Source organism: Hevea brasiliensis, chromosome 6 (assembly GCF_030052815.1).
Source record: "Hevea brasiliensis isolate MT/VB/25A 57/8 chromosome 6, ASM3005281v1, whole genome shotgun sequence".
Lineage (NCBI taxonomy): Eukaryota > Viridiplantae > Streptophyta > Magnoliopsida > Malpighiales > Euphorbiaceae > Hevea > Hevea brasiliensis.
The window spans coordinates 55,907,525-55,979,613 of record NC_079498.1 but is presented as its reverse complement, the minus strand read 5'-3'; positions in this window follow the sequence as shown (position 1 = coordinate 55,979,613).

The window sequence follows — 72,089 nt, the reverse complement described above, 5'->3', positions numbered from 1 at the left end:
AATCATTTGAGGAATATTAGAGTGTACCGGTACACCGTGTGGCATTACTTACTCGGGTATACTGTACACGGGTAAGGGGTGTCACAATTCAGAAGTTCGTCTACTCAGAGTTTCAGTAGAGCACCATGCCAGGGTTAGTTACAGAGGCTAAAATCTCAATTTGCACTGAGGAGAGGCCAGTCCACACCTTCAGTGGCTAGCTCTCCAGGGACAGGGTTCAGGGGACCAGTCCCAATAGTATCTATTGCTTGCCCACATTGCCAAAAATGGCATAAGGATAAATGTTGGAGGATGATAGGTGCTTGTTTACGGTGTGGATCTACAGACCACCTAGTCCGAGATTGTCCTCGCAGAACTGCTACATCCATTACGGTATCAACTGATAGGCCTGCCCCTCCAGCTCCAAGGGATAGAAAGCTGGGTAAGGCTGAGGTAGCTGGTACTTCACAAAAACCTATATCAGAGTCTATGGAGAGAGCAGAAGGTAGAAAACTAGTCAGAGCCTATGCTATAAGGGCACAGGAGGAACAGGATGCTCCATATTGAAGGAACGGAAGCGTGAAAAACACAAGATTATACCATTGAATTCAAAAATTTTCACCTAGGGTCACAAGCACCATGCAAGATTTATTTTTATCTATTTGATTTCAATGATAAACAACATATTAAAACTCTTTTAATATGTTTTTGGATCTGTATTTGCCATTTAAGATTTTAAAATTAATCAGATTAATTTTAGAACCCTAGATTAAATCAAGAACGATTACACTAACCTCTTGATGTCTTTGCAGCGTATGCGCCTTTGAGATTCGTCTTGAGGACACGGATGTTGTCCCTCTAGCTTGTCCACACCAAGAACACCTATGGCAGCCCTTGAATAGCTTCTAAAGCCTTTTCTATTAATTAGAAATTCAAGTTCTGCCTTTTAAGAGATTAGAGATGCAAACAGGACACTAGAAACAATTTCTAGTGTTCTTAATTCAAGAGATTGATGGCTAATCTCTTTGAATTGATGAGAGATGAAGAGAAATAGCTGGAGAGGCTCAAAGTAGCGTGACATATGAGAGGAGAGGCTGCTGGTTATGTTTTCTTTTCATAACCACACTTAAATAGCTAGGTTAACACATTAAACCCTAGCCACATGTCACCTTTTGATTAGCTCTAGGTTTAAGTGACCCAATCACATTGTGCCAAGTGTCAAACCTATATTTAATCTTGATTTTAATCATCTTACATGATTAAAAATATTTGGCAAGCTTATGTGTTATGCCATGTGTCACCATCTCATGGTGCCACGTGTCACTGTAATGAAATGACCAAAATGCCCTGTGTCTTAATTTTGAGTTCTTAACCCAAAATAATTATTTTCTTCTTCTAATTAATTTATATCAAATATAAATTAATTAATTACTGTCTCATCAATTAAATTCATATTTAAACACTTTAAATATAAATTTAATTTATACTACACATCCAATAATCTAGATTTGGTTTCAAGTCATGCTAGGGACTTTGCAATTTTATTGCAAACCAAATCTATTTAATTAATCAATTAAACTCTTTAATTAATTAATTAAATCATATTTAAATAGGTGATAACTTGTGTATGTGTGTGACTTACTAGGCTCATCACTAATTGGCAATGAGACATGATATCAACTCTTAATATCATCGAACTCTTTCTTACCATAAATGATTTGTCTAAATCATTTTAAGAACCTCATAGAACATGGTTAACACCTAGCATAGCATGCCATGGCCAACCAATTATTAATAAGATTTACATTAAATGAACCAATAATAATATGTTAAACTGCACTAGAATCTCTCGTTACAAAATCCCAACTCAAATTTGAGTCATGGTTTATGTCAAACTCTATTTGCTATGAATATTATGTTCTATTTTAATTCCAGTTCTTGATTTAAAGATTTTCTCATCAGAAACTATTTTATGAATAAATCTATCTGTACTGTCCAGGAACTTGAAACATCAAGAACAATTAAATGAACATAGGATTTTATGTCTATTTACTTAGAGGAACAGATTCCATCTTGATCAACACCTACCTCCATATATAACTAGCAGGAGCCAACACATGCGCATATACCCATACATAGTACCTGTATGAAAGCGATATCAAACTCAAACTACCTATATACAAGATAAGCTGTGCTATCTCAGGTCTAAAGATTATATGCACTTGATATGATTTATGACAAAACATTGACAAGAGTAAACTCCATGTGCTTGTCATAAGTGTCACTAGTTGACCTACTTATCATTTATAAGTGCCTATCATGTTTGTTATATGGCATGAGACTCACCATTCCATCTTATTTATATCTCATATAAATAACTTGGGAACAAACATGAATACAATCTTTACGGATAAGTCATGTCCTTATTATGAAGTATCCTCGATTGTGAACCTATTTATGATACTTTGTGCTAGAAATATTGTCACTCATATTCTTAACAACTTAAGAATAATATTTCTAACAAAATATCAATGGACCTTTTCTATTACACATAAATATATTATGTAAGCGGAAAAGTGGAAATGCCTTTTATTAATAAAATATATACAAGATACATACTAAATGATATGCTCTAGGGCATACTACTAACAATCTCCCACTAGCACTAGAGCCATTCATTACAATACCTTAGACCCATCTTCTCAAGATGTCGGTCTAGCGAGCTTGTGACAAAGGCTTAGTGAATGGATCACCTGAATTTTTCGGTGATGTTATTTTTCTGCATGGCTATATCGCCTTTGCCCAACTATATGTCTAATAATGTGGTAGTGCCTTTCTATGTGTTTGGATTTTGGTGAGACCTTAGTTCCTTAGCCTGTATGACTGCTCCATTATTGTCACAGTGTAGTGGAGCTGCGACTTAATGGAAGGAACTACTATAAGTTACATTCGAACTTCTTTATCCAAGCGACTTCCTTTGCGACATCGATGCAACAATATACTCGGCTTACGTAGTGGAATCTGCGATCGTGCTCTGTTTGGAACTCTTCCAAGTATTTGTACCTCCATTACAAATGAACACATATCCAGAGGTAGACTTTCTATCATCGATATCTGATTGGAAATCAGAATCAGTATAACCATCCAATTGCAAGTCTCCACCTCCATAAATCAAGAATAAATCCTTAGTTCTTCTCAAGTACTTAAGGATATTCTTGTGACTATCGATGTTCCAAACTGGATTGGATTGATACCTGCTAGTCAAACTAACAGCATATGCGATATCCGGCCTAGTACACAACATTGCATACATTAAACTTCCAATAGCCGAAGCATATGGAATCCTGGCCATCTTATCTCTTTCTTCAGGTGTCTTTGGAGACATCTCTTTAGAAAGATGGATACCATGTCTCACTGGTAACAATCCTCTCTTGGAATCAAGCATGTTAAACCTCTTTAACACCTTTTCCAAGTATAGACTTTGTGATAAACCAATTATCCTTTTCGCTCTATCTCTATAGATGCGAATCCCAAGAATATAGGTTGCCTCCCCTAAGTCTTTCATGGAGAATGTATTTGACAACCATACCTTTATAGTCGTCAACATACCTGTATCATTACTCATCAACAGTATGTCATCCACATATAAGACAAGGAAAATGATAGCACTGTCACTAACCTTCTTATATACACATGGCTCATCCTCATTTTTGATAAAACTAAAGGATTTAATGGCTTCATCAAAACGGATGTTCCAACTCCTCGAAGCTTGTTTCAACCCATAAATGGATCGCTTTAGCTTGCATACCTTGGAACCATCTTGGGATTCAAATCCCCTAGGTTGTTCCATGAAAATGTTTTCTTCAATGTATCCATTGAGAAAGGTTGTTTTGACATCCATCTGCCAAATCTCATAATCATAGTATGCAGCTATTGCTAATAAAATCCTAATTGATTTAAGCATGGCAACAGGCGAGAAAGTCTCCTCATAGTCTATTCCTTGCCTTTGGCGAAACCCTTTCGCTACTAGCCTTGCCTTATAGGTCTCTACCTTTCCATCAGAACCAATTTTCTTCTTGAAAACCCATTTGTTCCCTATAGGTACAATACCTTTAGGTGGGTCAACAAGATCCCAAACTTGATTCTTATACATGGAATCAATCTCGGATTTCATAGCATCAATCCATTTTGAAGAGTCTATATCTGATATAGCTTCTTCATATGTAAGTGGATCATCTCCATGATCTACTTCTTCATGAGTAGACAACTCTTGTTCTTCTTCATGAAGAAAACCATATCTCACCGGTGGGTGTGATACCTGGTTGTTCTACGAGGAGCAGTGTAGATGTTTCATCAATGGGTATAGGTTGACTAGATGGATCTATATCCATCGATGCATTGGTTGGTCAGAATTCTCCAATTCTAACTCTATTTGCCTTCCTTTGCCTCCTTCTTGAACAAACTGTTGTTCAAGAAATGTGGCATCTCTACTTATCACAACCTTTTGTGAAGTAGGCAAATAAAAATAATATCCAAAACTATCTTTTGGATATCCAACAAATCGACCTTTTTCTGATCTGGTCTCCAATTTATCAGTGTTGACTTTTGATATAAGCTGGACAACCCCAAATCTTAACATGCTTAAGACTTGGTTTTCTTCCATGCCATATCTCATAAGGTGTGGAAGAAACTGATTTTGATGGAATCCTATTCAGAATATACAAAGCTGATTCTAATGCAAATCCCCAAAAGGAGATTGGCATATCAGTATAGCTCATCATACTACGTACCATATCCAATAGGGTACGATTTCTCCTTCGGATACACCATTCGGTTGTGGCGTTCTGGAGGAGTCGGTGAAACAATGCCATGCTCTCTCAAGTATTCATCAAATTCGATTACTCAAATATTCACCTCCACGATCGATCGAAGAGCTTTAATATTTTTCTGTTTGATTTACTACTTGATTTAAATTCCTTAAACTTTTCAAAGGATTCATGTTTGTATTTCATCAAATACAAATACCCAAACCTTGATTTATCATCGAAAGGTAATAAAATAATGAAAGCCCCCTCTAGCCATTTCTTTAAATGGACCACATACATCACTATGTATTAGCTCCAAAATATTTTCAGCTCTTAGCCCTTGTCCAACAAAGGGTGATCTAGTCATTTTGCCCTGAAGGCAAGATTCACAAGTTGGAGTAGGCTCAGAGCCCAATGAGGATAGAATCCCCATTTTCTCCAATTTTGCAATCCTATCTTCTGCAACATGACCTAACCTTAAGTGCCAAATATATTTTGAGCTTGAGTTGGTTTTCACCATGGCATTGCATTCATTTAGATTACTATACTCGGCGGTGGAAACACTTTCTTCGACAATGGAAACACTTTCTGTTGGCAATGGAAACACTTTCCTGTTGGCAGTGGAGACACTTTCCTTTGCCTTTATCAGCTTTAATCTTCCTTTTCTGTTTAGCTATTTTCTTGGAAGGACCAGGAATCTAAGATTTCTTTTTCTTATTGCGCTTCTTCTTGTTGGACTTTCCAGTAGAAGAAGATGCAATCAAAGCTACCTCTTTTCCTTTATTGCCTGGCATATTCTTTTGGGCAATAACCAGCATGTTGAGTAATTCAGCTAAGGTGCATTCCTGTTTAGTCATATGGAAATTTGTCACAAAATTCCCAAAAGACTCAGAAGGGATGAAGGATCAAATCCGTTTGTAGTTGGAAATCCATGTTGAAGTCAAGATGTTCCAAGCGCTCAATCACCAATCATCTTGTGGACATGATCCCCAACATTACATCCTTGGACATCCTCATACGGAATAACTGTTTAGATATCTCATACCTAGCATTCTGCTGTGCTCACCATACAACTCTTGTAGGTGAAGGAGGATCTCACTGCACTCTGCATGTTCTCATGTTGCTTCAGTAACTCATTACTCATAGAAGCAAGCATGTAACACTTCGCTCTCATATCATGCTCCTTCCACTTGTCCAAAGTTTCATGTTCCTCTTGTGTGGCCTCCGGAGGTAAGGGACCAGGAACATTTGAATCTAGAACATATCCTATATGTTCAAGGTTCAAGACAAGTTACAAATTTCTTAGCCAATCGCATGATTAGGTCCTGTCAACTGTTGTGATCAAGTATGCTTGCAAGGATATTGGATGGTGGTGGTTGTTTTGTGCTCATTATTATCGTAAAATTAATTGCAGAAAATAACCAGATTAATTAGTAAATGTATCATGTAATTAACCAAAATGATTATGGTCTTTTAATCAAATTGGTCCTCCCACTAACTTAGCGAATCCTACACTTCCAAAGTAGAAAGCGGAAATCCTAGTTGGATGGATTTCTAGTGGGTGATTGAATTCTTATAATTCTATTGATCATCCTCGGTACATCCATTATTGGAATTACAATAAACTATAAGTGAGCAACTCCTTGCCCATCACATCTCATGTGAGGTTCAATCCTTTACCTAGCCCCTAATGCTCAAAATCTCAGGTACATCCATTATTGACTTATCTTGCATTAGTTAAGTTGATCCCATTGAGTCGGTAATTATGCAAATAATTTTAATGTCCTCAGGTACATCCAATATTGGCCACCAAACCATTTACATATTTACAACATCTCATGCTTAACAATTATTCTTAAGAAAATCTCTTAAATTAATTGCATCTCATGCAACTATTTAAAATTTCTTAAAATAATTGCCCCAATGGAGGGCTTATGTTATAATTACTTTAATTATAGCATTTCCAACTTAATCATTTGTTTGGAAGATTTTATGGTCATTCTAATTACTATTAAGGTCTCACTTTGCACATTATCCATTTAGCATGCATATATCATATAATTGCATACATTCCCATACATCTCATGCATTCATGGATAAGCAGTAAATATGGTATGATCATGGACTTTCTAAGGGATTCAATTCTGAGCCACCAAGAATTGAATCAGGGCATTCCTAGGTGCATTTCATTCATTCATTTTACAAGAGTTGCTGAAGGAGTACATAATCAACACTTGATATTGAATTCCTCCCACTGGTCCCACCAATGCTCTTGACCTCCTTGAACTTCTTGCAATCCAATACTACATAGTAATCCTTGGCATACCAAGGCGAATTTACAAGAATTTAAATAAATGAAATTACAACCCAAAAATATTATAAACTTAATAATACATGCCCAAAATAAATTAAAATAAATTAATTAATTTACAATCCCAAAGAAACATAAAAGAAATAAATCCAATCACATTGGTCTTTTATAGTCCATGATCATCCATCATGCATATCACTATTTAACAATTAAATAAAACATACATACTTAAATTAAATTGAATATCTCATATTCAACTTAAAAATCCAGATTTGAATATGATTCAAATAAATTTAAAAATTCAGATTTGAATCTCATTCAAACAAATTTAAAAATTCAGATTTGAATCACATTCAAACAACTTCAAAAATTCAGATTTGAATCACATTCAAACATTTTTAAAAAAATCAAATTTGAATCACATTCAAATATTTTTTAAAAATCAGATCTGAATTTTATTGAATCAATTTTAAAAAATCAGATTTAAATATGATTCAAACAACTTTAAAAATTCAGATTTGAATCACATTCAAACAACTTTTAAAATTCAGATTTGAATCACATTCAAACAATTTTTAAAATTCTGATTTGAATCATAATTTAATTGTGTGATTAAAACAACTAATTAAACACTTTAATTAGTCAAAGAATAGGCCTTAGATCATACAACAATTGCAGAATTAAAAGCCAAACCTTGAACCACCCAAGGAACCATTGTTGCCGCCACCAATGGTGGCTTCACCATGTGTGCCGCCACACCTCATGATCCAACCAGCAATGAATCTCTTGATCTCATGATCAAACACACAATTAAATTATATAATCAACAATCTAAATGGCAAATATAGTGGCTCTGATACCAATTGAAGGAACGGAAGCGTGAAAAACACAAGATTATACCATTGAATTCAAAAATTTTCACCTAGGGTCACAAGCACCATGCAAGAATTATTTTTATCTATTTGATTTCAATGATAAACAACATATTAAAACTCTTTTAATATGTTTTTGGATCTGTATTTGCCATTTAAGATTTTAAAATTAATCAGATTAATTTTAGAACCCTAGATTAAATCAAGAACGATTACACTAACCTCTTGATGTCTTTGTAGCGTGTCTGCGCTTTGAGATTCGTCTTGAGACACGGATGTTGTCCCTCTAGCTTGTCCACACCAAGAACACCTAGGGCAGCCCTTGAACAGCTTCTAAAGCCTTTTCTATTAATTAGAAATTCAAGTTCTGCCTTTTAAGAGATTAGAGATGCAAACAGGACACTAGAAACAATTTCTAGTGTTCTTAATTCAAGAGATTGATGGCTAATCTCTTTGAATTGATGAGAGATGAAGAGAAATAGTTGGAGAGGCTCAAAGTGGCGTGACATATGAGAGGAGAGGCTGCTGGTTATGTTTTCTTTTCATAACCACACTTAAATAGCTAGGTTAACACATTAAACCCTAGCCACATGTCACCTTTTGATTAGCTCTAGGTTTAAGTGACCCAATCACATTGTGCCAAGTGTCAAACCTATATTTAATCTTGATTTTAATCATCTTACATGATTAAAAATATTTGGCAAGCTTATGTGTTATGCCATGTGTCACCATCTCATGGTGCCACGTGTCACCATCTCATGGTGCCACGTGTCACACTGTGAAATGACCAAAATGCCCCTGTGTCTTAATTTTGAGTTCTTAACCCAAAATAATTATTTTCTTCTTCTAATTAATTTATATCAAATATAAATTAATTAATTAATCTCTATTAATTAATTTCTCATCAATTAAATTCATATTTAAACACTTTAAATATAAATTTAATTTATACTACACATCCAATAATCTAGATTTGGTTTCAAGTCATGCTAGGGACTTTGCAATTTTATTGCAAACCAAATCTATTTAATTAATCAATTAAACTCTTTAATTAATTAATTAAATCATATTTAAATAGGTGATAACTTGTGTATGTGTGTGACTTACTAGGCTCATCACTAATTGGCAATGAGACATGATATCATCGCTTACTCTCCTCCGAACTCTTTCGTACCATAAATGATTTCTCTAAATCATTTTATGAACCTCATAGACCATGGTTAACACCTAGCATAGCATGCCATGGCCACCCAATTAGTAATAAGATTTACCTTAAATGAACCTATAATCATATGTTACCATGCACTAGAATCTCTCCGTTACAAAATCCCAACTCAAGCTGGAGTCATGGTTTATGTCAAACTCCATTTGCTATGAATATTATGTTCTCTTTTAATTCCAGTTCTTGATTAAAAGATTTTCTCATCGAAACTCTTTTACGAATAAATCTATCTGTCTGGCAGGAACTTGAAACATCAAGAACAATTAAATGAACATAGGATTTTATCTCTATTTACTTAGAGAACAGATTCCATCTTGATCAACACCTACCTCCATATATAACTAGCAGGAGCCAACACATGCCCATATACCCATACATAGTACAAGTATGAAAGCGTTATCAAACTCAAACTACCTATATACAAGATAAGCTGTGCTATCTCAGGTCTAAAGATTATATGCACTGATATGATTTATGACAAAACATTGACAAGAGTAAACTCCATGTGCTTGTCATAAGTGTCACTGGTTCGGCCTACTTATCATTTATAAGTGCCTATCATGTTTGTTATATGGCATGAGACTCACCATTCCATCTTATTTATATCTCATATAAATAACTTGGGAACAAACATGAATACAATCTTTCTGGATAAGTCATGTCCTTATTATGAAGTATTCTCGATTGTGAACCTATTTATGATACTTTGTGCTAGAAATATTGTCACTCATATTCTTAACAACTTAAGAATAATATTTCTAACAAAATATCAATGGACCTTTTCTATTACACATAAATATATTATGTAAACGGAAAAGTGGAAATGCCTTTTATTAATAAAATATATACAAGATACATACTAAATGATATGCTCTAGGGCATACTACTAACACATATGTCATCAAGGGTACATTCTTCCTCTATAATACTTTTATGCATGCATTAGTGGATCCTGGATCTACTCATTTATATATTTGTATCAAGCTGCCCGTAGAAAAGGGAATACCAGTAGAGGAAAGTGACCAAGACATCCTGGTCACAAATCCGCTAGGCCATAGTGTGGTAGTAAACAAGGTGTATAAGGGTTGTCCATTGAAGATTCAAGGGAAAGAGTTCTCAACAGACTTAATCGAACTACCTTTCCATGAGTTTAATGTGATTTTGAGAATCGACTGGTTATCCCATCGTCAAGCAATAGTAGATTGTAAATTGAAGAGAATCTCTCTGAAAACTGTTGAGAACGAAGAAATAATAGTTGTGGGTGAAAGGATAGATTTCTTGTCCAATGTCATCTCAGCTACAGTGGCAAGGAGATGGTTGAGAAAAGGGTGTGAAGCCTATCTAGTACACGTGGTTGACACTAGGCAGGGTAAACATAACTTGTCTGACATACCCATAGTAAGGGATTTCTCTGAGGTATTTCCTGACGAATTGCCTGGTTTACCACCAGAAAGGGAAGTTGAATTTACTATTGAGATTATGCCGGGTACAACTCCAATTTCAATTGCTCCATATAGGATGGCACCTGCTGAATTGAAAGAGTTAAAAATTCAGCTGCAAGAATTACTAGACAGGGGGTTCATACACCCCAGTTTGTCACCGTGGGGAGCTTCGGTACTGTTTGTAAAGAAGAAAGATGGGACACTGAGGTTATGTGTTGACTACCAGCAGTTAAACAGAGTAACAATGAAGAACAAGTATCTGTTACCTAGAATTGATGATCTGTTTGATCAATTGAAGGGAGTCGGTGTGTTTTCTAAGATTGATCTCATATCAGGGTATCATTAGCTAAGGGTTAAGGATGCAGATGTGCCTAAGACTACATTTAGAACCCGGTATAGGCATTATGAATTCCTGGTGTTGCCATTTGGGTTAACAAACGCTCCTGCAGCATTCGTGGACCTTATGAACCGTATCTTCCATCCATACTTAGATCAATTTGTAGTGGTCTTTATTGATGACATCCTGGTGTATTCCAAGGATAAAGCAGAACATGATGAGCATTTGAGAATTGTTCTACAGACTCTAAAAGAGAAGAAACTGTATGCTAAATTGTCCAAGTGTGAGTTTTGGTTGAATGAGATTGCATTCCTTGGACATGTAGTATTAGCTGAAGGCATTAGAGTGGATCCCAAGAAGATTGAAGCAGTGATGGAATGGAAGTCTCCCAGAAATACAACTGAGATCAAAAGTTTCTTGGGGTTAGTTGGATATTATAGAAGATTTATAAAGGGATTTTCCCTGTCCAATGACCAAATTACTACACAAGAATATGAAATTTGACCGGAATGACAAGTGTCAAGCCAGTTTTGAGAGGCTGAAGGCTATGTTGACAAAGGCACCAGTGTTAACATAGCCAATGTCTGGAAAAGACTTAGTAGTCTACAGTGATGCCTCACACAATGGGTTAGGGTGTGTACTCATGCAAGAAGGGAAAGTGGTCGCATATGCTTCCAGGCAGTTAAGGCCATATGAAAAGAATTACCCTACTCATGATTTGGAGTTAGCAGTAATTATCTTCACATTGAAGATATGGAGACATTGCTTGTATGGAGAAAAATGCTATATATACATAGACCATAAGAGTCTGAAGTATCTGCCAACCCAGAAGGAACTTAATTTGAGACAGAGGCGATGGATTGAATTTGTAACACCCCTATGTTCGGTAGTGCATTATACTATTCCGGTGACAGTGTCTGTCCAGACAGCTAGGATGCCTAGAACTACATTTAAATGTTAGTGAGGAGACATAAAATAATGAAATACAAGAAAGGAAAATACAAGAAAAACAAAGGAAAAATAATAGCAATGAAATGAAACTAAGTTAAACGAGCTAGCACCGCAGCGATGGGTGACCGCACGGGGAAGTTACGGCACAGGCAATAGCCGACCCCAGGACTGTAGGGAACCCTCAGAATTTAATTTCAAGACATAATTAAAGACTTATTAAAGTATAAATTTCATTAGAAATATCAAAGAAAAATTGATTAATTAGTACAAAGAAAAACGAGAAATCGAGAAAACTACAAAACTTGGTGTTACTGAAAAATCGGGAATGCAACCTGAATAGGGGCATTATGGTCAATTGACACCCAGAGTTGCCTTTTGACCTAAATGTCCATTAAAAATAAATAGTATTAAATTTTTAAAATGCCATGAGAATGAGAAACTTGACACATAATGTAAATAGTGAGAAATTTGGATGTTAATTGCAAATTAGGAAACTTAGGGTTATTTAAATGTTAAGTAAGGTAAGTGGAGCACTAAGTGGATGATTTAAATGTTAGTGGACATGGAGGGCAGCACTAACCATCATCTTCAACCTTCATCTTCAACATAGCCGAATGGTTCTCTCAAGATCTCCATCCATGGCCATTTCATGCAACCTCCCAAAACTTTTTATTTTCAACTTAAAACCCAAAGCTTGCTACACTAACTTTGCTCCCCACATCATAAGGAAGAGTTAGATAGCAATTTTAAGAAGTTTAGTGAAGTTTTGGTCAAGCTTTAAAAGTGGTAAGTGTGTATTTTCAACTCTTATTTCATTAAACTTTGAGTGGATGTTGTGGTGAGTTATATTTTGTGGAAGAAGTTTTGAAGTTTGATGGATTAATGGAGAACCACCATTTCAGCAGCCATGGAAACTCACTATTTGTTGTTTGTTTTCACTTGTAAATGGTTGTTTAAGATGTTGGTATAGCTATTTATGTGTATAGAAATAATTTGGATATTGTATACTAAGTGTATGTGTGATAGTGCACTTGGTTTTGGAAGCTTGGAAGCTATTTCAAGGAGATGTGTAATTTGGTAACTTTTAAAGTGTAGTTGAAATGTGTTGTTTCATGGTTTAGTTTATTGAATTATGTTTTTTATTGTGGTAGCATGTATATGTGTATAATAGATTGGAATTGGATATGTAAATGGGGTATGTTCATGTGGTTAAATTGTGTAAATGGACTTTGAATAATTCTGTGTTATAGTGTGTATATTGAGAATGCTTACAAGCTATCCAAAATGACCAAAATGTGTTGTTAAGTGTGTTAATGCTATGGTACAAACCACAATTGGCATGTAAGAGTTAGCTTGGTAAGTATAGAATGTGTAATTGGTAAGTGATAAACAATGTGTGATATGGCAGTGTACATTTTAGCTTAGAACATTAAGTGTGTGACTCCAATTGGTATGAGACCAATTGGAGGTGAAACTAGGCACAAAATGTGCCAACATACATGAAGGAAGCTTACCTAAATTCTGCCTAGAAGGTGACTTGAAAAATGACCAAATCCGGATTAGTGACTTGAAAGCCTGAAAATTGACCATTTTGGCAGCAGTTTGTTTTTTTGACCATAACTCACTCAAAACAGGTCCAATTGACCTGAAATTTTTACCATGAATAGTTTAGAATAGATATACAATTCTTATGAAGACACCAAAGCCTAGAAATGGCCAAAACCAAGTCAAATAGCTTTCATAAATTCAGGTACCAAAACTGGCCGAACCAAAAGTGACCTAAAAATGACCTAAGCCTACCATTTTAGTGCATTCTGTCCAGTATTCGTAAATTGACCATATCTTGGTCTACACAACTCAGAATGACCTAAAATTTTTCCCCGAATGCAATAAGACATAAACCTACAAGTTTGTAGTTTGGACTATAACCCGAAAATCGAGGGAACTAGGTCATCCGGCTAGGTAAAAATAGTGTGTCGAAATCCAGTAAATTATAATAAAATGCAATACACTTGAAAATAAATTTGGTAACATATACCAACACTAAAGGGCTATAAAATGTGACATATTGATAACATTGGAATTGACTCACTTAGAGTGCAAATTCATTGAGTACTGAAACACTTTAAATTTAGATATTGGATTTTATGGTTGGAAACAAATTCATTGAGTACTGAAACACTTTAAATTGTGTGTTTCAGTTGATAAGGACATTAAGAAGCATAAAGAACATTGAGTCAAGGCCTAGGAGCGACTCAAATCAGGTTTGTGCACAACTAGTTTTTAACTGATTTTGTTCTGAATATTTCGTATGATTAAATGACATATTTTTCTTATGTATTATGTTTAACAAGCATTGGATTTAATTCAATGATTATTGAAATTATTATAGTATGTATGAATTTAGCTTTCTGAAATGGTATTTCTACAAGTATTAAGCATTGTTGTGGATTGAATAAATTATATTTTGGAAAATTGTGATAGAACATATTTTGAATTGTGATGGGAAATTTGCATGAAAAAATGCAAATTTATGATTTGAATTGTGATGAGCATAAAAATTATTGGATATTGAAATTGACTTAGAATTGAATTGTATTGTGATTTATGCTAACTAAAAGGATTGTGATATTTTTTTATATCTCACAATAGATGCTTGACTAGGTTATTACCCATCTCTCTCATTTGTTGAGAAGACAATGGAGTTAGTTGTGTTTTGATTACCATGGTACGTGCACAGGCTTAGATTCTCCTCTTATTAGAGGTTAGATCTAAGTTTTATGTTATGGCCCTTTTGGAAGATTCATTATTGTGATGTGTACTGTCCACGATGATTCGACCTCCCCGACCATAGGGAGTTAGAATCACCCCGAAAATGGCCCTTTCAGATTAGTCTTGCATAGTTAGTGAGATAAAGAATGGTTTTTGAGATGAAGAATGGCTTTTGAGATAAAGAATGGTTTTCGAGATAAAGAATGGTTATTGAATAGTAAAAAAGTGTGATTTCAATTATGATTTATGTATAATTGATTTTGTGGGAATTAATCTTATTTCCATATATTGTTGGAACTACCTTAAATGTTTAGTTGGGATTTGATAAATTGAATTTCGTTATCAAAGTCATTTTATACAAATGATTTATATTATTGGCAATGAACATATTTTAATTTTTGGAATTTGATGAGTATCCAGATTTCCAAATTATTTACTGTAACTTTTGTTAAGGTATATTGTACAATGTTTTAAATTATAGTTATGCACTACTGAGTTCACCACTCAGTGATAGCTTTGTATGCTATCGCAGGTGAAAGAGCATAGAGCAGTTGAGTAAGCTTCTTTGAAGACACATTCAGATTAGCTCCAGGTTTATCATAGGTATACCCATCTATACAGGTTTTGATGTATGCATGTAATAATATATATGTAAATTATTTGAGCAGTTGTATAAAAACTCTTATAAAATATTTTGGTATGTAATTAAATGTAAATTATTGTGATATAAATGTTGAGTCTTGTAATCAATGAAATGTTCTTTATGATGAGATTGGTTTGAAAATGAATTGAATTGTGAGTTGAAATGAAGTTATTGGAGTTGTATTTGAGAAAATATATTGGAAGTGTGTTTCTTTGCAGGTTTTGAAGAACTGTTTTCTCAAAATACAACCGGCACTCTTCCGAAATTTTGAAAAAATTTTATAACACCAGATTTTAATCGATGATTTAAATTTTATGAAAATTGATTTAAAATCCCTTGTAGTATATTTAATGGGTTATTGGTAGGCGAAGTACGGTAATTCATTAGGTGTACTACGGGATCATGTTACATCTTACAGAGGAGTAGGGTGTGACAGAATTCCTGAAAGACTATGATTGTGTGATTGTGAAGGAACAGAAGCGTGAAAAACACAAGTTTATACCATTGAATTCAAAAAATTTTCACCTAGGGTCACATGCATCATGCAAGATTTATTTTTATCTATTTGATTTCAATGATAAACAACATATTAAAACTCTTTTAATATGTTTTTGGATCTGTATTTTCCACTTAAGATTTTAAAATTAATCAGATTAATTTTAGAACCCTAGATTAAATCAAGAACGATTACACTAACCTCTTGATGCCTTTGCGTGTCTGCGCCTTTGAGATTCGTCTTCAGGACACCAGATGTTGTCCCTCTAGCTTGTCCACACCAAGAACACCTATGGCAGCCCTTGAACAGCTTCTAAAGCCTTTTTTATTAATTAGAAATTCAAGTTCTGCCTTTTAAGAGATTAGAGATGTAAACAGGACACTAGAAACAATTTCTAGTATTCTTAATTCAAGAGATTGATGGCTAATCTCTTTGAATTGATGAGAGATGAAGAGAAATAGCTGGAGAGGCTCAAAGTGGCGTGACAAATGAGAGGAGAGGCTGCTGGTTGTGTTTTATTTTCTCATAACAACACTTAAATAGCTAGGTTAACACATTAAACCCTTACCACATGTCACCCTTTGATTAGCTCTAGGTTTAAGTGACCCAATCACATTGTGCCAAGTGTCAAACCTATATTTAATTTTGATTTTAATCATCTTACATGATTAAAAAACATTTGGCAAGCTTATGTGTAATCCCATGTGTCACCATCTCATGGTGCCACGTGTCACACTACAAAATGACCAAAATGCCCCTGTGTCTTAATTTTGAGTTCTTAACCCAAAATAATTATTTTCTTCTTCTAATTAATTTATATCAAATATAAATTAATTAATTAATCTCTATTAATTAATTTCTCATTAATTAAATTCATATTTAAACACTTTAAATATAAATTTAACTTATACTATACATCCAATAATCTAGATTTGGTTTCAAGTCATGCTAGGGACTTTGCAAACTAATTGCAAACCAAACCTATTTAATTAATCAATTAAACTCTTTAATTAATTAATTAAATCATATTTAATTAGGTGATAACTTGTGTATGTGTGTGACTTACTAGGCTCATCACTAATTGGCAATGAGACATGATATCAACTCTTAATATCATCAGAACTCTTTCTTACCATAAATGATTTCTCTAAATCATTTTATGAACCTCATAGACCATGGTTAACACCTAGCATAGCATGCCATGGCCACCCAATTAGTAATAAGGTTTACCTTAAATGAACCTATAATCATATGTTACCATGCACTAGAATCTCTCTGTTACAAAATCCCAACTCAAGCTGGAGTCATGGTTTATGTCAAACTCCATTTGCTATGAATATTATGTTCTCTTTTAATTCCAGTTCTTGATTAAAAAGATTTTCTCATCAGAAACTCTTTTATGAATAAATCTATCTGTCCTGGCCAGTAACTTGAAACATCAAGAACAATTAAATGAACATAGGATTTTATCTCTATTTACTTAGAGGAACAGATTCCATCTTGATCAACACCTACCTCCATATATAACTAGTAGGAGCCAACACATGCCCATATACCCATACATAGTACAAGTATGAAAGCAGTATCAAACTCAAACTACCTATATACTGTTAGTAATATGCCCTAGAGCATATCATTTAGTATGTATCTTGTACATATTTTTATTAATAAAGGCATTTCCACTTTTTCGTTTACATAATATATTTATGTGTAATAGAAAAGGTCCATTGATATTTTGTTAGAAATATTATTCTTAAGTTGTTAAGAATATGAGTGACAATATTTCTAGCACGAAGTATCATAAATAGGTTCACAATCGAGGATACTTCATAATAAGGACATGACTTATCCAGAAAGATTGTATTCATGTTTGTTCCCAAGTTATTTATATGAGATATAAATAAGATGGAATGGCGAGTCTCATGCCATATAACAAACATGATAGGCACTTATAAATGATAAGTAAGTAGGCGAACCGGTGACACTTATGACAAGCACATGGAGTTTACTCTTGTCAATGTTTTGTCATAAATCATATCGATGCATATAATCTTTAGACACGAGATAGCACGATTATCTTGTATATAGGTAGTTTGAGTTTGATACTGCTTCATACTTGTACTGTGTATGGGTATATGGGCATGTGTTGGCTCCTACTAGTTATATATGGAGGTAGGTGTTGATCAAGATGGAATCTGTTCCTCTAAGTAAATAGAGATAAAATCCTATGTTCATTTAATTGTTCTTGATGTTTCAAGTTCTGGCAGACAGATAGATTTATTGAAAAGAGTTTACGATGAGAAAAATCTTTTAATCAAGAACTGGAATTAAAAGAGAACATAATATTCATAGCAAATGGAGTTTGACATAAACCATGACTCGGCTTGAGTTGGGATTTTTATGAGAGAGATTCTAGTGCATGGTAACATATGATTATAGGTTCATTTAAGGTAAATCTTATTACTAATTGGGTGGCCATGGCATGCTATGCTAGGTGTTAACCATGGTCTATGAGGTACATAAAATGATTTAGAGAAATCATTTATGGTAAGAAAGAGTTATGATGATATTAAGAGTTGATATCATGTCTCATTGCCAATTAGTGATGAGCCTAGTAAGTCACACACATACACAAGTTATCACCTATTTAAATATGATTTAATTAATTAATTAAAGAGTTTAATTGATTAATTAAATAGGTTTGGTTTGCAATTAGATTGCAAAGTCCCTAGCATGACTTGAAACCAAATCTAGATTATTGGATGTATAATATAAGTTAAATTTATATTTAAAGTGTTTAAATATGAATTTAATTAATGAGAAATTAATTAATAGAGATTAATTAATTAATTTATATTTGATATAAATTAATTAGAAGAAGAAAATAATTATTTTGGGTTAAGAACTCAAAATTAAGACACAGGGGCATTTTGGTCATTTTGCAGTGTGACACGTGGCACCATGAGATGGTGACACATGGCATAAGACATAAGCTTGCCAAATAATTTTAATCATGTAAGATGATTAAAATCAAGATTAAATATAGGTTTGACACTTGGCACAATGTGATTGGGTCACTTAAACCTAGAGCTAATCAAAAGGTGACATGTGGCTAGGGTTTAATGTGTTAACCTAGCTATTTAAGTGGGGTTATGAAAAGAAAACACAACCAGCAGCCTCTCCTCTCATTTGTCACGCCACTTTGAGCCTCTCTAGCTATTTCTCTTCATCTCTCATCAATTCAAAGAGATTAGCCATCAATCTCTTGAATTAAGAACACTAGAAATTGTTTCTAGTGTCCTGTTTGCATCTCTAATCTCTTAAAAGGCAGAACTTGAATTTCTAATTAATAGAAAAGGCTTTAGAAGCTGTTCAAGGGCTGCCATAGGTGTTCTTGGTGTGGACAAGCTAGAGGGACAACATCTGGTGTCCTGAAGACGAATCTCAAAGCGCAGACACGCTGACACATCAAGAGGTTAGTGTAATCGTTCTTGATTTAATCTAGGGTTCTAAAATTAATCTGATTAATTTTAAAATCTTAAATGGCAAATACAGATCCAAAAACATATTAAAAGAGTTTTAATATGTTGTTTATCATTGAAATCAAATAGATAAAAATAAATCTTGCATGGTGCTTGTGACCCTAGGTGAAAATTTTGAATTCAATGGTATAATCTTGTGTTTTTCACGCTTCCGTTCCTTCAATTGGTATCCGAGCCACTATATTTGCCATTTAGATTGTTGATTATATAATTTAATTGTGTGTTTGATCATGAGATCAAGAGATTCATTGCTGGTTGGATCATGAGGTGTGGCGGCACACATGGTGAAGCCACCATTGGTGGCGGCAACAATGGTTCCTTGGGTGGTTCAAGGTTTGACTTTTAATTCTGCAATTGTTGTATGATCTAAGGCCTATTCTTTGACTAATTAAAGTGTTTAATTAGTTGTTTTAATCACACAATTAAATTATGATTCAAATCAGAATTTTAAAAATTGTTTGAATGTGATTCAAATCTAAATTTTAAAAGTTGTTTGAATGTGATTCAAATCTGAATTTTTAAAGTTGTTTGAATCATATTTAAATCTGATTTTTTAAAATTGATTCAATAAAATTCAGATCTGATTTTTAAAAAAATATTTGAATGTGATTCAAATCTGATTTTTTAAAAAATGTTTGAATGTGATTCAAATCTGAATTTTTGAAGTTGTTTGAATGTGATTCAAATCTGAATTTTTAAATTTGTTTGAATGAGATTCAAATCTGAATTTTTAAATTTATTTGAATCATATTCAAATCTGGATTTTTAAGTTGAATATGAGATATTCAATTTAATTTAAGTATGTATGTTTTATTTAATTGTTAAATAGTGATATGCATGATGGATGATCATGGACTATAAAAGACCAATGTGATTGGATTTATTTCTTTTATGTTTCTTTGGGATTGTAAATTAATTTATTTATTTTAATTTTTTTGGGCATGTATTATTAAGTTTGTAATATTTTTGGGTTGTAATTTCATTTATTTAAGTTCTTGTAAATTCGCCTTGGTATGCCAAGGATTACTATGTAATATTGGATTGCAAGAAGTTCAAGGAGGTCAAGAGCATTGGTGGGACCGGTGGGAGGAATTCAATATCAAGTGTTGATTATGTACTCCTTCAGCAACTCTTGTAAAATGAATGAATGAAATGCACCTAGGAATGCCCTGATTCAATTCTTGGTGGCTCAGAATTGAATCCCTTAGAAAGTCCATGATCATACCATATTTACTGCTTATCCATGAATGCATGAGACGTATGGGAATGTATGCAATTATATGATATATGCATGCTAAATGGATAATGTGCAAAGTGAGACCTTAATAGTAATTAGGATGGCTATAAAATCTTCCAAACAAATGATTAAGTTGGAAATGCTATAATTAAAGTAATTATAACATAAGCCCTCCATTGGGGCAATTATTTTAAGAAATTTTAAATAGTTGCATGAGATGCAATTAATTTAAGAGATTTTCTTAAGAATAATTGTTAAGCATGAGATGTTGTAAATATGTAAATGGTTTGGTGGCCAATATTGGATGTACCTGAGGACATTAAAATTATTTGCATAATTACTGGCTCAATGGTATCAACTTAACTAATGCAAGATAAGTCAATATTGGATGTAGCTGAGATTTTGATCTTTAGGTGATAGTAAAAGGTTTGAACCTCACATGAGATGTGATGGGCAAGGAGTTGCTCACTTATAGTTTATTGTAATTCCAATAATGGATGTACCTGAGGATGATCAATAGAATTATAAGAATTCAATCACCCACTAGAAATCCATCCAACTAGGATTTCCGTTTTCTACATTGGAAGTGTAGGATTCGCTAAGTTAGTGGGAGGACCAATTTGATTAAAAGACCATAATCATTTTGGTTAATTACATGATACATTTACTAATTAATCTGGTTATTTTCTGCAGTTAATTTTCTGATAAAAATGAGCACAAAACAACTACCACCATCCAATATCCTTGCAAGCATACTTGATCACAATGAGTTGTGAGGACCTAATCATGCGATTGGCTAAGAAATTTGAAACTTGTCTTGAACCTTGAACATATAGGATATGTTCTATATTCAAATGTTCCTGGTCCCTTACCTCCAGAGGCCACACAAGAGGAACATGATACTTTGGACAAGTGGAAGGAGCATGATATGAGAGCTAAGTGTTACATGCTTGCTTCCATGAGTAATGAGTTACAGAAGCAACATGAGAACATGCAGAGTGCGAGTGAGATCCTCCTTCACCTACAAGAGTTGTATGGTGAGCACGGCAGAATGCTAGGTATGAGATATCTAGACGATTATTCCGTATGAGGATGTCCGAGGGCGAGAATGTTGGGGATCATGTCCACAAGATAATTCGGTGATTGAGCGGTTGGAACATCTTGACTTCAACATGGATTTCCAACTACAAACGGATTTGATCCTTGATCCCTTCTGAGTCTTTTGGGAATTTTGTGACAAATTTCCATATGACTAAACAGGAATGCACCTTAGCTGAATTACTCAACATGCTGGTTATTGCCCAAAAGAATATGCCAGGCAATAAAGAAAAAGAGGTAGCTTTGGTTGCATCTTCTTCTGCTGGAAAGTCCAACAAGAAGAAAGGCAATAAGAAAAAGAAACCTCAGATTCCTGGTCCTTCCAAGAAAATAGCTAAACAGAAAGGGAAGACCAAAGCTGACAAAGGCAAAGGAAAGTGTTTCCACTGCCAACAGGAAAGTGTTTCCATTGCTAACAGGAAAGTGTTTCCATTGCCAGTAAGAAAGTGTTTCCACTAGCCAGAGTATAGCAATCTAAATGAATGCAATGCCATGGTGAAAACCAACTCAAGTTCAAAATATATTTGGCACTTAAGGTTATGTCATGTTGCAGAAGATAGGATTGCAAAATTGGAGAAAATGGGGATTCTATCCTCATTGGGCTCTGAGCCTACTCCAACTTGTGAATCTTGCCTTCAAGGCAAAATGACTAGATCACCCTTTGTTGGACAAGGGCTAAGAGCTGAAAATATTTTGGAACTAATACATAGTGATGTATGTGGTCCGGTTAAAGAAATGGCTAGAGGGGGTTTTCATTATTTTATTACCTTTACTGATGATAAATCAACGTTTGGGTATTTGTATTTGATGAAATACAAACATGAATCCTTTGAAAAGTTCAAAGAATTTAAATCTGAAGTAGAAAATCAAACAGGAAAGAATATTAAAGCTCTTCGATCAGATCGTGGAGGTGAATATTTGAGTACTGAATTTGATGAATACTTGAGAGAGCATGGCATTGTTTCTCGGTGACTCCTCCAGAACGCATACAACCGAATGGTGTATATGAAAGGAGAAATCGTACCTATTGGATATGGTACGTAGTATGATGAGCTATCTTGATATGCCAATCTCCTTTTGGGGATTTGCATTAGAATCAGCTTTGTATATTCTGAATAGGATTCCATCAAAATCAGTTTCTTCCACACCTTATGAGATATGGCATGGAAGAAAACCAAGTCTTAAGCATGTTAAGATTTGGGGTTGTCCAGCTTATATCAAAAAGCTGAACACTGATAAATTGGAGACCAGATCAGAAAAAGGTCGATTTGTTGGATATCCAAAAGATAGTTTTGGGTATTATTTTTATTTGCCTACTTCACAAAAGGTTGTGATAAGTAGAGATGCCACATTTCTTGAACAACAATTTGTCCAAGAAGGAGGCAAAGGAAGGCAAATAGAGTTAGAATTGGAGAATTCTGACCAACCAACAGATCAGATGGATATAGATCCATCTAGTCAACCTATACCCATTGATGAAACATCTACAGCTGTTTCTCGTAGAACAACTAGGGTATCTCACCCACCAGTGAGATATGGTTTTCTTCATGAAGAAGAATAAGAGTTGTCTACTCATGAAGAAGTAGATCATGGAGATGATCCACTTACCTATGAAGAAGCTATATCAGATATAGACTCTTCAAAATGGATTGATGCTATGAAATCTGAGATTGATTCCATGTATAAGAATCAAGTTTGGGATCTTGTTGACCCACCTGAAGGTATTGTACCTATAGGGAACAAATGGGTTTTCAAGAAGAAAATTGGTTCTGATGGAAAGGTAGAGACCTATAAGGCAAGGCTAGTAGCGAAAGGGTTTTGCCAAAGGCAAGGAATAGACTATGAGGAGACTTTCTGCTTTGTTGCCATGCTTAAATCAATTAGGATTTTATTAGCAATAGCTGCATACTATGATTATGAGATTTGGCAGATGGATGTCAAAACAGCTTTTCTCAATGGATACATTGAAGAAAACATTTTCATGGAACAACCTAGGGGATTTGAATCCCAAGATGGTTCCAAAGTATGCAAGCTAAAGCAATCCATTTATGGGTTGAAACAAGCTTCGAGGAGTTGGAACATCCGTTTTGATGAAGCCATTAAATCCTTTGGTTTTATCAAAAATGAGGATGAGCCATGTGTATATAAGAAGGTTAGTGACAGTGCTATCACTTTCCTTGTCTTATATGTGGATGACATACTATTGATAGGTAATGATACAGGTATGTTGACGACTATAAAGGTATGGTTGTCAAATACATTCTCCATGAAAGACTTAGGGGAGGCAACCTATATTCTTGGGAATCGCATCTATAGAGATAGATCGAAAAGAATAATTGGTTTATCCCAAAATCTATACTTGGAAAAGGTGTTAAAGAGGTTTAACATGCTTGATTCCAAGAGAGGATTGTTACAGTGAGACATGGTATCCACCTTTCTAAAGAGATGTCTCCAAAGACACACGAAGAAAGAGATAAGATGGCGAGATTCCATATGCTTGGCTATTGGAAGTTTAATGTATGCAATGTTGTGTACTAGGCGGATATCGCATATCTCGTTAGTTTGACTAGCAGGTATCAATCCAATCCAGGTTTGGAACACTGGATAGCTGTCAAGAATATACTTAAGTACTTAAGAAAAACTAAGGATTTATTCTTGATTTATGGAGGTGGAGACTTGCAATTGGATGGTTATCTTGATTACGATTTCCAATCGGATATCGATGATAGAAAGTCTACCTCTGGATATGTGTTCATTTGTAATGGAGGTGCGATCGGTTGGAAGAGTTCCAAGCGAGCACATTGCAGATTCCACTCGAGGTGAGTATATTCTTGCATCGAATCTTGCAAAAGAAGTCATTTGGATAAAGAAGTTCATGTGAGAACTTACAGTAGTTCCTTCCATTGAGTCGTGGTTCCATTACATCGTGACAACAATGGAGCGATCATCTGAGCTAAGGAACTAAGGTCTCACCCAAAATCCAAACACATAGAAAGGCACTACCATATTATCAGGGATATAGTTGGGCAAGGCGATATAGCCATGCAGAAAATATAACATCAGCTAAAAAACCAGCTGATCCATTCACTAAGCCTTTGTCATAATCTCGATTAGTGACATCTTGAGAAGATGGGTCTAAGATATTGTAATGAATGGCTCTAGTGCTAGTGGGAGATTGTTAGTAATATGCCCTAGAGCATATCATTTAGTCTGTATCTTGTACATATTTTTATTAATAAAGGCATTTCCACTTTTCCGTTTACATAATATATTTATGTGTAATAGAAAAGGTCCATTGATATTTTGTTAGAAATATTATTCTTAAGTTGTTAAGAATATGAGTGACAATATTTCTAGCACGAAGTATCATAAATAGGTTCACAATCGAGGATACTTCATAATAAGGACATGACTTATCGAAAGATTGTATTCATGTTTGTTCCCAAGTTATTTATATGAGATATAAATAAGATGGAATGGTGAGTCTCATGCCATATAACAAACATGATAGGCACTTATAAATGATAAGTAGGCGAACCGGTGACACTTATGACAAGCACATGGAGTTTACTCTTGTCAATGTTTTGTCATAAATCATATCGATGCATATAATCTTTAGACTGAGATAGCCTGATTATCTTGTATATAGGTAGTTTGAGTTTGATCTGCTTTCATACTTGTATTGTGTATGGGTATATGGGTATGTGTTGGCTCCTACTAGTTATATATGGAGGTAGGTGTTGATCAAGATGGAATCTGTTCCTCTAAGTAAATAGAGATAAAATCCTATGTTCATTTAATTGTTCTTGATGTTTCAAGTTCTGGCAGACAGATAGATTTATTCAGAAAAGAGTTTTTGATGAGAAAAATCTTTTAATCAAGAACTGGAATTAAAAGAGAACATAATATTCATAGCAAATGGAGTTTGACATAAACCATGACTCCAGCTTGAGTTGGGATTTTGTAACAGAGAGATTCTAGTGCATGGTAACATATGATTATAGGTTCATTTAAGGTAAATCTTATTACTAATTGGGTGGCCATGGCATGCTATGCTAGGTGTTAACCATGGTCTATGAGGTTCATAAAATGATTTAGAGAAATCATTTATGGTAAGAAAGAGTTCTGATGATATTAAGAGTTGATATCATGTCTCATTGCCAATTAGTGATGAGCCTAGTAAGTCACACACATACACAACTTATCACCTATTTAATTATGATTTAATTAATTAATTAAAGAGTTTAATTGATTAATTAAATAGGTTTGGTTTGCAATTAGATTGCAAAGTCCCTAGCATGACTTGAAACCAAATCTAGATTATTGGATGTATAATATAAGTTAAATTTATATTTAAAGTGTTTAAATATGAATTTAATTAATGAGAAATTAATTAATAGAGATTAATTAATTAATTTATATTTGAAATAAATTAATTAGAAGAAGAAAATAATTATTTTGGGTTAAGAACTCAAAATTAAGACACAGGGGCATTTTGGTCATTTTGCAGTGTGACACGTGGCACCATGAGATGGTGACACATGGCATAACACATAAGCTTGCCAAATAATTTTAATCATGTAAGATGATTAAAATCAAGATTAAATATAGGTTTGACACTTGGCACAATGTGATTGGGTCACTTAAACCTAGAGCTAATCAAAAGGTGACATGTGGCTAGGGTTTAATGTGTTAACCTAGCTATTTAAGTGGGGTTATGAAAAGAAAACACAACCAGCAGCCTCTCCTCTCATATGTCACGCCACTTTGAGCCTCTCCAGCTATTTCTCTTCATCTCTCATCAATTCAAAGAGATTAGCCATCAATCTCTTGAATTAAGAACACTAGAAATTGTTTCTAGTGTCCTGTTTGCATCTCTAATCTCTTAAAAGGCAGAACTTGAATTTCTAATTAATAGAAAAGGCTTTAGAAGCTGTTCAAGGGCTGCCATAGGTGTTCTTGGTGTGGACAAGCTAGAGGGACAACATCTGGTGTCCTGAAGACGAATCTCAAAGCGTGAACAGCTGCGACACATCAAGAGGTTAGTGTAATCGTTCTTGATTTAATCTAGGGTTCTAAAATTAATCTGATTAATTTTAAAATCTTAAATGGCAAATACAGATCCAAAAACATATTAAAAGAGTTTTAATATGTTGTTTATCATTGAAATCAAATAGATAAAAATAAATCTTGCATGGTGCTTGTGACCCTAGGTGAAAATTTTTGAATTCAATGGTATAATCTTGTGTTTTTCACGCTTCCGTTCCTTCAATTGGTATCAGAGCCACTATATTTGCCATTTAGATTGTTGATTATATAATTTAATTGTGTGTTTGATCATGAGATCAAGAGATTCATTGCTGGTTGGATCATGAGGTGTGGCGGCACACATGGTGAAGCCACCATTGGTGGCGGCAACAATGGTTCCTTGGGTGGTTCAAGGTTTGACTTTTAATTCTGCAATTGTTGTATGATCTAAGGCCTATTCTTTGACTAATTAAAGTGTTTAATTAGTTGTTTTAATCACACAATTAAATTATGATTCAAATCAGAATTTTAAAAATTGTTTGAATGTGATTCAAATCTAAATTTTAAAAGTTGTTTGAATGTGATTCAAATCTGAATTTTTAAAGTTGTTTGAATCATATTTAAATCTGATTTTTTAAAATTGATTCAATAAAATTCAGATCTGATTTTTAAAAAAATATTTGAATGTGATTCAAATCTGATTTTTTAAAAAATGTTTGAATGTGATTCAAATCTGAATTTTTGAAGTTGTTTGAATGTGATTCAAATCTGAATTTTTAAATTTGTTTGAATGAGATTCAAATCTGAATTTTTAAATTTATTTGAATCATATTCAAATCTGGATTTTTAAGTTGAATATGAGATATTCAATTTAATTTAAGTATGTATGTTTTATTTAATTGTTAAATAGTGATATGCATGATGGATGATCATGGACTATAAAAGACCAATGTGATTGGATTTATTTCTTTTATGTTTCTTTGGGATTGTAAATTAATTAATTTATTTTAATTTATTTTGGGCATGTATTATTAAGTTTGTAATAATTTTTGGGTTGTAATTTCATTTATTTAAGTTCTTGTAAATTCGCCTTGGGATGCCAAGGATTACTATGTAATATTGGATTGCAAGAAGTTCAAGGAGGTCAAGAGCATTTGTGGGACCAGTGGGAGGAATTCAATATCAAGTGTTGATTATGTACTCCTTCAGCAACTCTTGTAAAATGAATGAATGAAATGCACCTAGGAATGCCCTGATTCAATTCTTGGTGGCTCAGAATTGAATCCCTTAGAAAGTCCATGATCATACCATATTTACTGCTTATCCATGAATGCATGAGATGTATGGGAATGTATGCAATTATATGATATATGCATGCTAAATGGATAATGTGCAAAGTGAGACCTTAATAGTAATTAGGATGACCATAAAATCTTCCAAACAAATGATTAAGTTGGAAATGCTATAATTAAAGTAATTATAACATAGGCCCTCCATTGGGGCAATTATTTTAAGAAATTTTAAATAGTTGCATAAGATGCAATTAATTTAAGAGATTTTCTTAAGAATAATTGTTAAGCATGAGATGTTGTAAATATGTAAATGGTTTAGTGGCCAATATTGGATGTACCTGAGGACATTAAAATTATTTGCATAATTATTGGATCAATGGGATCAACTTAACTAATGCAAGATAAGTCAATAATGGATGTACCTGAGATTTTGAGCATTAGGGGTTAGGTAAAGGATTGAACCTCACATGAGATGTGATGGGCAAAGAGTTGCTCACTTATAGTTTATTGTAATTCTAATAATGGATGTACCTGAGGATGATCAATAGAATTATAAAAATTCAATCACCCACTAGAAATCCATCCAACTAGGATTTAGTTTTCTACTTTGGAAGTGTAGGTTTCGATAAGTTAGTGGGAGGACCTATTTTATTAAAATACCATAATAATTTTGGTTAATTACATGATACATTTACTAATTAATCTGGTTATTTTCTGCGATTAAATTTACGATAAAAATGAGCACAAAACAACCACCACCATCCAATATCCTTGCAAGCATACTTGATCACAATGAGTTGACAGGACCTAATCATCGATTGGCTAAGAAATTTGAAACTTGTCTGAACCTTGAACATATAGGATATGTTCTAGATTCAAATGTTCTGGTCCCTTACCTCCGGAGGCCACACAAGAGGAACATGATACTTTGGACAAGTGGAAGGAGCATGATATAAGAGCTAAGTGTTACATGCTTGCTTCCATGAGTAATGAGTTCTGAAGCAACATGAGAACATGCAGTGCGAGTGAGATCCTCCTTCACCTACAAGAGTTGTATGGTGAGCACAGCAGAATGCTAGGTATGAGATATCTAGACAGTTATTCCGTATGAGGATGTCCGAGGGATGAGAATGTTGGGGATCATGTCCACAAGATGATTGGTGATTGAGCGGTTGGAACATCTTGACTTCAACATGGATTTCCAACTACAAACGGATTTGATCCTTGATCCCTTCCTGAGTCTTTTGGGAATTTTGTGACAAATTTCCATATGACTAAACAGGAATGCACTTTAGCTGAATTACTCAACATGCTGGTTATTGCCCAAAAGAATATGCCAGGCACTAAAGAAAAAGAGGTAGCTTTGGTTGCATCTTCTTACTGTGGAAAGTCCAACAAGAAGAAAGGCAATAAGAAAAAGAAACCTCGATTCTGGTCCTTCCAAGAAAATAGCTAAGCGGAAGGGAAGACCAAAGCTGACAAAGGCAAAGGAAAGTGTTTCCACTGCCAACAGGAAAGTGTTTCCATTGCTAACAGGAAAGTGTTTCCATTGCCAGAAAGAAAGTGTTTCCACTAGCCAGAGTATAGCAATCTAAATGACTGCAATGCCATGGTGAAAACCAACTCAAGTTCAAAATATATTTGGCACTTAAGGTTATGTCATGTTGCAGAAGATAGGATTGCAAAATTGGAGAAAATGGGGATTCTATCCTCATTGGGCTCTGAGCCTACTCCAACTTGTGAATCTTGCCTTCAAGGGAAAATGACTAGATCACCCTTTGTTGGACAAGGGCTAAGAGCTGAAAATATTTTGGAACTAATACATAGTGATGTATGTGGTCCGTTTAAAGAAATGGCTAGAGGGGGTTTTTATTATTTTATTACCTTTACTGATGATAAATCAAGGTTTGGGTATTTGTATTTGATGAAATACAAACATGAATCCTTTGAAAAGTTCAAAGAATTTAAATCTGAAGTAGAAAATCAAACAGGAAAGAATATTAAAGCTCTTCGATCAGATCGTGGAGGTGAATATTTGAGTACTGAATTTGATGAATACTTGAGAGAGCATGGCATTGTTTCTCAGCTGACTCCTCCAGGAACGCCACAACTGAATGGTGTATATGAAAGGAGAAATCGTACCCTATTGGATATGGTATGTAGTATGATGAGCTATACTGATATGCCAATCTCCTTTTGGGGATTTGCATTAGAATCAGCTTTGTATATTCTGAATAGGATTCCATCAAAATCAGTTTCTTCCACACCTTATGAGATATGGCATGGAAGAAAACCAAGTCTTAAGCATGTTAAGATTTGGGGTTGTCCAGCTTATATCAAAAGTTGAACAACGATAAATTGGAGACCGGATCATAAAAGGTCGATTTGTTGGATATCCAAAAGATAGTTTTGGATATTATTTTTATTTGCCTACTTCACAAAAGGTTGTGATAAGTAGAGATGCCACATTTCTTGAACAACAATTTGTCCAAGAAGGAGGCAAAGGAAGGCAAATAGAGTTAGAATTGGAGAATTCTGACCAACCAACAGATCAGATGGATATAGATCCATCTAGTCAACCTATACCCATTGATGAAACATCTACAATTTGTTCCTAGTAGAACAACCGGGTATCTCACCCACGTGAGATATGGTTTTCTTCATGAAGAAGAATAAGAGTTGTCTACTCATGAAGAAGTAGATCATGGAGATGATCCACTTACCTATGAAGAAGCTATATCAGATATAGACTCTTCAAAATGGATTGATGCTATGAAATCCGAGATTGATTCCATGTATAAGAATCAAGTTTGGGATCTTGTTGACCCACCTAAAGGTATTGTACCTATAGGGAACAAATGGGTTTTCAAGAAGAAAATTGGTTCTGATGGAAAGGTAGAGACCTATAAGGCAAGGCTAGTAGCGAAAGGGTTTCGCCAAAGGCAAGGAATAGACTATGAGGAGACTTTCTACTTTGTTGCCATGCTTAAATCAATTAGGATTTTATTAGCAATAATGCATACTATGATTATGAGATTTGGCGGATGGATGTCAAAGCGACTTTTCTCAATGGATACATTGAAGAAAACATTTTCATGGAACAACCTAGGGGATTTGAATCCCAAGATGGTTCCAAAGTATGCAAGCTAAAGCAATCCATTTATGGGTTGAAACAAGCTTCGAGGAGTTGGAACATCCGTTTTTGATGAAGCCATTAAATCCTTTGGTTTTATCAAAAATGAGGATGAGCCATGTGTATATAAGAAGGTTAGTGACAGTGCTATCACTTTCCTTGTCTTATATGTGGATGACATACTGTTGATAGGTAATGATACAGGTATGTTGACGACTATAAAGGTATGGTTGTCAAATACATTCTCCATGAAAGACTTAGGGGAGGCAACCTATATTCTTGGGAATCGCATCTATAGAGATAGATCGAAAAGAATAATTGGTTTATCCCAAAATCTATACTTGGAAAAGGTGTTAAAGAGGTTTAACATGCTTGATTCCAAGAGAGGATTGTTACCAGTGAGACATGGTATCCACCTTTCTAAAGAGATGTCTCCAAAGACACCTGAAGAAAGAGATAAGATGGCCAGGATTCCATATGCTTCGGCTATTGGAAGTTTAATGTATGCAATGTTGTGTACTAGGCGGATATCGCATATCTTTGTTAGTTTGACTAGCGGTATCAATCCAATCCAGTTTGGAACTCTGGATAGCTGTCAAGAATATTCTTAAGTACTTAAGAAAAACTAAGGATTTATTCTTGATTTATGGAGGTGGAGACTTGCAATTGGATGGTTATACTGATTCTGATTTCCAATCAGATATCGATGATAGAAAGTCTACCTCTGGATATGTGTTCATTTGTAATGGAGGTGCGATCGGTTGGAAGAGTTCCAAGCAGAGCACGCATCGCAGATTCCACTCTCGAGGTGAGTATATTCTTTGCATCGATCTCGCAAAAGAAGTCGTTTTGGATAAAGAAGTTCATGACAGAACTTACAGAGTTCCTTCCATTGAGTCGTGAGCCCATTACCTCGTGACAACAATGGAGCGATCATCTGAGCTAAGGAACTAAGGTCTCACCCAAAATCCAAACACATAGAAAGGCACTACCATATTATTAGGGATATAGTTGGGCAAGGCGATATAGCCATGCAGAAAATATAACATCAGCTAAAAAACCAGCTGATCCATTCACTAAGCCTTTGTCATAATCTCAGTTAGACTGACATCTTGAGAAGATGGGTCTAAGATATTGTAATGAATGGCTCTAGTGCTAGTGGGAGATTGTTAGTAATATGCCCTAGAGCATATCATTTAGTCTGTATCTTGTACATATTTTTATTAATAAAGGCATTTCCACTTTTCCGTTTACATAATATATTTATGTGTAATAGAAAAGGTCCATTGATATTTTGTTAGAAATATTATTCTTAAGTTGTTAAGAATATGAGTGACAATATTTCTAGCACGAAGTATCATAAATAGGTTCACAATCGAGGATACTTCATAATAAGGACATGACTTATCCATAAAGATTGTATTCATGTTTGTTCCCAAGTTATTTATATGAGATATAAATAAGATGGAATGGTGAGTCTCATGCCATATAACAAACATGATAGGCACTTATAAATGATAAGTAGGCCGAACCAGTGACACTTATGACAAGCACATGGAGTTTACTCTTGTCAATGTTTTGTCATAAATCATATCAGTGCATATAATCTTTAGACCTGAGATAGCACAGTTATCTTGTATATAGGTAGTTTGAGTTTGATACTGCTTTCATACTTGTACTGTGTATGGGTATATGGGCATGTGTTGGCTCCTACTAGTTATATATGGAGGTAGGTGTTGATCAAGATGGAATCTGTTCCTCTAAGTAAATAGAGATAAAATCCTATGTTCATTTAATTGTTCTTGATGTTTCAAGTTCTGCCAGACAGATAGATTTATTCGTAAAAGAGTTTCGATGAGAAAAATCTTTTAATCAAGAACTGGAATTAAAAGAGAACATAATATTCATAGCAAATGGAGTTTGACATAAACCATGACTCGGCTTGAGTTGGGATTTTGTAACAGAGAGATTCTAGTGCATGGTAACATATGATTATAGGTTCATTTAAGGTAAATCTTATTACTAATTGGGTGGCCATGGCATGCTATGCTAGGTGTTAACCATGGTCTATGAGGTTCATAAAATGATTTAGAGAAATCATTTATGGTAAGAAAGAGTTCTGATGATATTAAGAGTTGATATCATATCTCATTGCCAATTAGTGATGAGCCTAGTAAGTCACACACATACACAAGTTATCACCTATTTAAATATGATTTAATTAATTAATTAAAGAGTTTAATTGATTAATTAAATAGGTTTGGTTTGCAATTAGATTGCAAAGTCCCTAGCATGACTTGAAACCAAATCTAGATTATTGGATGTATAATATAAGTTAAATTTATATTTAAAGTGTTTAAATATGAATTTAATTAATGAGAAATTAATTAATAGAGATTAATTAATTAATTTATATTTGATATAAATTAATTAGAAGAAGAAAATAATTATTTTGTGTTAAGAACTCAAAATTAAGACACAGGGGCATTTTGGTCATTTTGCAGTGTGACACGTGGCACCATGAGATGGTGACACATGGCATAACACATAAGCTTGCCAAATAATTTTAATCATGTAAGATGATTAAAATCAAGATTAAATATAGGTTTGACACTTGGCACAATGTGATTGGGTCACTTAAACCTAGAGCTAATCAAAAGGTGACATGTGGCTAGGGTTTAATGTGTTAACCTAGCTATTTAAGTGGGGTTATGAAAAGAAAACACAACCAGCAGCCTCTCCTCTCATATGTCACGCCACTTTGAGCCTCTCCAGCTATTTCTCTTCATCTCTCATCAATTCAAAGAGATTAGCCATCAATCTCTTGAATTAAGAACACTAGAAATTGTTTCTAGTGTCCTGTTTGCATCTCTAATCTCTTAAAAGGCAGAACTTGAATTTCTAATTAATAGAAAAGGCTTTAGAAGCTGTTCAAGGGCTGCCATAGGTGTTCTTGGTGTGGACAAGCTAGAGGGACAACATCTGGTGTCCTTAAGACGAATCTCAAAGGCGCAGACACGCTGCAGCACATCAAGAGGTTAGTGTAATCGTTCTTGATTTAATCTAGGGTTCTAAAATTAATCTGATTAATTTTAAAATCTTAAATGGCAAATACAGATCCAAAAACATATTAAAAGAGTTTTAATATGTTGTTTATCATTGAAATCAAATAGATAAAAATAAATCTTGCATGGTGCTTGTGACCCTAGGTGAAAATTTTTGAATTCAATGGTATAATCTTGTGTTTTTCACGCTTCCGTTCCTTCATATACAAGATAACTGTGCTATCTCAGGTCTAAAGATTATATGCACTGATATGATTTATGATAAAACATTGACAAGAGTAAACTCCATGTGCTTGTCATAAGCGTCACTGGTTCGGCCTACTTATCATTTATAAGTGCCTATCATGTTTGTTATATGGCATGAGACTCACCATTCCATCTTATTTATATCTCATATAAATAACTTGGGAACAAACATGAATACAATCTTTCTGGATAAGTCATGTCCTTATTATGAAGTATCCTCGATTGTGAACCTATTTATGATACTTTGTGCTAGAAATATTGTCACTCATATTCTTAACAACTTAAGAATAATATTTCTAATAAAATATCAATGGACCTTTTCTATTACACATAAATATATTATATAAACAGAAAAGTGGAAATGCCATTTATTAATAAAAATATGTACAAGATACATACTAAATGATATGCTCTAGGGCATACTACTAACAATCTCCCACTAGCACTAGAGCCATTCATTACAATATCTTAGACCTATCTTCTCAAGATGTCGGTCTAACTAAGTCTGTGACATAGGCATAGTGAATGGATCAGCTGGATTTTTTCAGCTGATGTTATTTTTTCTGCATGGCTATATCGCCTTGCCCAACTATATCTCTGATAATGTGGTAGTGCCTTTCTATGTGTTTGGATTTTGGGTGAGACCTTAGTTCCTTAGCTCAGATGATCGCTCCATTGTTGTCACAAAGGTAATGGAACCGCTAACTCAATGGAAGGAACTACCGCCGCTCCACGAACTTCTTTATCCAAACGACTTCCTTTACAAAGATCTCGATGCAAAGAATATACTCAGCCTGTAGAGTGGAATCTGCAAATGTGCTCGCTTGGAACTCTTCCAACTGACTGCACCTCCATTACAAATGAACACATATCTAGAGGTAGACTTTCTATCATCAATATCTGATTGGAAATCAAAATCAGTATAACCATCCAATTGCAAGTCTCCACCTCCATAAATCTAGAATAAATCCTTAGTTCTTCTCAAGTACTTAAGGATATTCTTGACAGCTATCCAGTGTTCCAAACCTAGATTGGATTGATACCTGCTAGTCAAACTAACAGCATATGGGATATCCGGCCTAGTACACAACATTGCATACATTAAACTTCCAATAGCCGAAGCACATGGAATCCTGGCCATCTTATCTCTTTCTTCAAGTGTCTTTGGAGACATCTCTTTAGAAAGATGGATACCATGTCTCACTGGTAACAATCCTCTCTTGGAATCAAGCATGTTAAACCTCTTTAACACCTTTTCCAAGTATAGACTTTGGGATAAACCAATTATTCTTTTCGCTCTATCTCTATAGATGCAAATCCCAAGAATATAGGTTGCCTCCCCTAAGTCTTTCATGGAGAATGTATTTGACAACCATACCTTTATAGTTGTTAACATACCTGTGTCATTACCTATCAACAGTATGTCATCCACATATAAGACCAGGAAAATGATAGCACTGTCACTAACCTTCTTATATACACATGGCTCATCCTCATTTTTGATAAAACCAAAGGATTTAATGGCTTCATCAAAACGGATGTTCCAACTCCTCGAAGCTTGTTTCAACCCATAAATGGATCGCTTTAGCTTGCATACCTTGGAACCATCTTGGGATTCAAATCCCCTAGGTTGTTCCATGAAAATGTTTTCTTCAATGTATCCATTGAGAAAAGCTGTTTTGACATCCATCTGCCAAATCTCATAATCATAATATGCAGCTATTGCTAGTAAAACCCTAATTGATTTAAGCATGGCAACAGGCGAGAAAGTCTCCTCATAGTCGATTCCTTGCCTTTGGCGAAACCCTTTCGCTACTAGCCTTCCCTTATAGGTCTCTACCTTTCCATCAGAACCAATTTTCTTCTTGAAAACCCATTTGTTCCCTATAGGTATAATACCTTCAGGTGGGTCAACAAGATCCCAAACTTGATTCTTATACATGGAATCAATCTCGGATTTCATAGCATCAATCCATTTTGAAGAGTCTATATCTGATATAGCTTCTTCATAGGTAAGTGGATCATCTCCATGATCTACTTCTTCATGAGTAGACAACTCTTGTTCTTCTTCATGAAGAAAACCATATCTCACCGTGGGTGAGATACTCGGTTGTTCTACGAGGAATAGCCGTAGATGTTTCATCAATGGGTATTGGTTGACTAGATGGATCTATATCCATCGATGTTGGTTGGTCGAATTCTCCAATTCTAACTCTATTTGCCTTCCTTTGCCTCCTTCTTGAACAAACTGTTGTTCAAGAAATGTGGCATCTCTACTTATCACAACCTTTTGTGAAGTAGGCAAATAAAAATAATATCCAAAACTATCTTTTGGATATCCAACAAATCGACCTTTTACGATCCGGTCTCCAATTTATCGGTGTTCACCTTTTGATATAAGCTGGACAACCCCAAATCTTAACATGCTTTAGACTTGGTTTTCTTCCATGCCATATCTCATAAGGTGTGGAAGAAACTGATTTTGATGGAATCCTATTCAGAATATACAAAGCTGATTCTAATGCAAATCCCCAAAAGGAGATTGGCATATCAGTATAGCTCATCATACTACGTACCATATCCAATAGGGTACGATTTCTCCTTTCAGATACACCATTCAGCTGTGGCGTTCCTGGAGGAGTCAGCTGAGAAACAATGCCATGCTCTCTCAAGTATTCATCAAATTCAGTACTCAAATATTCACTTCCACGATCTGATCGAAGAGCTTTAATATTCTTTGCTGTTTGATTTTCTACTTCAGATTTAAATTCTTTGAACTTTTCAAAAGATTCATGTTTGTATTTCATCAAATACAAATACCCAAACCTTGATTTTGTTAGTAGTATGCCCTAGAGCATATCATTTAGTATGTATTTGTTAGTAGTATGCCCTAGAGCATATCATTTAGTATGTATCTTGTACATATTTTTAATAATAAAAGGCATTTCCACTTTTCCGTTTACATAATATATTTATGTGTAATAGAAAAGGTCCATTGATATTTTGTTAGAAATATTATTCTTAAGTTGTTAAGAATATGAGTGACAATATTTCTAGCACAAAGTATCATAAATAGGTTCACAATCAAGGATACTTCATAATAAGGACATGACTTATCCAGAAAGATTGTATTCATGTTTGTTCCCAAGTTATTTATATGAGATATAAATAAGATGGAATGGTGAGTCTCATGCCATATAACAAACTTGATAGGCACTTATAAATGATAAGTAGGCCGAACCAGTGACACTTATGACAAGCACATGGAGTTTACTCTTGTCAATGTTTTGTCATAAATCATATCAGTGCATATAATCTTTAGACCTGAGATAGCACAGTTATCTTGTATATAGGTAGTTTGAGTTTGATATTGCTTTCATACTTGTACTGTGTATGGGTATATGGGCATCTGTTGGCTCCTACTAGTTATATATGGAGGTAGGTGTTGATCAAGATGGAATCTGTTCCTCTAAGTAAATAGAGATAAAATCCTATGTTCATTTAATTGTTCTTGATGTTTCAAGTTCTGGCAGACAGATAGATTTATTCGTAAAAGAGTTTCGATGAGAAAATCTTTTAATCAAGAACTGGAATTAAAAGAGAACATAATATTCATAGCAAATGGAGTTTGACATAAACCATGACTCAGCTTGAGTTGGGATTTTGTAACAGAGAGATTCTAGTGCATGGTAACATATGATTATAGGTTCATTTAAGGTAAACCTTATTACTAATTGGGTGGCCATGGCATGCTATGCTAGGTGTTAACCATGGTCTATGAGGTTCATAAAATGATTTAGAGAAATCATTTATGGTAAGAAAGAGTTCTGATGATATTAAGAGTTGATATCATGTCTCATTGCCAATTAGTGATGAGCCTAGTAAGTCACACACATACACAAGTTATCACCTAATTAAATATGATTTAATTAATTAATTAAAGAGTTTAATTGATTAATTAAATAGGTTTGGTTTGCAATTAGATTGCAAAGTCCCTAGCATGACTTGAAACCAAATCTAGATTATTGGATGTATAATATAAGTTAAATTTATATTTAAAGTGTTTAAATATGAATTTAATTAATGAGAAATTAATTAATAGAGATTAATTAATTAATTTATATTTGATATAAATTAATTAGAAGAAGAAAAATAATTATTTTGGGTTGAGAACTCAAAATTAAGACACAGGGGCATTTTGGTCATTTCACAGTGTGACACGTGGCACCATGAGATGGTGACACATGGCATAACACATAAGCTTGCCAAATGTTTTTTAATCATGTAAGATGATTAAAATCAAGATTAAATATAGGTTTGACACTTGGCACAATTTGATTGGGTCACTTAAACCTAGAGCTAATCAAAAGGTGACATGTGGCTACGGTTTAATGTGTTAACCTAGCTATTTAAGTGTGGTTATGAAAAGAAAACATAACCAGCAGCCTCTCCTCTCATATGTCACGCCACTTTGAGCCTCTCCAGCCATTCTTCTTCATCTCTCATCAATTCAAAGAGATTAGCCATCAATCTCTTGAATTAAGAACACTAGAAATTGTTTCTAGTGTCCTGTTTACATCTCTAATCTCTTAAAAGGCAGAACTTGAATTTCTAATTAATAGAAAAGGCTTTAGAAGCTGTTCAAGGGCTGCCATAGGTGTTCTTGGTGTGGACAAGCTAGAGGGACAACATCCGTGTCTCAAGACGAATCTCAAAGGCGCAGACACTGCGAGTGCATCAAGAGGTTAGTGTAATCGTTCTTGATTTAATCTAGGGTTCTAAAATTAATCTGATTAATTTTAAAATCTTAAATGGCAAATACAGATCCAAAAACATATCAAAAGAGTTTTAATATGTTGTTTATCATTGAAATCAAATAGAAAAAAATAAATCTTGCATGATGCATGTGACCCTAGGTGAAAATTTTTGAATTCAATGGTATAATCTTGTGTTTTTCACGCTTCCGTTCCTTCAATTGGTATCAGAGCCACTATATTTGCCATTTAGATTGTTGATTATATAATTTAATTGTGTGTTTGATCATGAGATCAAGTGATCCATTGCTGGTTGGATCAAGAGGTGTGGCGGCACACATGGTGAAGCCACCATTGGTGGCGGCAACAATGGTTCCATGGGTGGTTCAAGGTTTGGCTTTTAATTCTGCAATTGTTGTATGATCTAAGGCCTATTCTTTGACTAATTAAAGTGTTTAATTAGTTGTTTTAATCACACAATTAAATTATGATTCAAATCAGAATTTTAAAAATTGTTTGAATGTGATTCAAATATGAATTTTAGAAGTTGTTTGAATGTGATTCAAATCTGAATTTTTAAAGTTGTTTGAATCATATTTAAATCTGATTTTTTAAAATTGATTCAATAAAATTCAGATCTAATTTTTTAAAAAATATTTGAATGTGATTCAAATCTGATTTTTTAAAAAATGTTTGAATGAGATTCAAATCTGAATTTTTAAAGTTGTTTGAATGTGATTCAAATCTGAATTTTTAAATTTGTTTGAATGAGATTCAAATTTGAATTTTTAAATTTATTTGAATCATATTCAAATCTGATTTTTAAGTTGAATATGAGATATTCAATTTAATTTAAGTATGTATGTTTTATTTAATTGTTAAATAGTGATATGCATGATGGATGATCATGGACTATAAAAGACCAATGTGATTGGATTTATTTCTTTTATGTTTCTTTGGGATTGTAAATTAATTAATTTATTTTAATTTATTTTGGGCATGTATTATTAAGTTTGTAATAATTTTTGGGTTGTAATTTCATTTATTTAAGTTCTTGTAAATTCGCCTTGGGATGCCAAGGATTACTATGTAATATTGGATTGCAAGAAGTTCAAGGAGGTCAAGAGCATTTGTGGGACCAGTGGGAGGAATTCAATATCAAGTGTTGATTATGTACTCCTTCAGCAACTCTTGTAAAATGAATGAATGAAATGCACCTAGGAATGCCCTGATTCAATTCTTGGTGGCTCAGAATTGAATCCCTTAGAAAGTCCATGATCATACCATATTTACTGCTTATCCATGAATGCATGAGATGTATGGGAATGTATGCAATTATATGATATATGCATGCTAAATGGATAATGTGCAAAGTGAGACCTTAATAGTAATTAGGATGACCATAAAATCTTCCAAACAAATGATTAAGTTGGAAATGCTATAATTAAAGTAATTATAACATAGGCCCTCCATTGGGGCAATTATTTTAAGAAATTTTAAATAGTTGCATAAGATGCAATTAATTTAAGAGATTTTCTTAAGAATAATTGTTAAGCATGAGATGTTGTAAATATGTAAATGGTTTAGTGGCCAATATTGGATGTACCTGAGGACATTAAAATTATTTGCATAATTACTGGATCAATGGGATCAACTTAACTAATGCAAGATAAGTCAATAATGGATGTACCTGAGATTTTGAGCATTAGGGGCTAGGTAAAGGATTGAACCTCACATGAGATGTGATGGGCAAAGAGTTGCTCACTTATTGTTTATTGTAATTCTAATAATGGATGTACCTGAGGATGATCAATAGAATTATAAGAATTCAATCACCCACTAGAAATCCATCCAACTAGGATTTCCGTTTTCTACTTTGGAAGTGTAGGATTCGCTAAGTTAGTGGGAGGACCAATTTGATTAAAAGACCATAATCATTTTGGTTAATTACATGATACATTTACTAATTAATCGTTATTTTCTCAGCTTAATTTTCTGATAAAAATGAGCACAAAACAACCACCACCATCCAATATCCTTGCAAGCATACTTGATCACAACAGGTTGACAGGACCTAATCTGTCTGATTGGCTAAGAAATTTGAAACTTGTCCTGAACCTTGAACATATAGGATATGTTCTAGATTCAAATGTTCCTGGTCCCTTACCTCCAGAGGCCACACAAGAGGAACATGATACTTTGGACAAGTGGAAGGAGCATGATATAAGAGCTAAGTGTTACATGCTTGCTTCCATGAGTAATGAGTTACAGAAGCAACATGAGAACATGCAGAGTGCTAGTGAGATCCTCCTTCACCTACAAGAGTTGTATGGTGAGCACTGCAGGAATGCTAGGTATGAGATATCTAGATAGCTATTCCATATGAGGATGTCTGAGGGACAGAATGTTGGGGATCATGTCCACAAGATGATTCGGATGATTGAGCAGTTGGAACATCTTGACTTCAACATGGATTTCCAACTACAAACGGATTTGATCCTTCAGTCCCTTCCTGAGTCTTTTGGGAATTTTGTGACAAATTTCCATATGACTAAACAGGAATGCACCTTAGCTGAATTACTCAACATGCTGGTTATTGCCCAAAAGAATATGCCAGGAAATAAAGGAAAAGAGGTAGCTTTGGTTGCATCTTCTTCTACTGGAAAGTCCAATAAGAAAAAGGGCAATAAGAAAAAGAAACCTCAGATTCCTTGTCCTTCCAAGAAAATAGCTAAACAGAAAAGGAAGACCAAAGCTGACAAAGGCAAAGGAAAGTGTTTCCACTGCCAACAGGAAAGTGTTTCCATTGCCAGTAAGAAAGTGTTTCCACTGGCCAGAGTATAGCAATCTAAATGAATGCAATGCCATGGTAAAAACCAACTCAAGTTCAAAATATATTTGGCACTTAAGGTTATGTCATGTTGCAGAAGATAGGATTGCAAAATTTGATAAAATTGGGATTCTTTCATCATTGGGCTCGAGCCTACTCCAACTTGTGAATCTTGCCTTGTGGCAAATGACTACATCACCCTTTGTTGGACAAGGGCTAAGAGCTGAAAATATTTTGGAGCTAATACATAGTGATGTATGTAGTCCATTTAAAGAAATGGCTAGAGGGGGGTTTTATTATTTTATTACCTTTACTGATGATAAATCAAGGTTTGGGTATTTGTATTTGATGAAATACAAACATGAATCTTTTGAAAAGTTCAAAGAATTTAAATCTGAAGTAGAAAATCAAACAGGAAAGAATATTAAAGTTCTTCGATCAGATCGTGGAGGTGAATATTTGAGTACTGAATTTGATGAATACTTTAGAGAGCATGGCATTGTTTCTCACCGACTCTCCAGAACGCCACACCTGAATGGTGTATCTGAAGGAGAAATCGTACCTATTGGATATGGTACGTAGTATGATGAGCTATACCGATATGCCAATCTTCTTTGGGGATTTTCATTAAAATCATTTTTGTATATTCTGAATAGGATTCCATCAAAATTAGTTTCTTCCACACCTTATGAGATATGGCATGGAAGAAAACCAAGTCTTAAGCATGTTAAGATTTGAGGTTGTCCAGCTTATATCAAAAAGCTGAACACTGATAAATTGGAGACCAAATCAGAAAAAGGTCGATTTGTTGGATATCCAAAAGATAGTTTTGGATATTATTTTTATTTGCCTACTTCACAAAAGGTTGTGATAAGTAGAGATGCCACATTTCTTGAACAACAGTTTGTTCAAGAAGGAGGCAAAGGAAGGCAAATAGAGTTAGAATTGGAGAATTCTGACCAACTAACAGATCAGATGGATATAGATCCATCTAGTCAACCTATACCTATTGATGAAACATCTACAGATGTTCCTCATAGAACAACTAGAGTATCTCACCCACCAATGAGATATGATTTTCTTCATGAAGAAGAACAAGAGTTGTCTACTCATGAAGAAGTAGATCATGGAGATGATCCACTTACCTATGAAGAAGCTATATCAGATATAGACTCTTTAAAATGGATTGATGCTATGAAATCCGAGATTGATTCCATGTATAAGAATCAAGTTTGGGATCTTGTTGACCCACCTGAAGGTATTGTACCTATAGGGAACAAATGGGTTTTCAAGAAGAAAAATTGGTTCTGATGGAAAGGTAGAGACCTATAAGGCAAGGCTAGTAGCGAAAGGGTTTCGCCAAAGGCAAGGAATAGACTATGAGGAGACTTTCTCGCCTGTTGACATGCTTAAATCAATTAGGATTTTATTAGCAATAGCTGCATACTATGATTATGAGATTTGGCAGATGGATGTCAAAACAGCTTTTCTCAATGGATACATTGAAGAAAACATTTTCATGGAACAACCTAGGGGATTTGAATCCCAAGATGGTTCCAAGGTATGCAAGCTAAAGCAATCCATTTATGGGTTAAAACAAGCTTCGAGGAGTTGGAACATCCGTTTTGATGAAGCCATTAAATCTTTTGGTTTTATCAAAAATGAGGATGAGCCATGTGTATATAAGAAGGTTAGTGACAGTGCTATCACTTTCCTTGCCTTATATGTGGATGACATACTGTTGATGGGTAATGATACAGGTATGTTGACGACTATAAAGGTATGGTTGTCAAATACATTCTCCATGAAAGACTTAGGGGAGGCAACCTATATTCTTGGGATTCGCATCTATAGAGATAGAGCGAAAAGAATAATTGGTTTATCCCAAAGTCTATACTTGGAAAAGGTGTTAAAGAGGTTTAACATGCTTGATTCTAAGAGAGGATTGTTACCAGTGAGATATGGTATCCATCTTTCTAAAGAGATGTCTCCAAAGACACTTGAAGAAAGAGATAAGATGGCCAGGATTCCATATGCTTCGGCTATTGGAAGTTTAATGTATGCAATGTTATGTACTAGGCCGGATATCGCATATGCTGTTAGTTTGACTAGCAGGTATCAATCCAATCCAGGTTTGGAACATCGATAATCATCAAGAATATTCTTAAGTACTTGAGAAGAACTAAGGATTTATTCTTGATTTATGGAGGTGGAGACTTGCAATTGGATAGTTATACTGATTCTGATTTCCAGTCAGATATCGATGATAGAAAGTCTACCTCTTGATATGTGTTCATTTGTAATGGAGGTGCAGTCAGTTGGAAGAGTTCCAAATGGAGCACAACTGCAGATTCCACTACAGAGGCTGAGTATATTCTCGCATCGATGTCGCAAAGGAAGTCGCTTGGATAAAGAAGTTCGTTACAGAACTTACAGTAGTTCCTTCCATTGAGTCAGCAGTTCCATTACACTGTGACAATAATGGAACAGTCATACAGGCTAAGGAACTAAGGTCTCACCCAAAAGCCAAACACATAGAAAGGCACTACCACATTATCAGACATATAGTTGGGCAAAGGCGATATAGCCATGCAGAAAAATAACATCAGCTGAAAAAAATTCAGCTGATCCATGCACTAAGCCTTTGACACAAGCTCAGTTAGACTGACATCTTGAGAAGATGGGTCTAAGGTATTGTAATGAATGGCTCTAGTGCTAGTGGGAGATTGTTAGTAGTATGCCCTAGAGCATATCATTTAGTATGTATCTTGTACATATTTTTAATAATAAAAGGCATTTCCACTTTTCCGTTTACATAATATATTTATGTGTAATAGAAAAGGTCCATTGATATTTTGTTAGAAATATTATTCTTAAGTTGTTAAGAATATGAGTGACAATATTTCTAGCACAAAGTATCATAAATAGGTTCACAATCCAGATACTTCATAATAAGGACATGACTTATCCGTAAAGATTGTATTCATGTTTGTTCCCAAGTTATTTATATGAGATATAAATAAGATGGAATGGTGAGTCTCATGCCATATAACAAACATGATAGGCGCTTATAAATGATAAGTAGGTCGAACTAGTGACACTTATGACAAGCACATGGAGTTTACTCTTGTCAATGTTTTGTCATAAATCATATCGATGCATATAATCTTTAGACTGAGATAGCACAGCTTATCTTGTATATAGGTAGTTTGAGTTTGATAATGCTTTCATACTTTTACTGTGTATGGGTATATGGGCATCTGTTTGCTCCTACTAGTTCTATATGGAGGTTGGTGTTGATCAAGATGGAATCTGTTACTCTAAGTAAATAAAGATAAAATCATATTTTCATTTAATTGATCTTAATGTTTCAAGTTCTGCCAGACAGATAGATTTATTCGTAAAAGAGTTTCGATGAGAAAATCTTTTAATCAAGAACTGGAATTAAAAGAGAACATAATATTCATAGCAAATGGAGTTTGACATAAACCATGACTCCAGCTTGAGTTGGGATTTTGTAACAGAGAGATTCTAGTGCATGGTAACATATGATTATAGGTTCATTTAAGGTAAACCTTATTACTAATTGGGTGGCCATGGCATGCTATGCTAGGTGTTAACCATGGTCTATGAGGTTCATAAAATGATTTAGAGAAATCATTTATGGTAAGAAAGAGTTCTGATGATATTAAGAGTTGATATCATATCTCATTGCCAATTAGTGATGAGCCTAGTAAGTCACACATGTACACAAGTTATCACCTAATTAAATATGATTTAATTAATTAATTAAAGAGTTTAATTGATTAATTAAATAGGTTTGGTTTGCAATTAGATTGCAAAGTCCCTAGCATGACTTGAAACCAAATCTAGATTATTGGATGTATAATATAAGTTAAATTTATATTTAAAGTGTTTAAATATGAATTTAATTAATGAGAAATTAATTAATAGAGATTAATTAATTAATTTATATTTGATATAAATTAATTAGAAGAAGAAAAATAATTATTTTGGGTTGAGAACTCAAAATTAAGACACAGGGGCATTTTGGTCATTTCACAGTGTGACAAGTGGCACCATGAGATGGTGACACATGGCATAACACATAAGCTTGCCAAATGTTTTTTAATCATGTAAGATGATTAAAATCAAGATTAAATATAGGTTTGACACTTGGCACAATTTGATTGGGTCACTTAAACCTAGAGCTAATCAAAAGGTGACATGTGGCTACGGTTTAATGTGTTAACCTAGCTATTTAAGTGTGGTTATGAAAAGAAAACATAACCAGCAGCCTCTCCTCTCATATGTCACGCCACTTTGAGCCTCTCCAGCCATTCTTCTTCATCTCTCATCAATTCAAAGAGATTAGCCATCAATCTCTTGAATTAAGAACACTAGAAATTGTTTCTAGTGTCCTGCTTACATCTCTAATCTCTTAAAAGGCGTAACTTGAATTTCTAATTAATAGAAAAGGCTTTAGAAGCTGTTCAAGGGCTGCCATAGGTGTTCTTGGTGTGGACAAGCTAGAGGGACAACATCCGTGTCCTCAAGACGAATCTCAAAGGCGCAGACACGCTGCAAAGTTGCATCAAGAGGTTAGTGTAATCGTTCTTGATTTAATCTAGGTTCTAAAATTAACTGATTAATTTTAAAATCTTAAATGGCAAATACAGATCCAAAACATATTAAAAGAGTTTTAATATGTTGTTTATCATTGAAATCAAATAGAAAAATAAATCTTGCATGATGCATGTGACCCTAGGTGAAAATTTTTGAATTCAATGGTATAATCTTGTGTTTTTCACGCCTGCCTTCAAGATCTTGTACATAATTTTATTAATAAAGGCATGTACACTTTTCCGTTTACATATTATATTTATGTGTAATAGAAAAGGTCCATTGATATTTTGTTAGAAATATTATTCTTAAGTTGCTAAGAATATGAGTGACAATATTTCTAGCACAAAGTATCATAAATAGGTTCACAATCGAGGATACTTCATAATAAGGACATGACTTATCCGTAAAGATTGTATTCATGTTTGTTCCCAAGTTATTTATATGAGATATAAATAAGATGGAATGGTGAGTCTCATGCCATATAACAAACTTGATAGGCACTTATAAATGATAAGTAGGTCAACCGGTGACATTTGTGACAAACAAATGGAGTTTGCTCTTGTCAATGCATTGTCATAAATCATATCAGTCATATATTCTTTAGACCTGAGATAGCACAGTTATCTTGTATATAGGTGGTTTGAGTTTGATACTGATTTCATACTTGTACTATATATGGGTATATGGGCATGTGTTGGCTCTCGCTAGTTATATATGGAGGTAGGTGTTGATCAAGATGGAATCTGTTCTCTAAGTAAATAGAGTTAAAATCCTATGTTCATTTAATTGTTCTTGATGTTTCAAGTTCTGGCCAGACAGATAGATTTATTCTAAAAGAGTTTCGATGAGAAAAATCTTTTAATCAAGAACTGGAATTAAATGAGAACAAAATATTCATATAAAATGGAGATTGACATAAACCATGACTCAAATTGAGTTGGGATTTTGTAATGAGAGATTCTAGTGCATGGTAACATATGATTATAGGTTCATTTAAGGTAAACCTTATTACTAATTGGGTGGCCATGGCATGCTATGCTAGGTGTTAACCATGGTCTATGAGGTTCATAAAATGATTTAGAGAAATCATTTATGGTAAGAAAGAGTTCTGATGATATTAAGAGTTGATATCATATCTCATTGCCAATTAGTGATGAGCCTAGTAAGTCACACATGTACACAAGTTATCACCTAATTAAATATGATTTAATTAATTAATTAAAGAGTTTAATTGATTAATTAAATAGGTTTGGTTTGCAATTAGATTGCAAAGTCCCTAGCATGACTTGAAACCAAATCTAGATTATTGGATGTATAATATAAGTTAAATTTATATTTAAAGTGTTTAAATATGAATTTAATTAATGAGAAATTAATTAATAGAGATTAATTAATTAATTTATATTTGATATAAATTAATTAGAAGAAGAAAATAATTATTTTGGGTTGAGAACTCAAAATTAAGACACGAGGGCATTTTGGTCATTTCATTACAGTGACAAGTGGCACCATGAGATGGTGACACATGGCATAACACATAAGCTTGCCAAATGTTTTTTAATCATGTAAGATGATTAAAATCAAGATTAAATATAGGTTTGACACTTGGCACAATTTGATTGGGTCACTTAAACCTAGAGCTAATCAAAAGGTGACATGTGGCTACGGTTTAATGTGTTAACCTAGCTATTTAAGTGTGGTTATGAAAGAAAACATAACCAGCAGCCTCTCCTCTCATATGTCACGCCACTTTGAGCCTCTCCAGCCATTCTTCTTCATCTCTCATCAATTCAAAGAGATTAGCCATCAATCTCTTGAATTAAGAACACTAGAAATTGTTTCTAGTGTCACATTTATCTCTAATCTCTTAAAAGCGAACTTGAATTTCTAATTAATAGAAAAGGCTTTAGAAGCTGTTCAAGGGCTGCCATAGGTGTTCTTGGTGTGGACAAGCTAGAGGGACAACATCTGGTGTCACGAAGACGAATCTCAAAGCGCGAGACACTGCGATTGCATCAAGAGGTTAGTGTAATCGTTCTTGATTTAATCTAGGGTTCTAAAATTAATCTGATTAATTTTAAAATCTTAAATGGCAAATACAGATCCAAAAACATATTAAAAGAGTTTTAATATGTTGTTTATCATTGAAATCAAATAGAAAAAAATAAATCTTGCATGATGCATGTGACCCTAGGTGAAAATTTTTGAATTCAATGGTATAATCTTGTGTTTTTCACGCTTCCGTTCCTTCAGTATCTTGTACATAATTTTATTAATAAAAGGCATGTCCACTTTTCTGTTTACATAATATATTTATGTGTAATAGAAAAGGTCCATTGATATTTTGTTAGAAATATTATTCTTAAGTTGTTAAGAATATGAGTGACAATATTTCTAGCACAAAGTATCATAAATAGGTTCACAATCGAGGATACTTCATAATAAGGACATGACTTATCCAGAAAGATTGTATTCATGTTTGTTCCCAAGTTATTTATATGAGATATAAATAAGATGGAATGGTGAGTCTCATGCCATATAACAAACTTGATAGGCACTTATAAATGATAAGTAGGCCGAACCAGTGACACTTATGACAAGCACATGGAGTTTACTCTTGTCAATGTTTTGTCATAAATCATATCAGTGTATATAATCTTTAGACCTGAGATAGCACAGTTATCTTGTATATAGGTAGTTTGAGTTTGATACTGCTTTCATACTTGTACTATGTATGGGTATATGGGCATGTGTTGGCTCCTGCTAGTTATATATGGAGGTAGGTGTTGATCAAGATGGAATCTGTTCCTCTAAGTAAATAGAGTTAAAATCCTATGTTCATTTAATTGTTCTTGATGTTTCAAGTTCCTGGCAGACAGATAGATTTATTCGTAAAAGAGTTTACGATGAGAAAAATCTTTTAATCAAGAACTGGAATTAAAAGAGAACATAATATTCATAGCAAATGGAGTTTGACATAAACCATGACTCGGCTTGAGTTGGGATTTTATGCAGAGAGATTCTAGTGCATGGTAACATATGATTATAGGTTCATTTAAGGTAAATCTTATTACTAATTGGGTGGCCATGGCATGCTATGCTAGGTGTTAACCATGGTCTATGAGGTTCATAAAATGATTTAGAGAAATCATTTATGGTAAGAAAGAGTTCGATGATATTAAGAGTTGATATCATGTCTCATTGCCAATTAGTGATGAGCCTAGTAAGTCACACACATACACAAGTTATCACCTATTTAAATATTATTTAATTAATTAATTAAAGAGTTTAATTGATTAATTAAATAGATTTGGTTGCAATTCAATTGCAAAGTCCCTAGCATGACTTGAAACCACATCTAGATTATTGGATGTGTAGTATAAATTAAATTTATATTTAAAGTGTTTAAATATGAATTTAATTGATGAGAAATTAATTAATAGAGATTAATTAATTAATTTATATTTGATATAAATTAATTAGAAGAAGAAAATAATTATTTTGGGTTAAGAACTCAAAATTAAGACACAGGGGCATTTTGGTCATTTTGCAGTGTGACACGTGGCACCATGAGATCGTGACACATGGGATTACACATAAGCTTGCCAAATATTTTTAATCATGTAAGATGATTAAAATCAAGATTAAATATAGGTTTGACACTTGGCACAATGTGATTGGGTCACTTAAACCTAGAGCTAATCAAAAGGTGACATGTGGCTAGGGTTTAATGTGTTAACCTAGCTATTTAAGTGGGGTTATGAAAAGAAAACACAACCAGCAGCCTCTCCTCTCATATGTCACGCCACTTTGAGCCTCTCCAGCTATTTCTCTTCATCTCTCATCAATTCAAAGAGATTAGCCATCAATCTCTTGAATTAAGAACACTAGAAATTGTTTCTATTGTCCTGTTTGCATCTCTAATCTCTTAAAAGGCAGAACTTGAATTTCTAATTAATAGAAAAGGCTTTAGAAGCTGTTCAAGGGCTGCCATAGGTGTTCTTGGTGTGGACAAGCTAGAGGGACAACATCTGGTGTCCTGAAGACGAATCTCAAAGGCGCATACGCAAAGACATCAAGAGGTTAGTGTAATCGTTCTTGATTTAATCTAGGGTTCTAAAATTAATCTGATTAATTTTAAAATCTTAAATGGCAAATACAGATCCAAAAACATATTAAAAGAGTTTTAATATGTTGTTTATCATTGAAATCAAATAGATAAAAATAAATCTTGCATGGTGCTTGTGACCCTAGGTGAAAATTTTTGAATTCAATGGTATAATCTTGTGTTTTTCACGCTTCCGTTCCTTCAATTGGTATCAGAGCCACTATATTTGCCATTTAGATTGTTGATTATATAATTTAATTGTGTGTTTGATCATGAGATCAAGAGATTCATTGCTGGTTGGATCATGAGATGTGGCGTCACACATGGAGAAGCCACCATTGGTGGCGGGAACAATGGTTCCATGGGTGATTCAAGATTTGGCTTTTAATTCTGCAATTGTTGTATGATCTAAGGCCTATTCTTTGACTAATTAAAGTGTTTAATTAGTTGTTTTAATCACATAATTAAATTATGATTCAAATCAGAATTTTAAAAAATGTTTGAATGTGATTCAAATCTGAATTTTAAAAGTTGTTTGAATGAGATTCAAATCTGAATTTTTAAAGTTGTTTGAATCATATTTAAATCTGATTTTTTAAAATTGATTCAATAAAATTCAGATCTGATTTTTTAAAAAAATATTTGAATGTGATTCAAATCTGATTTTTTAAAAAATGTTTGAATGTGATTCAAATCTGAATTTTTGAAGTTGTTTGAATGTGATTTAAATCTGAATTTTTAAATTTGTTTGAATGAGATTCAAATCTGAATTTTTAAATTTATTTGAATCATATTCAAATCTGGAATTTTAAGTTGAATATGAGATATTCAATTTAATTTAGGTATGTATGTTTTATTTAATTGTTAAATAGTGATATGCATGATGGATGATCATGGACTATAAAAGACCAATGTGATTGGATTTATTTCTTTTATGTTTCTTTGGGCTTGTAAATTAATTAATTTATTTTAATTTATTTTGGGCATGTATTATTAAGTTTGTAATAATTTTTGGGTTGTAATTTCATTTATTTAAGTTCTTGTAAATTCGCCTTGGTATGCCAAGGATTACTATGTAATATTGGATTGCAAGAAGTTCAAGGAGGTCAAGAGCATTGGTGGGACCAGTGGGAGGAATTCAATATCAAGTGTTGATTATGTACTCCTTCAGCAACTCTTGTAAAATGAATGAATGAAATGCACCTAGGAATGCCCTGATTCAATTCTTGGTGGCTCAGAATTGAATCCCTTAGAAAGTCCATGATCATACCATATTTACTGCTTATCCATGAATGCATGAGATGTATGGGAATGTATGCAATTATATGATATATGCATGCTAAATGGATAATGTGCAAAGTGAGACCTTAATAGTAATTAGGATGGCTATAAAATCTTCCAAACAAATGATTAAGTTGGAAATGCTATAATTAAAGTAATTATAACATAAGCCCTCCATTGGGGCAATTATTTTAAGAAATTTTAAATAGTTGCATGAGATGCAATTAATTTAAGAGATTTTCTTAAGAATAATTGTTAAGCATGAGATGTTGTAAATATGTAAATGGTTTGGTGGCCAATATTGGATGTACCTGAGGACATTAAAATTATTTGCATAATTACCGGCTCAATGGGATCAACTTAACTAATGCAAGATAAGTCAATATTGGATGTACAGGATTTTGAGCATTAGGGGCTAGCAAAAGGATTGAACCTCACATGAGATGTGATGGGCAAGGAGTTGCTCACTTATAGTTTATTGTAATTCCAATAATGGATGTACCTGAGGATGATCAATAGAATTATAAGAATTCAATCACCCACTAGAAATCCATCCAACTAGGATTTCCGCTTACTTTGGAAGTGTAGGATTCGCTAAGTTAGTGGGAGGACCAATTTGATTAAAAGACCATAATCATATTTGGTTAATTACATGATACATTTACTAATTAATCTGGTTATTTCGCAATTAATTTTCCGATAATAATGAGCACGTAACAACCACCACCATCCAATATCCTTGCAAGCATACTTGATCGCAATAGGTTGACAGACCTAACTGTCTGATTGGCTAAGAAATTTGAAACTTGTCTTGAACCTTGAACATATAGGATATTATCTAAAATCAAATGTTCCTGGTCCCTAACCTCCAGAGGCCACTCAAGAGGTACTTGATACTTTTGACAAGTTGAAGGAGCTTGAGATGAGAGCTAAGTGTTACATGCTTGCGTCTTTGAGTTATGAGTTTCAGAAGCAACATGAGAACTTGCAGAGTGCGAGTGAGATCCTCCTTCACCTACAAGAGTTGTATGGTGAGCACAAAGAGAATGCTAGGTATGAGATATCTAGACGGCTATTCCGTATGAGGATGTCCGAGGGATGTAATGTTGGGGATCATGTCCACAAGATGATTCGGCTGATTGAGCAGTTGGAACATCTTGACTTTAACATGGATTTCCAACTACAGACGGATTTGATCCTTCAGTCCCTTCCTGAGTCTTTTGGGAATTTTGTGACAAATTTCCATATGACTAAACAGGAATGCACCTTAGCTGAATTACTCAACATGCTGGTTATTGCCCAAAAGAATATGCCAGGCACTAAAGGAAAAGAGGTAGCTTTGGTTGCATCTTCTTCTCACTGGAAAGTCCAAAGAAGAAGAAGGGCAATAAGAAAAAGAAACCTCAGATTCCTGGTCCTTCCAAGAAAATAGCTAAACAGAAAAGGAAGACTAAAGCTGATGAAGGCAAAGGAAAGTGTTTCCACTGCCAACAGGAAAGTGTTTCCATTGCCAACAGGAAAGTGTTTCCATTGTCAGTAAGAAAGTGTTTCCACTGGCCAGTGTATAGCAATCTAAATGAATGCAATGCCATGGTGAAAACCAACACAAGTTCAAAATATATTTGGCACTTAAGGTTATGTCATGTTGCAGAAGATAGGATTGCAAAATTAGAGAAAAATGGAGATTTTATCCTCATTGGGTTCTGAGCCTACTCCAACTTGTGAATCTTGCCTTCAAGGCAAAATGACTAGATCACCCTTTGTTGGACAAGGGCTAAGAGCTAAAAATATTTTGGAACTAATACATAGTGATGTATGTGGTCTGTTTAAAGAAATGGCTAGAAGGGGTTTTCATTATTTTATTACCTTTACTGATGATAAATCAAGGTTTGGGTATTTGTATTTGATCAAATACAAACATGAATCCTTTGAAAAGTTTAAAGAATTTAAATCTGAAGTAGAAAATCAAAAAGGAAAAAATATTAAAGCTATTCGATCAGATCGTGGAGGTGAATATTTGAGTACTGAATTTGATGAATACTTGAGAGAGCATGGCATTGTTTCTCAGCTGACTCCTCCAGGAACGCCACAGCTGAATGGTGTATCTGAAAGGAGAAATCGTACCCTATTGGATATGGTACGTAGTATGATGAGCTATACTGATATGCCAATCTCCTTTTGGGGATTTGCATTAGAATCAGCTTTATATATTCTGAATAGGATTCCATCAAAATCAGTTTCTTCCACACCTTATGAGATATGGCATGGAAGAAAACCAAGTCTTAAGCATGTTAAGATTTAGGATTGTCCAGCTTATATCAAAAAGCTGAACACTGATAAATTGGAGACCAGATCAGAAAAAGGTCGATTTGTTGGATATCCAAAAGATAGTTTTGGATATTATTTTATTTGCCTACTTCACAAAAGTTGTGATAAGTAGAGATGCCACATTTCTTGAACAACAATTTGTCCAAGAAGGAGGCAAAGGAAGGCAAATAGAGTTAGAATTGGAGAATTCGACCAACCAATGCATCGATGGATATAGATCCATCTAGTCAACCTATACCCATTGATGAAACATCTACACTGCTCCTCGTAGAACAACCAGGTATCTCACCCACCGGTGAGATATGGTTTTCTTCATGAAGAAGAACAAGAGTTGTCTACTCATGAAGAAGTAGATCATGGAGATGATCCACTTACCTATGAAGAAGCTATATCGATATAGACTCTTCAAAATGGATTGATGCTATGAAATCCGAGATTGATTCCATGTATAAGAATCAAGTTTGGGATCTTGTTGACCCACCAAGGTATTGTACCTATAGGGAACAAATGGGTTTTCAAGAAGAAAATTGGTTTCGATGGAAAGGTAGAGACCTATAAGGCAAGGCTAGTAGCGAAAGGGTTTCGCCAAAGGCAAGGAATAGACTATGAGGAGACTTTCTCGCCTGTTGCCATGCTTAAATCAATTAGGATTTTATTAGCAATAGCTGCATACTATGATTATGAGATTTGGCAGATGGATGTCAAAATGACTTTTCTCAATGGATACATTGAAGAAAACATTTTCATGGAACAACCTAAGGGATTTGAATCCCAAGATGGTTCCAAGGTATGCAAGCTAAAGCGATCCATTTATGGGTTGAAACAAGCTTCGAGGAGTTGGAACATCCGTTTTGATGAAGCCATTAAATCTTTTGGTTTTATAAAAAAATGAGGATGAGCCATGTGTATATAAGAAGGTTAGTGACAGTGCTATCACTTTCCTTGTCTTATATGTGGATGACATACTGTTGATGGGTAATGACACAGTATGTTGACGACTATAAAGGTATGGTTGTCAAATACATTCTCCATAAAAGACTTAGGGGAGGCAACCTATATTCTTGGGATTCGCATCTATAGAGATAGAGCGAAAAGAATAATTGGTTTATCCCAAAGTCTATACTTGGAAAAGGTGTTAAAGAGGTTTAACATGCTTGATTCCAAGAGAGGATTGTTACCAGTGAGACATGGTATTCATCTTTTTAAAGAGATGTCTCCAAAGACACCAAGAAAGAGATAAGATGGCGGATTCATATGCTTCTATTGGAAGTTTAATGTATGCAATGTTGTGTACTAGGCCTGATATCGCATATCTCGTTAGTTTGACTAGCGGTATCAATCCAATCCGTGTTTGGAACATCTGGATAGTCACAAGAATATCCTTAAGTACTTGAGAAGAATTAAGGATTTATTCTTGATTTATGGAGGTGGAGACTTGCAATTGGATGGTTATACTGATTCTGATTTCCAATCAGATATCGATGATAGAAAGTCTACCTCTGGATATGTGTTCATTTGTAATGGAGGTGCAGTCAGTTGGAAGAGTTCCAAACAGAGCACGACTGCAGATTCCACCATCGAGGTCGAGTATATTCTCGCATCGATGCCGCAAAAGAAGTCGCTTGATGAAGAAGTTCGTGATGTAACTTACAGAGTTCCTTCCATTGAGTCAGCAGTTCCATTACACTGTGACAACAATGGAGCAGTCATACAGGCTAAGGAACCAAGGTCTCACCCAAAATCCAAACACATAGAAAGGCACTATCACATTATCAGAGATATAGTTGGGCAAGGCGATATAGCCATGCAGAAAAATAACATCAGCTGAAAAATCCAAATTGATCCATTCACTAAGCTTTTGTCACAAGTTCAGTTAGACCGGTATCTTGAGAAGATGGGTCTAAGGTATTGTAATGAATGGCTCTAGTGCTAGTGGGAGATTGTTAGTAGTATGCCCTAGAGCATATCATTTAGCATGTATCTTGTACATAATTTTATTAATAAAAGGCATTTCCACTTTTCCGTTTACATAATATATTTATGTGTAATAGAAAAGGTCCATTGATATTTTGTTAGAAATATTATTCTTAAGTTGTTAAGAATATGAGTGACAATATTTCTAGCACAAAGTATCATAAATAGGTTCACAATCGAGGATACTTCATAATAAGGACATGACTTATCCAGAAAGATTGTATTCATGTTTGTTCCCAAGTTATTTATATGAGATATAAATAAGATGGAATGGTGAGTCTCATGCCATATAACAAACTTGATAGGCACTTATAAATGATAAGTAGGTCAACCGGTGACACTTATGACAAGCACATGGAGTTTACTCTTGTCAATGTTTTGTCATAAATCATATCGATGTATATAATCTTTAGACACGAGATAGCACAGCTTATCTTGTATATAGGTAGTTTGAGTTTGATCTGCTTTCATACTTGTACTATGTATGGGTATATGGGCATGTGTTGGCTCTCGCTAGTTATATATGGAGGTAGGTGTTGATCAAGATGGAATCTGTTCCTCTAAGTAAATAGAGTTAAAATCCTATGTTCATTTAATTGTTCTTGATGTTTCAAGTTCTGCCAGACAGATAGATTTATTCGTAAAAGAGTTTCGATGAGAAAATCTTTTAATCAAGAACTGGAATTAAAAGAGAACATAATATTCATAGCAAATGGAGTTTGACATAAACCATGACTCCAGCTTGAGTTGGGATTTTGTAACAGAGAGATTCTAGTGCATGGTAACATATGATTATAGGTTCATTTAAGGTAAATCTTATTACTAATTGGGTGGCCATGGCATGCTATGCTAGGTGTTAACCATGGTCTATGAGGTTCATAAAATGATTTAGAGAAATCATTTATGGTAAGAAAGAGTTCTGATGATATTAAGAGTTGATATCATGTCTCATTGCCAATTAGTGATGAGCCTAGTAAGTCACACACATACACAAGTTATCACCTATTTAAATATGATTTAATTAATTAATTAAAGAGTTTAATTGATTAATTAAATAGATTTGGTTTGCAATTAAATTGCAAAGTCCCTAGCATGACTTGAAACCAAATCTAGATTATTGGATGTGTAGTATAAATTAAATTTATATTTAAAGTGTTTAAATATGAATTTAATTGATGAGAAATTAATTAATAGAGATTAATTAATTAATTTATATTTGATATAAATTAATTAGAAGAAGAAAATAATTATTTTGGGTTAAGAACTCAAAATTAAGACACAGGGGCATTTTGGTCATTTTGCAGTGTGACACGTGGCACCATGAGATGGTGACACATGGGATTACACATAAGCTTGCCAAATGTTTTTTAATCATGTAAGATGATTAAAATCAAGATTAAATATAGGTTTGACACTTGGCACAATGTGATTGGGTCACTTAAACCTAGAGCTAATCAAAAGGTGACATGTGGCTAGGGTTTAATGTGTTAACCTAGCTATTTAAGTGGGGTTATGAAAAGAAAACACAACCAGCAGCCTCTCCTCTCATATGTCACGCCACTTTGAGCCTCTCCAGCTATTTCTCTTCATCTCTCATCAATTCAAAGAGATTAGCCATCAATCTCTTGAATTAAGAACACTAGAAATTGTTTCTAGTGTCCTGTTTGCATCTCTAATCTCTTAAAAGGCAGAACTTGAATTTCTAATTAATAGAAAAGGCTTTAGAAGCTGTTCAAGGGCTGCCATAGGTGTTCTTGGTGTGGACAAGCTAGAGGGACAACATCTGGTGTCCTGAAGACGAATCTCAAAGGCGCAGACACGCTGCAGCACATCAAGAGGTTAGTGTAATCGTTCTTGATTTAATCTAGGGTTCTAAAATTAATCTGATTAATTTTAAAATCTTAAATGGCAAATACAGATCCAAAAACATATTAAAAGAGTTTTAATATGTTGTTTATCATTGAAATCAAATAGATAAAAATAAATCTTGCATGGTGCTTGTGACCCTAGGTGAAAATTTTTGAATTCAATGGTATAATCTTGTGTTTTTCACGCTTCCGTTCCTTCAGATTTATCATCAGTAAAGGTAATAAAATAATGAAAGCCCCCTCTAGCCATTTCTTTAAATGGACCACATACATCACTATGTATTAGCTCCAAAATATTTCCAGCTCTTAGCCCCTGTCCAACAAAGGGTGATCTAGTCATTTTGCCCTGAAGGCAAGATTCACAAGTTGGAGTAGGCTCAGAGCCCAATGAGGATAGAATCCCCATTTTCTCCAGTTTTGTAATCCTATCTTCTGCAACATGACATAATCTTAAGTGCCAAATATATTTTGAACTTGAGTTGTTTTTCACCATGGCATTGCTTTCATTTAGATTGCTATACTCTGGCCAGTGGAAACACTTTCTTACTGGTAATGGAAACACTTTCTTATTGGCAATGGAAACACTTTCTTATTGCCTTCATCAGCTTTAGTCTTCCTTTTCTGTTTAGCTATTTTCTTAGAAGGACCAGGAATCTGAGGTTTCTTTTTCTTATTGCCCTTCTTCTTGTTGGACTTTCCAGTAGAAGAAGATGCAACCAAAGCTACCTCTTTTCCTTTATTGCCTGGCATATTCTTTTGGGCAATAACCAGCATGTTGAGTAAACCAGCTAAGGTGCATTCTTGTTTAGTCATATGGAAATTTGTCACAAAATTCCCAAAAGATTCAGGAAGGGACTGAAGGATCAAATCCGTCTGTAGTTGGAAATCCATGTTGAAGTCAAGATGCTCCAACTGCTCAATCAGCCGAATCATCTTGTGGACATGATCCCCAACATTCTGTCCCTCAGACATCCTCATACGGAATAGCTGTCTAGATATCTCATACCTAGCATTCCTGCTGTGCTCACCATACAACTCTTGTAGGTGAAGGAGGATCTCACTCGCACTCTGCATGTTCTCATATTGCTTCTGTAACTCATTACTCATGGAAGCAAGCATGTAACACTTAGCTCTCATATCATGCTCCTTCCACTTGTCCAAAGTTTCATATTCCTCTTGTGTGGCCTCTGGAGGTAAGGAACCAGAAACATTTGAATCTAGAACATATCCTATATGTTCAAGGTTCAGGACAAGTTTCAAATTTCTTAGCCAATCGCATGATTAGGTCTGTCAACCAATTGTGATCAATTATGCTTGCAAGGATTTTTGATAGTGGTGGTTGTTTTGTGCTCATTTTTATCGTAAAATTAATCGCAGAAAATAACTGCATTAATTAGTAAATGTATCATGTAATTAACCAAAATGATTATGGTCTTTTAATCAAATTGGTCCTCCCACTAACTTAGCGAATCCTACACTTCCAAAGTAGAAAACGGAAATCCTATTTGGATGGATTTCTAGTGGGCGATTGAATTCTTATAATTCTATTGATCATCCTCAGGTACATCCATTATTGGAATTACAATAAACTATAAGTGAGCAACTCTTTGCCCATCACATCTCATGTGAGGTTCAATCCTTTACCTAGCCCCTAATGCTCAAAATCTCAGGTACATCCATTATTGACTTATCTTGCATTAGTTAAGTTGATCCCATTGAGCCAGTAATTATGCAAATAATTTTAATGTCCTCAGGTACATCCAATATTGGCCACTAAACCATTTACATATTTACAACATCTCATGCTTAACAATTATTCTTCAGAAAATCTCTTAAATAAATTGCATCTTATGCAACTATTTAAAATTTCTTAAAATAATTGCCCCAATGGAGGGCCTATGTTATAATTACTTTAATTATAGCATTTCCAACTTAATCATTTGTTTGGAAGATTTTATGGTCATTCTATTTACTATTAAGGTCTCACTTTGCACATTATCCATTTAGCATGCATATATCATATAATTGCATACATTCCCATACATCTCATGCATTCATGGATAAGCAGTAAATATGGTATGACCATGGACTTTCTAAGGGATTCAATTCTGAGCCACCAAGAATTGAATCAAGGCATTCCTAGGTGCATTTCATTCATTCATTTTACAAGAGTTGCTGAAGGAGTACATAATCAACACTTGATCTTGAATTCCTCCCACTGGTCCCACCAATGCTCTTGACCTCCTTGAACTTCTTGCAATCCAATATTACATAGTAATCCTTGGCATACCAAGGTGAATTTACAAGAACTTAAATAAATGAAATTACAACCCAAAAAATATTACAAACTTAATAATACATGCCCAAAATAAATTAAAATAAATTAATTAATTTACAATCCCAAAGAAACATAAAAGAAATAAATCCAATCACATTGGTCTTTTATAGTCCATGATCATCCATCATGCATATCACTATTTAACAATTAAATAAAACATACATACTTAAATTAAATTGAATATCTCATATTCAACTTAAAAATCCAGATTTGAATATGATTCAAATAAATTTAAAAATTCAGATTTGAATCTCATTCAAACAAATTTAAAAATTCAGATTTGAATCACATTCAAACAACTTTAAAAATTCATATTTGAATCACATTCAAACATTTTTTAAAAAATCAGATTTGAATCACATTCAAATATTTTTTTAAAAATCAGATCTGAATTTTATTCAATCAATTTTAAAAAATCAGATTTAAATATGATTCAAACAACTTTAAAAATTCAGATTTGAATCACATTCAAACAACTTTTAAAATTCAGATTTGAATCACATTCAAACAATTTTTAAAATTCTGATTTAAATCATAATTTAATTGTGTGATAAAAATTCTAATTAAACAATTTAATTAGACATAAAATGGATCTTAAATCATACAACAATTGCACATTCACCATCCATTTACCTTTGCACACCATTATGATGCATCAACCATGCACACCATGGTGTTGATCATTTGTGCCGCCACTTTGACTTTGCAACCAGCAATAAACTCTTGATCTCATGATCAAACACACAATTAAATCATATAAACATCAATCTAAATGGCAAATATAGTGGCTCTGATACCAATTGAAGGAACGGCAGCGTGAAAAACACAAGTTTATACCATTGAATTCAAAAAATTTTCACCTAGGGTCACATGCATCATGCAAGATTTATTTTTATCTATTTGATTTCAATGATAAACAACATATTAAAACTCTTTTAATATGTTTTTGGATCTGTACTTGCCATTTAAGATTTTAAAAATAATCAGATTAATTTTAGAACCCTAGATTAAATCCAGAACGATTACACTAACCTCTTGATGCACTGCAGCGTGTCTGCGCCTTTGAGATTCGTCTTCAGGACACCAGATGTTGTCCCTCTAGCTTGTCCACACCAAGAACACCTATGGCAGCCCTTGAACAGCTTCTAAAGCCTTTTTTATTAATTACAAATTGAAGTTCTGCCTTTTAAGAGATTAGAGATGTAAACAGGACACTAGAAACAATTTCTAGTGTTCTTAATTCAAGAGATTGATGGCTAATCTCTTTGAATTGATGAGAGATGAAGAGAAATAGCTGGAAAGGCTCAAAGTGGTGTGACAAATGAGAGGAGAGGCTGCTGGTTGTGTTTTATTTTCTCATAACAACACTTAAATAGCTAGGTTAACACATTAAACCCTTGCCACATGTCACCCTTTGATTAGCTCTAGGTTTAAGTAACCCAATCACATTGTGCCAAGTGTCAAACCTATATTTAATCTTGATTTTAATCATCTTACATGATTAAAAAACATTTGGCAAGCTTATGTGTAATCCCATGTGTCACCATCTCATGGTGCCACGTGTCACACTGCAAAATGACCAAAATGCCCCTGTGTCTTAATTTTGAGTTCTTAACCCAAAATAATTATTTTCTTCTTCTAATTAATTTATATCAAATATAAATTAATTAATTAATCTCTATTAATTAATTTCTCATTAATTAAATTCATATTTAAACACTTTAAATATAAATTTAACTTATACTATACATCCAATAATCTAGATTTGGTTTCAAGTCATGCTAGGGACTTTGCAAACTAATTGCAAACCAAACCTATTTAATTAATCAATTAAACTCTTTAATTAATTAATTAAATCATATTTAATTAGGTGATAACTTGTGTATGTGTGTGACTTACTAGGCTCATCACTAATTGGCAATGAGACATGATATCAACTCTTAATATCATCAGAATTCTTTGTTACCATAAATGATTTCTCTAAATCATTTTATGAACCTCATAGACCATGGTTAACACCTAGCATAGCATGCCATGGCCACCCAATTAGTAATAAGGTTTACCTTAAATGAACCTATAATCATATGTTACCATGCACTAGAATCTCTACATAAAATCCCAACTCAAGCCGAGTCATGGTTTATGTCAAACTCCATTTGCTATGAATATTATGTTCTCTTTTAATTCCAGTTCTTGGTTAAAAGATTTTCTCATCGAAACTCTTTTACGAATAAATCTATCTGTCTGGCCAGAACTTGAAACATCAAGAACAATTAAATGAACATAGGATTTTATCTCTATTTACTTAGAGGAACAGATTCCATCTTGATCAATACCTACCTCCATATATAACTAGTAGGAGCCAACACATGCCCATATACCCATACATAGTACAAGTATGAAAGCAGTATCAAACTTAAACTACCTATATACAAGATAACTGTGCTATCTCAGGTCTAAAGATTATATGCACTGATATGATTTATGACAAAACATTGACAAGAGTAAACTCCATGTGCTTGTCATAAGCGTCACTGGTTCGGCCTACTTATCATTTATAAGTGCCTATCATGTTTGTTATATGGCATGAGACTCACCATTCCATCTTATTTATATCTCATATAAATAACTTGGGAACAAACATGAATACAATCTTTCTGGATAAGTCATGTCCTTATTATGAAGTATCCTATATTGTGAACCTATTTATGATACTTTGTGCCAGAAATATTGTCACTCATATTCTTAACAACTTAAGAATAATATTTCTAACAAAATATCAATGGACCTTTTCTATTACACATAAATATATTATATAAACAGAAAAGTGGAAATTCCATTTATTAATAAAAATATGGACAAGATACATACTAAATGATATGCTCTAGCGCATACTACTAACAGATTGATTACCACCCTAGGAAGACAAATGTAGTCACTAATGCTTTAAGCAGAAAATCTATTGTAGCATTAAGATCTCTAAATGCCCAATTGTCCTTAACTCATAATGGAGTTATTTTGGCTGAGTTGCAAGTGAAGCCGAATTTGTTACAATAGATACAGGATGGGCAGAAGACAGATGAGAAATTAATGGCTGTTATGGGCAAAATCACTGAAGGGAAGGAAACTGAATATAAAGTGAAAGAAAATGGGTGCTTGTATTATAAAGAAAGAGTATGTGTACCATATGATAAAGAGTTGAAAACCAGTATTTTGAAAGAAGCACATAACAGTGTGTATAATATGCATCCAGGAAGCACAAAAATGTACCATGACCTGAAACTTCGATACTGGTGACCAGGTATGAAGAAAGACATAGTTGACTTTGTAACTAGATGCTTAACATGTCAGCAAGTCAAAGCAGAATATCAAGTTCCATCAGGTTTGTTACAGCCCATAAACATACCTTAATGGAAATGGGATCGAGTCACAATGGACTTTGTCAGTGGTCTACCTCTCACTCAGAAGAAGCATGATGCAGTATGGGTGATTGTGGATAGGTTAACCAAATTAGAACATTTTTTGCCAGTCAGAACCAACTACTCACTGGAAAGGCTAGCAAAATTATACATCAGTGAGATAGCTAGACTACATGGAATTTCGCTTTCCATTATATCTGATAGAGACCCAAGGTTTATATCTAGATTTTGGAAGAAATTACAAGAGTCCTTGGGCACACAACTCCATTTTAGTACGGCTTTTCATCCTCAAATGGATGGACAGTTAGAAAGAATAATCCATGTAAATTCTGAAACTCATTGAGTTATTGTAAACAATAATTAAACTAATAAAGATAATAATAACCGGACATACAAATGGCACCCTATGAAGCACTGTATGGGAGAAAATGCAGAACACCTGTATGTTGGACTGAATTGGGTGAAGATAAGCTAGTGGGGCTAAACTTGATAAAACAGACAGAGGAAAAGGTGAAACTCATAAAGGCCAATTTGAAAGTTGCCTCAGACCGATAGAAATCTTATGTTGACTTGAGGAGAAAGGACATTGAGTATAAAGTCAGCGAGAAGGTATTTCTCAAAGTATCACCATGGAAGAAAGTGTTGAGATTCGGGAAAAAGGGAAAATTAAACCCTAGGTTCATTGGCCCATATGAAGTTATTGAACGTGTGGGACTAGTAGCCTACAGATTAGACTTACCACCTGAATTGGATAAGATACATAATGTGTTCCATGTCTTGATGCTCAGAAGATACAGATCAGATCCTTCACATGTCATCTCAGCAGAAGAAATTGTGGTACAACCTGACTTGACATATGAAGAAGAACCAATTAAAATCTTGGCACGAGAGGTAAAATAGCTCAGAAATAAGAAAATTCCACTAGTGAAAATCCTATGGAGGCACCACAACATGGAAGAGGCAACATGGGAGAGCGAGGAGACAATGAGATAACAGTTCCCTCAGCTCTTCACATCAGGTAAATTTTGAGGACGAAATTTTTATTTAGAGGGGAAGAGTTGTAACAACCCCACTGTACGTGTTCTATACGTTCTGTTGCTCCAGTGGCCAAATAACAGTCCAAGCAAGTCAGGATGTCTGGAACTACACTTCAGTGATTGTGAACAGACATAAATGATGAAATAAATAAAAAGAAAATACAAGAAAAATCAAAGAAAAATGAAAGAGAGAAAATGAAGCAAAGTTAAACGAACCGGCACCGCAGCGATGGGTGACAGCATCGGGAAGGCCGTTGCCGACCCCAGGACCATGGGGAACCCTCGGAATTAAATTTCGAGACGTAATTAAAGGTTTATTCAAATGTAATTGACACTAGAAATATCAAAGAAAAATTAATAAATTAGTATAAAGAAAAATGAAAAATCGAGAAACAGACAAAAATAGGCGTTACACCAAAGTGGGGCATTTTGGTCATTTGACACCAAGAGTTGCCTTTTGACCTCAATGTCCATTAAAAATAAATGATATTGAACTTAGGAAATGTCATGAAAAATTAAAATGGGATACAATATGTAAATAGTAAAAGAATTGAGCTAAATGTGCAAATAATGGAACTTAGTATAATTAATCATTAAACTATTGTTAAGTGCTCCACTAATTTAGAAACTTCGACACCTATATAAGCCTTGGGACAGCTAAATCATCATCTTCAACCTTGCTCCATAAACCAACTAAAACTCTCACCATTGAAAGAACTCCATAGCCAGCCATGGAAGGACCTCCATGCACTCCCATTCCAAGCCTCCTTTCCACTTGGTTCCTTCATTAAAGTTTGCCTACTTACCTTGGGGAAGATATTGGCAATAAGAAAAACAAGATTTGGTGAAGTTTTGATAAGCTCCAAAAGTGGTAAGTATCCGAAACCTCTCCCTTGCTTTAGTAAACCTTGTGTTTAGGTTGAGGTGAGTATTTTGGTGAAGAGAAATGAAGAGAATAGTGAGATATGTAATTGTCCATTTTTGGCAGCCATGAATATTTGTTGTATTTGAGTTTTTCTTGCCTCTAATGGATGGAAATTATGGTTAATTAACTCAAATGGAAGATGTAGTAAGTTAAAATCTAAGTATGTGCATGTTAGTACTTGAATTAAGGGTTTGAAATGGGACCTTGATGCTTTAGCAAACTACCATGTTTGGCAGCCTATAATATCATGAATGTGTGTGTGAATATAAAGTTTATTAATGAAATATGATAGTGTTAAATTGTGGGTAGCATGTGTAATTGACATTGAAGTATGAGTATATTGAAGTGTATGTGTAATATTGATATTGAGATGTGTTGAATTTTGATGGAAGTGAATGTTGAACTTGAATGGTGAATTGTGTGCATTGAGCACTTGAGTGTTCTGCTCAATATGCTTACTGGAATTGTGTACAATATATATATGGAAGTGCCATTGATTGAATATTGAAGTAATGAGGAGGAGAAGGAATATCAAATTGGAAGTGTAAGTGTCTTGTGCTGGTTGTGTATTGATGGCAGTACCTAAATTAGGTCATAAGTGCCAAACTGTGAACCCAATTGGTATGAGTCCAATGGGGCGTGAAAATAGACACCAAATAGGCCAACTTTAATGTAGAAATGTTGCCAAAATTCTTCTTAGAAACTGACCTTAAAAATGATCAAATCTAGAATGGCAACCTTGCAACCCAGATTTTTGACCATATGAACAGTAATCATTAGGATGACCATAACTCACTCAAAGCAGGTCCAATTGACCTGAAATTTCTACCATAGATAGCTTGGACATAGAGCTACAATTCTTATGAAGACACCAAAGCCCAGAAATGGTCAGAAACAAGTCAAATAGCTTGCACAACTTCGGGTACCAAAACTGCTAGAACTAAAAGTGACCTAAAATTGACCAAATTTTGCACTAAAGGTGTAATCTGTCCAGCTTTAGTAAATTAACCATATCTTGATCTATACAACTTAGAATGATCTGAAATTTTGCCCCGAGTGCAATAAGATATAGAGCTACAATTTTTCTTCTTTGACCAGAAGCTAAAAACTAAGAGAAATAGGACTTTAAGCTAGACCAATCTAGCACACCAAAAATTGAGAATTTGACATTTACATACAATGATGCTTGAAGCAATTTGGCAATGAATGCCAACTTGTAAAAATGGTAAATTGCACTATATTGGTAGCATATTGAATTAAAATATGTGACATGTTGATGTTAGAAACAACTTATCCATAGTACCTAAAAAGGTCAACATATGCATTGACTTATGAATTACATAATAGCTAGTAAACTCAAAAAAAATTGATGAATTAAACAATTAATTTATAATGTGCCCTAGTTTGCCTAGTTGACTAGTTTGGATAAGTTGGCATGCCAATAGGATTCTGACAGCTGTTCTGTAAGTGGTTTCATGCCATACTGTGTTTTTACGGCTTATTAGGCCGCACTGTGACTTTAATAGCCTACGGCTATACATATTGTGTATTTATTCTTGGCTTATCGCCAGATTGACTATATGGCTTTTAGCCACACTATTTGCACACCAGGAGACACTTTGCGATCGATGGTATGATGGCCCGAGGTATTAGGTACCCAGTGCCAGTATATTCGTTTATCCAGTCTGGTCAGTATATAAGCTACACGGGCAGTAATTCAAGTACTATTAAATTCAAATAGCTAAATCCAGTCTACTGACATACAGCACTATCAAAATTAGCAAATATTGAAATGTTAGCAAATAAAGGTAGAATCAACAATTGTAAAGAATATCCATGTCATAAATCATTTAATTTATTTTAGTGTATATTTCTTTATATTTGGCACCACAAAGCAAAATTACTTAGCGCGTTGCTTTTGTAACGCGTAGGTATTGGAGACATAGCTGGGGAGCCTAGCAGACCTACGACCAGGTGAGACATCAGATTTGCACAGGAGTCCAGAGTCATCTGCACTGCATTGCATACATTGTAGGACTTAGGATATCTTGTATTTTGTACTTTTGTTGTATTTTTAAAATTTGACCCTGAATTTTGTAATGTTATGAAAGCTCTAAAGTTTGTAATATTTTGTACATATTAAATAACATGGAGATTTTTTGGATTTATTTAAATTATTATGGACTGTATTATGGAACTATTTAATGACTGTAAAATTCTATTGACTTTACTGTGAAATAGAGACTATGAAATATTTAAGATTTTGATATTATCATATTAAACTATTTTCAACAGGTTTGGAAGGACAATTTGAAGGAACGAAAGCGTGAAAGACACAAGTTTATACCATTGAATTCAAAAATTTTCACCTAGGGTCACATGCATCATGCAAGATTTATTTTTATCTATTTGATTTCTATGATAAACAACATATTAAAACTCTTTTAATATATTCTTGGATCTGTATTTGCCATTTAAGATTTTAAAATTAATCAGATTAATTTTAGAACCCTAGATTAAATCAAGAACGATTACACTAACCTCTTGATGCACTGCAGCGTATCTGCGCCTTTGAGATTCGTCTTTAGGACACCAGATGTTGTCCCTCTAGCTTGTCCACAGCAAGAACACCTATGGCAGCCCTTGAACAGCTTTTAAAGCTTTTTCTATTAATTAGAAATTCAAGTTCTGCCTTTTAAGAGATTAGAGATGTAAACAGGACACTATAAACAATTTATAGTGTTCTTAATTCAAGAGATTGATGGCTAATCTCTTTGAATTGATGAGAGATGAAGAAGAATAGATGAAAAGCCTCAAAGTGGCGTGACAAAGGAGAGGAGTGGCTGCTGGTTATTTTTCTTTTCATAACCACACTTAAATAGCTAGGTTAACACATTAAACCCTTGTCACATGTCACCCTTTGATTAGCTCTAGGTTTAAGTGACCCAATCACATTGTGCCAAGAGTTAAACCTATATTTAATCTTGATTTTAATCATCTTACATGATTAAAAAACATTTGGCAAGCTTATGTGTCATCCCATGTGTCACCATCTCATAGTGCCATGTGTCACACTGTGAAATGACCAAAATGCCCCTGTGTCTTAATTTTGAGTTCTCAACCCAAAATAATTATTTCTCTTCTTCTAATTAATTTATATCAAATATAAATTAATTAATTAATCTCTATTCATTAATTTCTCATTAATTAAATTCACATTTAAACACTTAAATATAAATTTAATCTATACTACACATCCAATAATCTAGATTTGGTTTCAAGTCATGCTAGGGACTTTGCAATTTAATTACAAACCAAACCTATTTAATTAATCAATTAAACTCTTTAATTAATTAATTAAATCATATTTAAATAGGTGATAACTTGTGTATGTGTGTGACTTACTAGGCTCATCACTAATTGGCAATGAGACATGATATCAACTCTTAATATCATCAGAACTCTTTCTTACCATAAATGATTTCTCTAAATCATTTTATGCACCTCATAGACCATGGTTAACACCTAGCATAGCATGCCATGGCCACCCAATTAGTAATAAGGTTTACCTTAAATGAACCTATAATCATATGTTACCATGCACTAGAATCTCTCTGTTATAAAATCCCAACTCAAGCTGGAGTCATGGTTTATGTCAAACTCCATTTGCTATGAATATTATGTTCTCTTTTAATTCCAGTTCTTGATTAAAAAGATTTTCTCATCAGAAACTCTTTTCTAAACAAATCTATCTGTCCTGGCCAGGAACTTGAAACATCAAGAACAATTAAATGAACATAGGATTTTATCTCTATTTACTTAGAGGAACAGATTCCATCTTGATCAACATCTACCTCCATATATAACTAGTAGGAGTCAACAGATGCCCATATACCCATACACAGTATAAGTATGAAAGCAGTATCAAACTGAAACTACCTATATACAAGATAACTGTGCTATCTTAGGTCTAAAGATTATATGCACTGATATGATTTATGACAAAACATTGACAAGAGTAAACTCCATGTGCTTGTCATAAGTGTCACTGGTTCGGCCTACTTATCATTTATAAGTGCCTATCATGTTTGTTATATGGCATGAGACTCACCATTCCATCTTATTTATATCTCATATAAATAACTTGGGAACAAACATGAATACAATCTTTCTGGATAAGTCATGTCCTTATTATGAAGTATCCTCGATTGTGAACCTATTTATAATACTTTGTGCCAGAAATATTGTCACTCATATTCTTAACAACTGAAGAATAATATTTCTAACAAAATATCAATGGACCTCTTCTATTACACATAAATATATTATGTAAACGGAAAAGTGGAAATGCCTTTAATTAATAAAAATATGTACAAGATACATACTAAATGATATGCTCTAGGGCATACTACTAACAATCTCCCACTAGCACTAGAGCCATTCATTACAATATCTTAGACCTATCTTCTCAAGATGTCGGTCTAACTGAGTCTGTGACAGAGGCTTAGTGAATGGATCAGCTGGATTTTTAGCCGATGCTATTTTTTGCATGGCTACATTGCCTCGCCTAACTATTTCTCTGATAATATGGTAGCGCCTTTCTATGTGTTTGGATTTCTGGTGAGACCTTGGTTCCTTAGCTCAGATGATCGCTCCATTATTGTCACGGTGTAGTGGAACCGCGACTCAATGGAAGGAGCTACTGTAAGTTCTGTCATGAACTTCTTTATCCAAATACTTCCTTTGCAAAGATCCGATGCAAAGAATATACTCAGCCTCTGTAGTGGAATTTGCAGTCGTGCTCTGTTTGGAACTCTTCCAACTGAATGCACCTCCATTACAAATGAACACATATCTAAAGGTAGACTTTCTATCATCGATATCTGATTGGAAATCAGAATCAGTATAACCATCCAATTGCAAGTCTCCACCTCCATAAATCAAGAATAAACCCTTAGTTCTTCTCAAGTACTTAAGGATATTCTTGACAGCTATCCAATGTTCCAAACCTGCATTGGATTGATACCTGCTAGTCAAACTAACAGCATATGCGATATTCGACCTAGTACACAACATTGCATACATTAAACTTCAATAGCCGAAGCATATGGAATCCTGGCCATCTTATCTCTTTCTTCAGGTGTCTTTGGAGACATCTCTTTAGAAAGGTGGATACCATGTCTCACTGGTAACAATCCTCTATTAGAATCAAGCATGTTAAACCTCTTTAACACCTTTTCCAAGTATAGACTTTGGGATAAACCAATTATTCTTTTCGCTTTATATCTATATATGCGAATCCCAAGAATATAGGTTGGCTCCCCTAAGTTTATCATGGAGAATGTATTTGACAACCATACCTTTATAGTCGTCAACATACCTGTGTCATTACCCATCAACAGTATGTCATCCACATATAAGACAAGGAAAGTGATAGCACTGTCACTAACCTTCTTATATACACATGGCTCATCCTCATTTTTTATAAAACCAAAGGATTTAATGGCGTCATCAAAACGGATGTTCCAACTCCTCGAAGCTTGTTTCAACGCATAAATGGATCGCTTTAGCTTGCATACCTTGGAACCATCTTGGGATTCAAAACCCCTAGGTTGTTCCATGAAAATGTTTTCTTCAATGTATCCATTGAGAAAAGCTGTTTTGACATCCATCTGTCAAATCTCATAATCATAGTATGCAGCTATTGCTAATAAAATCCTAATTGATTTAAGCATGGCAACAGGGGAGAAAGTCTCCTCATAGTCGATTCCTTGCCTTTGGCGAAACCCTTTCGCTACTAGCCTTGCCTTATAGGTCTCTACCTTTCCATCAGAACCAATTTTCTTCTTGAAAACCCATTTGTTCCCTATAGGTACAATACCTTCAGGTGGGTCAACAAGATCCCAAACTTGATTCTTATACATGGAATCAGTCTCGAATTTCATAGCATCAATCCATTTTGAAGAGTCTATATCTGATATAGCTTCTTCATAAGTAAGTGGATCATCTCCATGATCTACTGCTTCATGAGTAGACAACTCTTATTCTTCTTCATGAAGAAAACCATATCTCACTGGTGGGTGAGATACCCTAGTTGTTCTACGAGGAACAGCTATAGATGTTTCATCAA